We start from the raw sequence: 72089 nt of genomic DNA on the forward strand, positions 1-72089 counted from the left end.
AGGAGTGATGAACCCCTGGACTACTGGGTGGGCAGGCTTGACCTCTGGCCAGAGCTTGCCCAATTTGCAATCGAACTGTTGGCTTGCCCCTCGTCCAGTGTCCTGTCCGAAAGGACGTTCAGCGCAGCAGGGGGGATCGTGACCTATAAGCGTACTCGCCAAGCTCACGACAGTGTTAACTACCTTACATTTCTAAAAATGAATGAGGCATGGATCTCGGAGGAATTCAACACATGTGACCAGTAGACCATGTATATGTCTAGAAAGAATTTTTTTTAATCGAGCACACAGACCTTCTTTCTTCATTTGGCTCACTTCCTTGTCCAAAAAAAGCACACCGTACTATATGCCCATACCCTCTTGTTTGAAGCGGTTGAGCGGTGTCATATTTCTACTGGGGCTGCTTATTATGAGGGGCTCCCACCATCCCTGTGCTGTCTTCCTCCTGGGGCTGCTTATTATGAGGGGCTCCCATCATCCCTGTGCTGTGCTGACTTACTCCTGGGGCTGTTCCTCTGCTGTGCATATTATGAGGGGCTCACACCATCCCTGTGCTATGAGCATCATGAGGGGCTCCCACCATCCCTGTGCTGTGCTGACTTCCTCCTGGGGCTGCTTATTATGAGGGGCTCCCACCATCCCTGTGCTATGCTCATTATGAGGGGCTCCCACCATCCCTGTGCTATGCTGACTTCCTCCTGGGGCTGCTTACGGTGCAGGTGTTAGTGCTGTATATCACGGTGCTGGTGTCAGTGCTGTATATCACGCTGCTGATGTCAGTGCTCTCTATCACGGTGCTGGTGTCAGATCACTCTATCACGGTGCAGGTGTCATTGCTGTATGTCACGCTGCTGATGTCAGTGCTCTCTATCACGGTGCTGGTGTCAGTGCTGTATATCACGGTGCTGGTGTCAGTGCTTTATGTCACGCTGCTGTTGTCAGTGCTCTCTTTCACGGTGCTGGTGTCAGTGCTGTATATCACGGTGCTGGTGTGAGTGCTTTATGTCACGCTGCTGATGTCAGTGCTCTCTATCACGGTGCTGGTGTCAGATGACTCTATCACGGTGCAGGTGTCATTGCTGTATGTCACGATGCTGGTGATCATCTCCTGCACCCTCTTCTTTGCCTACCCTGACCTTCCCTCTCCTCCATGAACAGTAGCTTCTCAGTGCCGGCAGCATTTATGCAGCCCCAGACCAATCCATAACTAACTTCAGAGAGTCTCCACAATGAGAGCACATGCATTTTAATGGATAGGCAGACGGTGCCGGACTGGGATACCGGGATATTTTCCGGTAGGCTGCCTGCCTTGGGGCCACTTATGTGGCTGCAGCGGCCAGGGCCGATCCTGAGTAGGTGCACCACCCCAGGGGCCAAAGCTTAAGTGCAGTCCTCCCCTCCTCATGTGTGGGTGGAGGATTCAAATCCAAGCTCAGCGAGAGATTGTAATCCAGATAGTGATAGGCTGCATTTGGTGGGCACTGATGAGGCTGCATTTGATGGGCACTGATGAGGCTGCATTTGATGGGCACTAATAAGGCTGCATTTGATGGGCACTGATGAGGCTGCGTTTGATGGGCACTGATGAGGCTGCATTTGGTGGGCACTGATGAGGCTGCGTTTGGTGGGCACTGATGAGGCTGCGTTTGATGGGCACTGATGAGGCTGCATTTCAAGGGCACTGGTAGGTTGCATTAGATGGGCACTGGTAGGCTGCACTTGATGGACACTGATGAGGTTGCTTTTGAAGGGCACTGGTAGGTTGCATTTGATGGACACTGGTGAGGCTGCATTTGATGGGCACTGGTGAGGCTGTATTGATGCATTGATCTCTTGTACCTGAGAAGAGGTCAGTGACAGTGCCTGCAGGCCAGTCTGAGGGTGGGGGTCTGTGATGTAAGATGGAGTGAATACAATAATGTAAGTGGGCACTGATATAAAGGTTTCCCCCTTATATCTTATATTTTTCCAGGGCTGGATTTTATTCCTAGTCCGACCCTGTAGGTAGAGGGCAAGTGGACCTGGAAGAAGCCCACTCCTCCTTACAGGTACAGGGGTACACTGAACACCCAGCACACAGTGCAAAGCCTGACCAATATAATCAAAATACAAACAGGCAAGGAGAGCATTAATCAGAGAAGCAGCCAAGAGACCCATGGTAACTCTGGAGGAGCTGCAGAGATCCACAGCTCAGGTAGTATAATCTGTCAACAGGGCAACTATTAGTATTGTACTCCACAAATTTGGCCTTTATGGAAGAGAGGCAAGCAGATTGTTGAAAGAAAGCCATAAGAAGTCCTGTTTGCAGTTTGTGAGTAGCCATGTGGGGGACACAGCAAATATGTGGAAGAAGTGTCAGGTACTCACCAGGGGACGAAGTGCTGAGAGCGGCTTCCCTTGCAATTGGGTGCACAGTACCCCTGAGGGTGGAACAGCGGGTACAGGGCACGAAGGGGCACGGGTTGCCAGCAGGTGACTGGTAGGCAGGAAGTCTTCTGAGGGAAGTGATGCCCGTGCAGATGGCCTTGGGATGTACTTGAAGAGAACGCCCGGCAGGGGTTCTAACACCTGACTTGTGTGAAGGTCTGGAAGAGGACTTGTGCAGGAACAGGCTGAGGGTCAAACACAAGTAATCAGTCCGGGAGCCAGCAAGGCTGAATGTAGAGGATAATCCAGAGGCAGGCTGAGGGTCAAACACATGTAATCAGTCTGGGAGCTAGCAAGGCTAAATGGGGAAGACAGAGGGTATTCCAGAGGCAGGCCGAGGGTCAAACACATGTAATCAGTCCGGGAGCCAGCAAGGCTAAGAGCAGGAAGTCCGTTAAACAAGCCAGGGATCAGGTCAGGAGAGAATCAGAGTAGTCTTCAGGCAGTCCGGGTCACAACAGGAAGTGGCAAACAGGAACAGGAAGCAGAGGAACACAGGTGAGCTGAGGAGACAAACCAGCAAGGACACAGAGCAAATGGTTGCCTTTTATAGGCCTGCCAGAGTGATCAGGTGATGTGCAAACCCGCCGTATCGTGCACCCGTGTGCGCCTCTGCGCTGGTCTACCACGCAGGCGCACAGGGAAGCACCGACGTTGAAGTCTGTTGATCCTCTGACAAGAAGGTGCTCTGGTCAGATGAGACCAAAATTAACATTTTTGGCCTAAAAGCAAAACACTATGTGTGGCAGAGAACTAACACTGCGCATCACCCTGAACTCACCATCCCCACCGTGAAACATGGTGGTGGCATTATCATGATGTGGGGGTGTTTTTCTTCGGCAGGGACACAGAAGCTACTCAGAGTTGATGGGAAGATGGATGGAGCCAGATACAGGGCAAAATCTTTTTTTTTTATCAGGTAAGTTTTTATTTGTCTCCATTAGGAGAAACATGGTGCACAAGTTAACAGTGCATTATACATACTTTTTGCACAGAGATCAGTGTACAATCATTCTTTTAGGTCATAGTATTATAGGAACATGGTTTAAAGTAATGCAGGGCGGGGGGGGGGGGGGGGATCATAGGGGACAGGGGATCCGCAGTGGAGGGGATGGGGGAAGGAGGAACAACAAAGAGCATGTCACACTGAGGAAGGGCAAACTAATCTTCCCATGCTCATTCTTGTTCCCCTGCTCTCCCCCACTCCATGTATTCCGCAGCCCTGGTGCTCAGCTCTTAGTCCAGTTGCCCCATATCTTCCCAAATTTTTGGGGACATTTACGACTTATATATGTGAGTTTGTACAGTGGTAAGATAGAGTCCACCATGGCTTTCCATTGTGAAACTGTGGGAGGGTCTGATTGCTTCCAATGGATAGTCTTCCTAGTGTAAAATGTTTTGTAGAAGAATACAACTGTTTGTGTGTATTCAATGTAACACTGTCACAGATACCTAGTAGGAGGATAAGCAGATCTAAACCTATTGATAGGCTTCCAACTGAGTTGATCGTAGAGACCACTTCCCCCCAGAACTTTTGTATGACAGGGCAGGACCATACCACATGGAGGAAAGTGCCCAGTTCAGTGGTACACTTTGGGCATCTATCTGATTGTGTAGGGTAAATTCTCAAAATTCTCTGGGGGGTAAGTATGCTCTGTGTATGAATTTGAGCTGAATAAACCTGTCTCTAGCAGAGATCATTAAGGGGATATATTGTTGGATCCCTTCCTCCCCGCCATCATCCTTCAAGGCGGGCACATCCTCCTTCCATTTCCGAAGCAATTTGCTCCCTCCACTGGAATCCTCACAGGATATCTGCAGGTATGAGAAGAGGATGCATTCTGCATTGTTGGAAACTAGGAAGCTCTCCACCCCATGTGATTTAAGGGAAACTCTGAGGGGGAACTGTGCTTGCACTGCGTGACGTAGCTGCAGGTATCAGAATAGCATCCTGGATGGGAGCTGGAAGGCGTCTCGTAGGGAGTTAAATGAGAGCAGCGTACCTTCCGGCATAATTTGTTGTATAGTTTTGATGTCATATCTAGCCCAGAGAGCTGGATCAGGGACAGACTGCAAGTGACTCAGCTTTGGGTTAAATACAGGGCAATCTTAGAAGAAAACCTGTTAAGAGTCTGCAAAAGACTTGAGACTGGGGCGGAGGTTCACCTTCCTGCAGGATACCAACCCTAAACATACAGCCAGAGCTACTATGGGATGGTTTAGATCAAAGCATATTAGCAGACTAATAGTGAATATGTGGCAAGACTTGAAATTTGCTGTTCACATACGCTCTCTATCCAATCTGACAGAGCTTGAGCTATTTTGCAAAGAAGAATGGGCAAAATGTCACTCTCTAGATGTGCAAAGCTGGTAGAGACATCCCCAAAAAGACCTGCAGCTATAATTGCACAGAAAGGTGGTTCGACAAAGTATTGACTCAGGGGGGCTGAATACAAATGCATGCCACACTTTTCACATATTTATTTGTAAAAAAATAATTCAAAACCATTTATAATTTTCCTTCCACTTCACAATTATGTGCCACTTTGCGTTGGTCTGTCACATAAAATCCCAATAAAATACATTTAATTTTTTGGTTGTAACGTGACAAAATGTGGAAAATTTCAAGGGGTATGAATACTCTTTCAAGGCACTGTATGTCAAATAAATACAAAAGATTTCCAAGCTCAAATTTACCAACCAGCCAGCGACCAACCAAATTGACCTGTCTAACAATATACATTAACCTCCCTGGCAGTATGATTATTTCAGATTTTGGGTGCTTAAAGCGGTACCATTATTTTGCATGGAAATTTGGCGTTCTATATTGTAGGCCTGTAATTCTTAGAAATAATTCACTTAAATCCATCGAAACAAGAGTCTAATGACATCCCGGGCATGATAAAATTTGAAACATGAAATCATAAATTATAATATATATATATATATATATATATATATATATATATATATATATATATATATATATATATATATATATATATATATATATATATATATTATAAAAAAAACTATAAATAATTATAACAAATAATAATATAATAATAATAAAAATTATTCAATAATGTAAACAAATCAAAAACACTGAAATATGCTGAGTTGCAGAATTGTTGCTGTCATTACTTTTAGTGTTTGATGATGAATTTCCCCACAAATTACTATCGCTCAATTCTGAAAATGATTCAAATTTTATTATCGCTGTTTTCTAGCTGGTCTATAACCACTTTTGATGTAAACGGACATTTTTTGGTTGCTATGGACAACCTGCAGTTTCCTGGCATAAAGAACAGTATTTATAGTATAAAACTGCATGCAGGACACTGGACAAACCACTAGGGACAAAGAGGATGTGTAATTATTTGATACAGTACTGTAATCTGTAATTTGTTTTTTACTTTTTGAATTTGGCGCCGAACTCCGTCCCCGTGCGTCGCAACGCTCGCAGGGAACGGAGCTCGGCACTGTCACAGATCGAGCGAGACATGGCGACTCGCTGATCACATCGGGGAGACATCGCTGGATCCAGGGGACAAGGTAAGTAACCCCTACTTGGATCCTGTGATGGGATCCCGAGTCTGGCTTGGGAATACCGGCTATGGTAATGATATTTTACCCCAAGCCAGACTCGGGAATACCGCCAGGGAGGTTAAGAACAGAGGCTCTGGCTGTTTGGTAAGTTTGAGCTTGGAAATCTTTTTGTATTTGTTTGACAATAGAAGAAGGTAGCCTGGTCTGATGATTCGCATTTTCTTTTATATCATGTGAATGGCTGGTTGTGGGTACATCGCTTACCTGGGGAAGAGATGGCACAAGGAGGAGTATGGGAATAAGGCAAGCTGGCGGAGGCAGTGTGATGCTTTGGTAAATGTTCTGCCGGTAAACCTTTGGTCCTGCCATTCCTGTGGATGTTATTTTTGACACGTACCACCTCTAAACATTGATGCTAACAAAGCAACCCCTTCATGGAAACAGTATTCCCTGATGGCAGTAGCCAGATCTCAATCCAATTGAGCATCTGTGAGATGCGGTTTTACTGCCACCGACTGCACAACCGAACTTATGAGGCAACCTGTGTTCAGGTGGGCACAATATGCCATCGCTGCGATGCTGTGCTTAGCTGAAAAAATTAAACTGCATGTCACATTTGACAGTTGTGGCTGCTAAAATCCCAATCTCTAATCTCCAAATTGTAAAAATACAAAAAATAATGTATACTACATTTAGATGTTAATGAAATAGACAGTGAAGATTTACTAAAACTGGAGCATTCAAAATCTGCTGCAGCTCTGCATTGAAACCAAACAGCTTCCTTATTTTATTGTCAAAGCTTAATTGAAGAACCTGAAGTTAGAAGCTGATTGGCTACCATTCACAGCTGCACTCGATTTCGAGTGCTCCAGTTTTAGCAAATCTCCCCCAATATATACTTTATATTATACCATGTGCTAAAACAGAATGTGCTAGAAAATGCCCACTAGGATGTCAAGCTGACAATAAGAAACACTATACTAGTGCTAAAAAAAAAAATACATAGACATCTGGTAACGAATATTGCTTAGAAATGCTGTAATAGAGTACAAACCTGAAAACTAAGGACAGTGATGAATCCAGCTCCAACAGAATTGTACTTCAAGATTTTACATATATTAATGAATGCTTTTCAAGTTTTTTTTATTGAGTACCCATCAAGATTTTTTGGTACATTGCTGCATTGGCACTGAGTTTGTTCCACATTTAGTATATGGCTTTCAGCGTAAGCCAGAAAAAAATGTTTCAGTGTTCTGTCTGGGTAAAGAATCGATTTATGTGGTTGGCGCCAGGTCTTAGTTCTATAAAAATTACTGGTAATTCTCATTGCCAAGAGCTATCCCCATAACCATCACCATAGAGAGTGGAACATCTGCTGTGTTGTATAATAAGCAAGCGTCTCAATTGGCAGGCGCTAAGAGGACATTTAAGAGGACCTGTACTGAAGAAGCTTCACTCAAAAAAAAAAGAAAAAGGCAAGCAGAAAGCAAAGGACTGATAATCAGATTTCCCTGTAGGCTGCCAGCGACTGATCTTTTCCCTATTATTGACTTATTGTACCTTGTTCTGCACTGTGTCTCTGTGTGGAGGCAACTATCATAGTAGAAGAGCAGGGCTTTGCTACCTCATGTTAGAGCTGCCCCCTTATGACTGGTGATGTGATGAGTCGTGGGGGAGCATTACAACATCCAGTAATTAGATAAAATATACCATTGCAGTGATGCCTTTGGAGCTGGTTTGAGCATGACTATAGTATAACAGATGTCTGATACAGTTGCCCAGCCACCCACTCCATACCTTTCCCCTTTTTCCCAGTAAAGGAGACCACACCTTATTGGAGCAATTAGTGGCTGTAGCAGCCCCTTTATTAATAACCAATAAATTTAATATGCAACAATAAACATATGTTGACTGGAAACTGATAGCGTTGGTCTTCTGCGGGACATTCCCCCTCCCACCCAATTACCGTAAACGATCAACCATACACTGCGGTCCTATTAACTGTAAACTAGACCTCAAGCTGACATAATAGCTCAAAGACAACCAACTATTGACCACAATGCACCATTTCACCAGATTCCATATAAATCCTTATATGTAATATCACCAATGAGCCCATATCTCCAATGGGTCCCGCATCACCTTCACTGTGGGGAGGGGGTATCTTCCTTCACCTGCAGACCAACACCCGCCAACTGCTATGACGTCCATAAAGAACCTCTGAAAAGGAATATACGTTATCACAATCCATCGTAACTAAAATCTAGGGAGGGAGGTTGGGGATCCATCTCCTTCTTCCGACTGACGCTGGGGCGGGATCCACCTCTGCTTTACCCGATCCCAGCTCAGCCCCTTTTCACTCCTTAGCCACTCCCCCCCCCCTGTATTATTCCCCTGTTAACTGTCTCATGACAGCCCTGCGTCTATTCTTTCTTGTTTTACTCCGGGCTGTTCTGGAGTAAGGTAAGTTATGCGCTCTATTCAGCTCCTCCTGGACTTAATGAGCATTTAAGCCCTGTAGTGCAAGGATACATTTTGTGTAATTCCTGGAGGTGGGCTTTAAGGAAATAGTCAAAGGTAGCAATGCCTCTCACCCTGCAGATATACATCTATGAGGGTGTAGGCACAGGACTGCCTAGGCACAGTCAAATGAGAAGAAGTGCACGGCTACTTCTCAGGAGCTATTCATGAAAAAAGGGTAACCCCACTTTTGTGGGGGAAAACATTAGCAAATAAAAAAAAAATTATTTGCCCTGCGTTAAAGACGGCCCTGCATCCTCCCACCACTGTGACAGGAGGGCATTGTGACAGGAGATGGGTATCTGAGCAGTGTGACAGGAGTGGGGCAGTGGGACAAGAGGGGGGCAGTGTGGGGAGCAGTGTCACAGGAGGGGGGCAGTGTGACAAGTGGGGTCATTGTGACAGGTGGGGTCAGTGGGACAGGAGGGGGCATTTGGACAGGAAGAGGGCAGTAGGACATGTGGGTAACAGTGGGACAAGAATGGGGCACTGGGACCTGTGGGAGGGCAAAGAAACAGTTGGGGGGCAGTGGGACAGAAGGTGGGCAGTGTAAGAGGAGGGGGTAGCGGGACAAGTGGGGGGCATCGGACAGGAGGGGGGCATCGTGACAGGAGGGAGGCAGCATGACGAGGTGAGCAGGATCACAGGAGGGGGGCAGCATCACGGTAGAGGGGCAGTAGGACAGTAGGTGGGCAGCGTCACAGCAGGGGGGCAGCAGGAAAGCGAGGGTAGTGTCACAGAAGGGGTTGGTGCCACAGGGGGGCAGCTTCACAGGAGAGAGACAGCAGGACAGGAGGGGGTAGCAGGACAGGAGGGGAGAGTGTCACAGCGGGGGCCAGCATCACAGGAACTGTGGGGGGGCAATGAGACAGGTGGGGGGCAGTGGGATGGGGAGAGTGGAAGAGGCTGGGACAAGTGGGGGATAGTGTCACTCTGATCACACCTTGGAAATTACCAAGCCTTCCAGGTGGGGGGAAGGGGGAGGGTGACAAGAGGGGGCAGCATGACAGGAGAGAGACAGTGGGATAGGAGGCCACTGATGTGCATGGTCCTGTGTGCACTGGTGCGTGCATCGGTGTCTGGGCGCGTGTGTACGCTGGTGTGCACGGCTGTCTGATCATCAGCTCCCAGTGTCCTTGCTCCTGTTACCTGTACTTGGATTCCTGATCTCCTGATGACACGGCTTGCTACTCGGATACCCCTGACTTTTGCCTGCACCTGATCTTGGCTTGTCTTGACTCCGCTACTGCCTGCTCCTCTGTACCTCGCTGCCTGTCTGTTGCCGAAACCCTGCTTGTATCCAGACCTGTCTGTCCTGCTCCTGCTCAGCACCTGTTGCCTGTGTTCTAGCCTGTCTACCTGCTGCTTGAAGAGCATCTACACTCCTGCATCTGGATCCTTACTGCCAGGCTCTCATACCATTCTGCACTCTCGTGCCTCCTGTTTATTCTACCAGGGGCCAGGAGTCGGACACGTAAGGGAGACCACCCTCTGCCCAAGAGGACTCACCGGTCAGGTACGTAGAAGTCTGACAATTGTACATTATTCACATGTTCCTGGCCACTTTATACCTAAAGAATACTCTAGGTTTTCTTGCTCTTTTGAATGGTACTTTGGTTTTAATCATGAGGACTAAGATGCCTAGACCAAATTCAGCAGGGTTACTATGTATCACTTTACTTGACTATACCTTTATGACTCATTTGTCAGCTTAACCGTGGGGTCTGAAAACTAGGACTATGCACAGGCGTGCATTACTAGTACTCTGCTACCGCATCAATTAAACTCCTCATGGCACAAGGCATTGTACATGGAGATTTAAAAAGTCATATTGCGGACGCAAAGTAATAAATACAAGTGGATAAAAACAGTATGGATTATTGTGTGCAACAACTAACACTTTCTTTCAGTTGAGAACACACATTATTCACAAGGCCTAAATGAGTGGAGGCCAGTGGCGGCCCATCCATAGGGGGCGCACGGGCAGCTCAACCATCCCCCTCAGGCAGTCCAAAAAAAAAAAGACCCTTTAAAGTAAAATAATACAAAAAAGGGTCTTTTGAGTGCTGAACACAGTGCACTATGGGAAGCGGGACGCCTATGCAATCACAAGATTGCAGACAAGACTCTTCATTTGTAGGGTTTTGACCTGCCGTGTGACGCAATCCATTGTGCCGGAATACTTACGCCTGTAGTATCACTACTATATTCTATCTAGCAGTAATGACACATAATCACCTGATAAATTCCTATTTAGAGTCCTTCACCTTCATTACTAACAGTGCCATTTTTCAGTTTGTTTGCGCCGATCTGCGAGGCTGCGCTAATATACCATGATCTGGGAGGCTGTGCTATATACCATGATCTGTGAGGTTGTGCTATATACCATGATCTGTTAGGCTGTGCTATATACCATGATCTGTGAGGCTGAGCTATATACTGTGTCCTGTGTTTCTGCGCTACATACTCTGTCTTGTGATACTGGGGCTGTATACTCTGTACTGGGATGCTGGGGCTATATACTTTGTCCTGTGATGCTGGGGTTATATAGTCTGTCCTGTGATGCTGAGCTGTATACTCCTGACACTATGGGTGGAAGCAAGTGTAATACAGAGGACGGTGTGGGTGGATTATATAAGAGGTGGGGCTTATGGGAAGTGTGAGGGGTCAAAAAGGAAGGGCGGGATCTGGTGCTCCCCCATCCTAAAACTTCACCAGCTGCCACTGGTGGAGGCACTGATCCATATTAGAGATTCCTTCCTGTTCACAGATACAGTGAAGGCCCTGCTCACACAGGTGGTACCACATCACACCAATAGCCACAAAGAGTATATAGGATGGTTACACCTGTATTGTTTCTAATGCAGTGTATACACGATCAGACTATCCGGCAGACTTAGTCTGGCGGACAAACCGGCGTAAAGTCCGCCGGACTATCTGCCGTACTTTTGAAATTAATGGACTTGCCCACACACGGAGGAAAGTCCATTAATTTTGAACACGGCTCCAGGTAGCCGGGACTAGCGAAGGAAGTCAATGTCGGCGATAGAAGACCGGTCCACTGCTTGTAAAAGAGCTGGAAGAAGGCGCGGAGGCCCGGCAAGAAGAACAGAAGAGGGGGACAAGACCCCCGAAGTCGGAAGAAGACCCCCGGGCGGCAGCGGCAACGAAGAAGAATGCCGGGCTCCTCTGCTAGTAAAAGAGCTAGTAAAAGAGCAGAAGATAGCGGAGGAGTCCGGTGAGAAGACCCCCCAAGACGGAAGAAGACCCCCGGAGCTGTGCAATAAATTATTTTTAACCCTTGTGTGTTGTGTTTTATTTAAATTTTTTTCACAGGTGAATGGGTAGGAGTACATTTTACCCCATACTCATTCACATAGGGTGGGGAGCCGGGGTCCGGGGACCCCTTTATTAAAGGGCGCTCCCGGATTCCGATAAGCCCTCCGCCTGCATACCCCAACAACCAACGGCCAGGGTTGTCGGGAAGAGGCCCTTGTCCTCATCAACATGGGGACAAGGTGCTTTGGGGTGGGGGGGTGCGAGGCCCCCCTTCCCCAAAGCACGCCCCAATGTTGAGGGCACACGGCCTGGTACAGCTCAGGAGGGGGGGGCGCTCACTCGTTCCCACCTCCTTTCCTGACTGGCCGGGTAGCATGCTTGGAAAGGGGCTGATATGGACCTAGGGGGGACCCCCACGCCATTTTTTCGGCATAGGGCTTCCCCTTTAAGTCCATACCAGGGAACGGGGCCAGCGATGTGTCAATCTGTTTTCCTTCACTAGTCCCGACTACCTGGAGCCGTGCTCAAAATGAACAGACTTTTCTCCGTGCGGGAAAAGTCTGTTCATTTCAATTTCATTATGATGGACTAGCACACACACGGCCGTATTGTCCGCCAGACTGCGAGTTCGGCGGAGATTTTTGAGTCAAAACTCCTTTCTAAGTCCGCCGGACTTTTGGGTAAAAAAAGTCAGCCAGAGCCCACACACGGGCGGATTGTTTGATCGTGTGTACGCGGCATAAGCCTACATCAATCTCTTCCATTCTACCACACCTAGTGAGTTCTGTACTACTGTCTTCTTACTCCTGGAGCTGCCTGACTTCACTAATGTGAGGTAAATACTATGATTTTAGCATTTAAAATTGAGCTGTCAGACGTTTGCAGAAATGCTGGAATCTTACAGAGCATCAATATTTAAGTGTACATGGTTGCTAGCTTCCTTGGTATTCCCTTTACAATGCTAGGTTTTTATAGTCTGCCCCTATAATTTTATCTTTGACAGACCCTGATTTCAGTCACAATAAAATCCTTTTTTGAAGGCTTATGGTTTTTTGTCCAATTTGTATCCATGTTATCCAGGCCTTCGATTATATTAAAATATTTTTTAGATTTTTATAAACTGCAGCACAAAAGAACATGTTAATTCTGCAGGAGCCCAATCAGCTTTATGAATACAATTGGATTCACTCCCATGTACGACCCTGTACATTTACCATACACAAAACTCTGAGAATTCATTTCTGTACCAATACAAAGAGACAAATATCACATGTGATGTTTTGTTAACATATTTTTAAAACAAAAGTGTGTTTCTGCGCTGAAATGGAATGAGTTATCAAAGAGCTGTACTTATATACTTATGTTTTCACATCGCTTTTGGTATTCAAGTGATATATATCTATACATAAATAATAGTGTGCGTCTGGTTATTATGCAAGAAATGAAATACTGGTGGAATGAAGGTGTATCTAATCTTTACAAAGATAATGATAAATCCCACCGGGTGGCAAACCATGTGAATTGTTAAGGAATTCCACCATACACACGTGCCCTCCGCTGTAATCAAGCCTCTTACCAGATGGTTGTGATCCCCAATTACAGAGATCAAACACACATGAGAAATAATGGACCCTCTGGGTGTCTCTTATGCCGCGTACACACGATCGGACTATCCGCCGGACTTTGCAGCGGAGGTCCGCCGGACTTTCCGAACGAGCGGACCTGCCCACACACGATTGGACTTTTCCGGCGGACTAGGTGTGGCAGACAAACTGCCGGACTATGGCAGGAGTTCGCTGGACTTTTGAAATGAACGGACTTGCCCACACACGTAGGAAAGTCTGTTCATTTTGAACGCGGCTCCAGGTAGGCGACAGCGGCGACATTGACATCTGGGACCTGCTGGGACTGTGACATCATAAGGGAGTGGGGTCATCATGTGACATCACCTGGTGACCCCGCCCATTGTCCCTTTAAAAGTCACCGCACAAGGCCTCCCTGTCATTGTGGCCAGAGACAGCGTTGAGTCAACATCTCAAGGAAGAAGAAGAGAAGGCGGCAATATCGGCGACAGAAGACTGGGCCACCACTAGTAAAAGAGCTGGAAGAAGAAAGCGGAGGCCCGGAAAGAAGAACCGAAGAGGGGGACAAGACCCCCGAAGAGGGGGACAAGACCCCCAAAGTCGGAAGAAGAGGCGGTGGCGGCAACAGTAGACCGGGCCACCGCTAGTAAAAGAGCTGGAAGAAGAAAGCTGAGGACCCGGTAAGAAGACCCCAAGAGGGGGACAAGACCCCCAAAGTTGGAAGAAGACCCCCGGACAGCGGCGGCGATGAAGAAAGCCAGGCTCATCCACTAGTAAAAGAGCTAGCAGAAGATAGTGGAGAAGTCCGGCGAGAAGACTCCCCAAGACGGAAGAAGACCCCCAGAGCTGTGCAATAAATTATTTTAAGAAAACGTGTTGTGTTTTTTTCTTTACACTTTTTCCATGAGGTGAATGGGTAGGGGTACATCGTACCCCAATACTCATTCACATAGGGTGGGGGACCGGTATCTGGGGGCCCCCTTATTAAAGGGGGCTTTCGGATTCCGATAAGACCCCCACCTGCAGACCCCAACAACCAATGGCCAGAGTTGTCGGGAAGAGGCCCTTGTCCTCATCAACATGGGGACAAGGTGCTTTGGTGTTGGGGCGTTTTTCGGCATAGGACTTCCCCTTTAAGTCCATACCAGGTGACGAGGCCAGCGAGGTGTCATTGTCGCCGTCTACCTGGAGCCACGTTCAAAATGAATGGACTTTCCTCCGTGTGTGGGCAAGTCCCTTCATTTCAAAAGTCCGGCGAACTCCCGCCATAGTCCGGCTGTTTGTCCGCCACACATAGTCCACCGAAAAAGTCCGGTCGTGTGTGGGCAGGTCCGCTCGTTCGGAAATTCCGGCAGACCTCCACAGCAAAGTCCAATTGTGTGTACGCAGCATAAGTGGGATCAGTATGGTCCACTGAGTTTCAACATATGATATTCCCCAATATCAAGGCCACAACTTTGGATCCAACACAGAGAGCCCCCCATAGACGAAAAGGAACATAGGCCGCACATAGCGTGAATACTTCTAGTACAGGTTTATTGGTAACCACTTGCCGACCGCTGTCAGCAAATATACGTCAGCAGAATGGCACGGCTGGGCAAAGTAACGTACCTGTACGTTACTTTGAATTTCCTTCTGTGCACGCGCACACGCGCCGCGAGCTCCGTGACCGTGCCTGCGGGACCCGCGATCATGTCACGGAGCTAAAGAATGGGGAGATGCCGATGTAAACAGCATCACCCCGTTCTGCCTAGTGACAGGACACTGATTGTCTGCTTCCTGTCATTGGGAGCAACGATTAGTGTCATGTCACTGCTAGCCCATCCCCCAGACAGTTAGAAACTCCCTTAGGACTAGGGATGAGCTTCGTGTTCGAGTCGAACATACGTTCGACTCGAACATCGGCTGTTCGCCGAGTTCCGAACGTTATGGACCGTTCGCGCCAAATTCGTGTGGCGCTCATGGCCCACAATGCACTGCGTCATCTCAGTGCATTGCTGGCTCATGATTGGCCAAGCATGCACTGTGACCCCGCATGCTTGGCCAATCACAGCGCCAGCAGCGAGGAGAGCCATGATTGGCCACAGGCAGGATGCCTGTGGCCAATCATAGCTCAGGCTGTGTAGTGGCATGTACAACACTATGTGTAGTGGCATGTACAACACTATATAAGGCCGCCAGCGTGGCGGCCTAGTGTATTGTGTTGGCGTCTGAAGCAGTTAGTGGGTGTTCTGTGTACCTTCAACACAGTACACACCGATCGTTATCGGACGATTTTTGATCTTGCTCTTCTGTAGTGGTTGTTGTCTGTGTGCCCTGACCGCAGTATACACCGCTATATTCACCTCACCTATATAGCTAGTGATCTATCTTTTATAATAGAGCTTGCAGTCAGTAGTGTTAGGAGCTTGTGCGTGCTGTCTGCGTGCTCTGTACCCAGTACACACCGCTATATCCACCTACATAGCTCTTTATTTGAGCCCACTTGCCATCTGCAGGAGTTATTGGAAGTTGTGTGTGCCTCCAGCACAGCACAGTATACATCTGTATATACCCCTTTATCTCTGGTGTTCTATAATAAAGGCATCTGCAGGAGTTAGTGGGTTTTTTGTGCCTCCAGCACAATATACACCTGTATCTACCCTTTATTGCTGTTCTCTAATAGAGGCATCTGCAGGGCTTAGTGGGTGTTGTGTGACTCAATTACAGTATACCCCTTTATCTCTGGTGTTCTATAATAAAGGCATCTGCAGGAGTTAGTGGGTGTTGTGTGACTCCAGCACAATATACACCTGTATCTACCATTTATTGCTGTTCTCTAATAGAGCCATCTGCAGGGCTTAGTGGGTGTTGTGTGACTCCATTACACTGCTGTTTTACCCAACTCCCTTCAGGCCATTACCATGTCTGGAAGGCCAGCAAGGAGAGGCAGACAGGCGCGAGCCGATAAAAGAGGGCAAGCAGGCTCTGTGTCTAGAGACAACAGTGCTGGTCGTGGACGCGGTGCATTGTCATCAGCACGTGGCCATGGGACACGCTTGTCCTTCTTTTCGGCAGCTGGACATGTTGAACCGCAACATGCCAATGACTTGGTAGAGTGGATGACCAAGCCCTCTTCATCCTCCTCATCCTCTCTCACCCAGTCTCAGGGTACTAGCAAAGCAGCTGCCAACGCATCGTCTTCCCTCCTCAATGTCATCATCAGTGACTCCTTCCCTAGACCCACCACGTCCTCCTGAGGAGTCTCCTGAACTCTTTGAGCACAGTGTTGGGTACATGCTCCAGGAGGATGCCCAGTGTTTTGTGGGCTCTGATGATGACACTCAGCTAGAGGAAGGCAGTAGCGTGAGCGCAGAGAGAGGGGATGCTCAAGAAGGACAGCAATCTGGCAGTCATGTTCCACAAGCTGCAGCATACTGCCAGGTTTGCTACAGCGATGAAGAGGGAGGGGATGATGAGGGCACTGACTCCACGTGGGTGCCTGGTAGGAGGGAGGAGGAGGAGGAGGCACATGTCCAACGAGGCAGGATGCCCTCCGGGGGCCAGCTTAGGGGCAGCACACTGACTGAATCACGCCGCAGAGCTCCGCCTGTGCAGGGCGCTGCCTCTGCGCGTTATTCTAAAAGTTCTTTGGTGTGGGCCTTTTTTGAGACGAGTGCATCAGATCTCACCGCTGCTATTTGCAACATATGTCTCAAGCGTATCTCGTGTGGCCAAAACATCAGCCGCTTGGGCACCACATGCTTGACCAGACATATGTTGACCTGCCATGCAGCTCGTTGGCAAGCGTACCTCAAAGACCCACACCAAAGAACAAAGCGGACCTCTCCTTGCTCCTCATCAGCTGGCATCTCCAACCCCACTAGACCTTCAGTCCTCTCTGAAACCTGCTCTGAGAGGAATGAAGGTGTAGAATTAGGTGTGTCACAGCCAAGTGCTTCCGGGAACTCTGCTAGCGGTACACCCACGTCCGATTATAGCAGGCAAATGTCCCTGCCCCAGCTGCTGGACCGGCGAAAGAAGTTCACTCTCAGCCATCCACATGCCCAGCGGTTGAATGCTAGCTTGGCTAAATTGCTAGCACTTCAACTGCTGCCTTTTCAGTTGGTAGACTCGGCCCCCTTCCGTGAGTTTGTACAATGTGCGGTTCCTCAGTGGCAGGTCCCCAAACGCCACTTTTTCTCACGGAAGGCGATTCCGGCTCTCTACCGGCATGTGGAAGGCAATGTCCTTGCCTCGCTGGACAGGGCGGTCAGCGGTAAGGTGCATATTACCGCTGACTCATGGTCCAGCAGGCATGGACAGGGACGTTACCTGTCTTTCACGGCCCATTGGGTCACTCTTCTGGCAGCTGGGAAGGATGCAGGACAAGGTGCAGTAGTGTTGGAGGTTGTTCCGCCACCACGCCTCCAAAATGCTACTATTGGTTGTGACACACCTCTCTCCTCCACCCCCTCCTCTTCTTCTTCCTCCATGGCCTCTTCCAGTGCTCTGTCCTCAGAACCAGCGGTGCTCCGTAGGCGTTCCAGGGGCTATGCAAGTACGCAGGCAAAACGATGCCATGCCGTGCTTGCGCTGGTTTGTTTGGGGGACAGGAGCCACACTGGGGCGGATGTTTTGTCAGCTCTGCAGGGGCAGACCGAGAGGTGGTTGACGCCACGCCAGCTTAAGCCAGGAATGGTGGTTTGTGACAATGGCACCAACCTCCTCTCCGCCCTCCGACAGGGACAACTGACCCATGTGCCCTGTGTAGCTCACGTCCTTAACCTGGTGGTGCAGCGGTTCTTGGGCAGGTACCCCGGCTTACAGGATGTACTGAAGCAGGCCAGGAAAGTCTGTGTGCATTTCCGCCGATCATTTAATGCCTGTGCTCGGCTGGCTGAGCTCCAAAAGGAGTTGAACCTGCCCAAGAACTGCCTTATATGTGACATGCCCACCAGGTGGAACTCAATGTTGGCCATGCTGCAGCGGCTGCACACGCAGCAGAGGGCCATCAATGAGTACCTGTGCGACTACGGCACCAGGACAGGGTCAGGGGAGCTCGGTTTTTTCTCACCACGCCAGTGGGGCATGATCAGGGATGCATGCACTGTCCTGTCACCGTTTGAGGAGGCCACAAGGATGGTGAGCAGTGACAGTGCATGCATCAGTGACACTGTACCTCTTGTCCACCTCTTGGAGCATACGCTGCGTGGAATAATGGACAGGGCACTTGAGGCAGAACAGAGGCAGGAAGAGGAGGACTTCCTTGCCTCTCAAGGCCCCCTTTATCCAGACAGTGTTCCTGCTGTGCCACCCATCACACAGGAAGAGGATGAGGAGGAGGAAGAGGAGGAGGAGGATGATTGTGTCAGCATGGAGGTGGAGGCTGGCACTCAGCAGCATCAGCAGCATCAGCAGCAGCAGTCTTGTAGGGATGATTTACAGTCCCAAGAAACACGTGGACTTGTACGTGGCTGGGAGGAGGTAGCTGCGGATCATGTTGCCCTTAGTGTCCCAGAGGACTCCGGCCCGAATGCTTCAGCTAACCTACGCTGCATGGCCTCCCTGATCCTGCAAAGCCTGCGGAAGGATCCTCGTATTCTTCGGATCAAGGAGAGGGACCATTACTGGCTGGCCACTCTCCTTGATCCACGGTACAAGGGTAAGGTTGCCGACCTTATCTTGCCATCGCAGAGGGAGCAGAGGATGAGACATCTCCAGGAGGCCTTGCAGAAAGGTCTGTGCAACTCGTTCCCAGAGACTGGGAGGTTACAAACTCCTGGTCCTGGACAACATGTTGCTGAGGCATCGGTCAGAAGGAGCGGTGGAGAAGGTGGCCGTCTGACTGATGCTTTCAGACAATTTTTTAGTCCGCAGCCCCAAGGTATGATCGGTTCCAGCAACCATCGCCAGCGTCTGATTTACATGGTGCAGGAATACCTAGGGGCAAGGTCAGACTTGGACACCTTTCCCACTGAAAATCCTCTGGCTTACTGGGTCTTGAGGATGGATCACTGGACAGAGCTTGCACAGTATGCAATTGAGCTACTGGCCTGTCCTGCATCCAGCGTTCTTTCGGAACGCACCTTCAGTGCTGCTGGTGGCTTTGTTACCGATCACAGGGTGCACCTGTCCACCGAATCAGTTGATCGACTGACCTTCATCAAGATGAATCAGTCTTGGATCACCCACAGCTACCAAGCACCTGAAGCTGATGTAACCGAATAATTTTTTTTTGAAATATCACATCCCTTCAAGACTGCCTATGCTGATGCTGAGTGACTGTCCTGTTATGTTGATTGTCTATCCTCTTCCTCCTCCGCTGATATGTTGGAAGAACATTTCTGGTTCTGGGTGATGCCATCAGCCCAATTTTTCTGCCCCTGTTTAACAGGGGCGTTTAAGTACAATTTTTGATGCAATGCTTTGCAGCAGGGCTAATTCCTGCAATAAAACTAGAGTATATGGGAGAGGTTGCAGTGTCGTGGCACCAGCACCAGTGCCTAAGGCCCAATTTTTCTGCCCCTGTTTAACAGGGGCGTTTAAGTACAATTTTTGATGCAATGCTTTGCAGCAGGGCTAATTCCTGCAATAAAACTAGAGTATATGGGAGAGGTTGCAGTTTCGTGGCACCAGCGCCTAAGGCCCAATTTTTCTGCCCCTGTTTAACAGGGACATGTAATTACAATTCTTGATATAATATTTCACAGGAGGGCCCGTTCCTGTGCCCACCCAGAGTAACTGTGAGGACTTATAGTGTTGTGGCACCAGCACCACAACCACCAAAGGTCAATTTTTCTACCACTGTTCAACAATGGCATGTAATTACAATTCTTGATATAATCGTTCACAGCAGGGCGCTCCAGCGCCCAGCAAGAGTCACTTTGAGGGCTTACAATGTTGTGGCAAAACCAACACCTTGTTTCCGCCATTTCTGCAGAGCATATAGGGCAGGCCCCTACTTTCAAACATCCAACTTACAAACATCTCCTACTTGCAAACGGAAGGAGACAACAGCAAGTGAGATGAAAAAAGATGGACGACAAAACAAATTATACAGGGGTGATAACCCTTCCCTATGTTTTCCAAAAATCTTAAAAATAGTTTTTTTGACTGGAGCTACACTTTAAAAATGTACCAGTTGAAAATTACAAACAGATTCAACTTAACACAACAAACCTACACAGTCCCTGTCTTGTATGCACCGCCTGTATACTGCTGTTCTGAGTATATAGGGCCTGGGGGCCACATGCATTTCCTTTTTTTAATATGGGTACGGGGTTCCCCTTAATATGCGTACAAGACCCAAAGGGGCTGGTAATGGGCAGAGAGGGCTACACATGCCATTTTTCTCAATGATTTTCAACCATATTGCAGGAACCAGATATAACATTAAAACCGCAAGCAGTTTTCAATGATGTTATTTCTGTTTAATGTCATTTTGTGCAGGGACTGTTCTAAACACGGGAAACACGTGGCACTTCACAGGCATACTACAGACACCCCCCAGGCACCATATTTAAACGAATATTTCACTTTTTTTTTTTCACTTTAATCATCATTAAAATCAGTGCTCCCGCCAAAACTGCCATTTTTAAAAACATTTTAGGCATTGACCCATGTCCCCTGGGGCAGGAGCCAGGTCCCCAAACCCTTTTTAGGACAATATCTTGCATATTAGCCGTTAAAATTAGCACTTTTAATTTCGAACGTTCGAGTCCCATAGACGTCAATGGGGTTCTAAAGTTCGTTCGAATTTGGGGTCTGTTCGAAAGTTCTGGTGCGAACCGAACCGGGGGGTGTTCGGCTCATCTCTACTCAGGACACACTTAATCCTTCCCCGCCCCCTAGTGGTTAACCCCTTCACTGCCAGAGATATTTTTACTGTAATCAATGCAATTTTATAGCATCGATCTCTGTATTAATGCTAATGGTCCCAAAAATGTGTCAAAATTGTCCGATGTGTCCGCAATAATGTCGCAGTCATGATAAAAATCGCTGATCACCTCCATTACTAGTAAAAAATTATCAATAAAAATGCCATAAAACGATCCCTTATTTTGTAGATGCAATAACTTTTGTGCAAACCAATCAATAAACGATTATTGCGATTTTTTTTTTACCAAAAATATGTAGAAGAATACGCATTGGCCTAAACTGAGGAAAAAAATGTTTTTATATATATTTTTGGGGGATATTTATTATAGCAAATAGTAAATAATAATGCGTTTTTTTCAAAATTGTTGCTCTTTTTTTGTTTATAGCGCAAAAAATAAAAACCGCAGAGGTCATCAAATACCACCAAAATAAAGCTCTATTTGTGGGAAAGAAATGATGTCAATTTTGTTTGGGAGTCACGTCACACGGCCGCGCAATTGTCAGTTAAATCGACGCAGTGCCGAATCGCAAAAATTGCTCTGGTCAGGAAGGGGCTAAATCCTTCCGGGGCTGAAGTGGTTAAAAACACCACAAGGTACTCACATGATCCAGGACAATAAAAAGCATTCAAACCACATGGAGCCTCACTGACAGCCGGTATCAGCGGGCGTGAAAGACGTCACATGTGCGTGGCACCACCCTGTGTGGGAAATATCATTGTCTTGAGAAGAATTAGACACACCTTCATTCCACTATATGCTTTCATTGCTATTGGCACATGTACTTATTCCCATAGTGAACTCTATGGACTATTCAATTTCCTGTTACATTGTACATTTTCAATATTTAATTTCTTGCAGAAGCGCACAATTATTTATGTATATATATTTTGATATCGTAGTAATTGGTACTGCATATGTCCATGTGACAGTTCCATAGAATATCAAGTAGTAGGTCCAATGCTGTTATCAATTTTGTCTAGATCTGGAACTAGTTATAGTAGTAGTAAAGCCCACTTTGTGATTTTTATCTACAGGTAAGCTTATAATAAGGCTTACCTGTAGGTAAAATTAATTTCTTCTAAACATGCACCGTTTTAAGAGATTTTCACCCTGGATGCAGCCGCTGACGTCACCAGCGCATACGCTCTGAAGATCCAGTATACCGTGCAGGACCTTCAGACCTACTTGCCGTAACTGATGGCTCCCGCCTGCATGCACAGAAGTGACATGGTCGAGGCTCTGGCCACTTACAGTACTGGAGCCCGCGAACCCGAAAGAAAGACCGGGGGAAGATGTTAGCCCTCTCAGTGGTGACAGCGCGCTGCTGGAGGGCTTTGTTCTAAGGTATTTCATAATGTGCTAGCATGCGGTGCATACTAGCACATTATGCCATTGTCTTATAGATTTTTTTTTCTTCTGTTTACTACCACTATATATTTTGCTCAATTTTTTAAAATTTGTCTCTGGGTAGTTTACCTTATATAAAGCTTTTTCTAACCAGCCCATGAGAAAAAAAATAATATTTGTTTAACGACTTCATTATGGAAGCTGTGGGTTCCTGCCAAAGCGATTTTTCATGTGGCAGCTCCCAAAATAAACAAGGCAAGTCTGATATATCTGTGAATTGAAACACCATGATTAACTGAGATTAAAATTGAGATATGGTTTTGTAAAGCCCTTGAATGTTGGCTTAACTCCCTTTCAAAGATGTTTTATAATTTCGCAATTTTACAAACAATGAATGAGAGGGTTCAATGAGGTTGAAGCCTGGTGCAGGGTAGGAAGTACCACCGGTTTTGAACTGAGTTGACTTTGGCGTATTGTCTTTATAAATCCCTTTGAAATGCAATCTAACTCATGCAGTGAAGTAAAATCACCAGGAGATCTCCTGCCACCTCTGAAAAAATCATACTGGTTACATCTTTATTAATTCCCAAAATGTAATCAGTGCATAATTAAAGACATTAAAATAATCATGGAATTAATGAATTAAATGCATTGCAATTATTTATCGAATAAGACATTTTATTTCCAGGGGGTATATCCTATGCCACGTGCTATGAAAATATAATGACATGCTGTGTATGAGGAGAGACATCTCAAAGTAACGCTTTGGTGACAGGGGCTGTAGATAGGTTGTTGCAAAGCTATCAGAAACTGTTCTGGGGATTTCCCTCCCTCCAGAGACATTCACACATGGAAAGCAGATGTAGCGAGTTTGACACGCCTCAGCATTATAATTTTCTGTCTGAATATATAATGCAATATATGTATATTTAAATATATCATAATTTTTAACCGCTTGCAGACTAGCCGCCGCTGTTATTGTACGTGATCTTGTGAGGTCCTGTTAGTAGGCTCACACGCCCGCCGCGGGCGCGCCTGCCACAAGCTCCGTAAGTTCGACTGCGGGTCCCGCGGACTTGATGTCCGCAGGGATACCCGCGATCGTCTCATGGATAGGAAGAACAGGGAAATGCTGATTTAAACAAGCATTTCCCCATTCTGCCTAGTGACACTGACACTGATCACAGCTCCCTGTAATTGGGAGCGGTGATCAGTGTCGTGTCACACGTAGCCCCTCCCCCCCCGTTAGAACACATCAAAAAGACACACTTAACCCCTGCAGCACCACCTCCTGGCTAACCCCTTCATTGCCAGTCACATTTACACAGTAATCAGTCCATTTTAATCATACTGATCTCTGTATAAAGGTGAATGGTCCCAAAATAGCGCCAAAAGTGTCCGATGTGTCCGCCATAATGTCACAGTCACAATAAAAATCGCTGATCACCGCCATTACTAGTAAAATAAAAATGATTAATAAAAATGCCATAAAACTATCCCCTATTTTGTAGACGCTATAACTTTTATGCAAAACAATCAAACACTTATTGCGATTTGTAGAAGAATACGTATCAGCCTAAACTGAGGAAAAAAAAAAGTTTTTTATGTATTTTTTGGGGATATTTATTATAGCAAAAAGTAAAAAATATTGCTTTTTTTTCAAAATTGGCGCTCTTTTTATGTTTATGGGGATATTAGCCAGTTCCCGACCAGCGCACGCCGATGTACGTCGGCAGAATGGCACGGGCAGGCAAATGGGCGTACCTGTACGTCCCTTTAAATTTGCCGCCCTGCCATCGGGAGCGCGCCGCCGGCAGCGCGCTCCCGTGCTGGTCGGGACCCCCATGAGTCCGGTCGCAGGTCCCGCGGACTCCATCGCGGGCATACCCGTGATCGTCTCACGGGGTGGCTGAATGGAGAAATACCGTTGTAAACAGCATTTCCCCATTCTGCCTAGCAACTAGTGACGCTGATCTCTGCTCCATGTGATTGGAGCAGAGATCAGTGTTCACTAAATGAAAGCCCAGCCTCCAACAGTTAGTAACACACCCTTAGGAACACTTAACCCCTACACTGCCACCCACTGGTTAACCTCTTCACTGCCAGTGTCATTTACACAGGAATCACTGCATTTATATAGCAGTGATTGCTGTATAAATGAGAATGGTCCCAAAAATGTGTCAAAAATGTCCGATGTGTCCGCCATAATGTCGCAGTCACAATAAAAATCGCAGATCGCCGCCATTACTAGTAAAAAAAAAATTATTAATAAAAATGTCATAAAACTATCCCCTATTTTGTAAACGCTATAACTTTTGCGCAAACCAATCAATAATAGCTTATTGCAATTTTTTTTTACCAAAAATATGTAAAAGAATACGTATCGGCGTAAACTGAGGGAAAAAAATGTTTTTTTTATATATTTTTGGGGGGTATTTATTATAACAAAAAGTAAAAAAGAATGCGTTTTTTTTAAAATTGTCGCTCTATTTTTGTTTATAGCGCAAAAAATAAAAACCGCAGAGGTGATCAAATACCACCAAAATAATCCAGTTCTCAGTAATAATGACTATATTTATAATACTGGCAATGTTATGTTTACCAGCAGCAATTGCCTTGTAAGATTTGCAATTTAATAGTGGCAGATCATTAGATTGATCAATGATGCACCATTGACCTTTTTAAAATCTTGCTCAATCTTGCTTGTCATTTCTTGCACATTTAAACCACAGCTAATAAGGAGTTTTTTTTCTTTCTTGTGTGACCTTTTAAATTTTTTGGGGGATATAGTATGAAAGGGTTAGATGCCCTGTAAGATTTTTTATCACTGGCATTACCCCTCTGGGGTGATTCATTTTTTTCCATTGGTCCTGGCGGTCACTGCCACTGTCATACAAAGGAAAGGGAAAGTTAACGTGAAAGTGTAATGATATACTCTCTATTAGGGAAGACATCTTGATGTAATGTACACAGAGGCGTACCTAGGGCCCTTGATAAGAATCTGTATCGGCGCCCCCCCTCCCCCCTGGCATCCTCCCCCCTTCATTAAAGAGTTAGAATTTCAGTTTGTTTTTTTACATCAATTTCCTTTCATTTTTAATTGTCTGCATATCCATTAAAGATAATGTTTAGGCTATACAGTTCCTTTTCAATGATTTTAACTTTTGAAAAAAGATATTGCATATAAACATAGTAGTCAGATGAGATTTAGGATAAACACGTGGTATCACATTCAGAAGAAATATAAAACCTTTTAAACCTTAATAGGTTTTATATTTTTTCTAATACGGTATAACTCATTTTACATTTTTAAAGGTGCTAAATATAATAAAAGATAAGAATCTGTATTCATATTATACTTATGCTTCATATTGTGCTTAGCTTGGCTATCTAAAATTTCAATGTGACCTCATATCAGAAGAGGTCTGTGGTGTGCGCTGGGAAGGGAACAGAGTGATGTGCTTATTACAATGCATCACACTATTCAACTTTTTCTTTTTTTCATTTTGCAGTTTTTTGAAATGTCACAAACTGACATATCATTCCTGTTTATACACAGTGTTGTAGTGCACCAAAACCAGTATAGCAGGGGCGGACTGACCATTCTGTCACTCGGTCACGGACCGAGGGCCCGGCCACTAGGGGGCCCCATCAGGGTTGTCAGCCTTAATAAAAACCAGGGACAGTATGTAAAAAATCTGTGTTTTTTTACTTCTGTCCCTGAAATGTCCCTTACCGACATCCTTTTATTGTAAAAACTCATTACCTGCCCACCAGTACACAGGCACAGTCCCTTCAAATACATTACTACTTCCTGTGTCTGTGAGCTGCTGGGGTACTACAAGTCCCTGCATGCCAGGAGATGAAGGCAGCAGTGTGTTCCATCAGACTGATTTTTGGGTAAAAAGTGCTGGTGTGTGTACTGTGTATATGCATACTGTATGTGTACTGTGCATGCATGCGTCTGTGTGTGTGTGTTTGTATACTCTGTGCATGTGTATGTGTATACTGTGCATGCATGTGTCTGTGTGTATGTATTTACATATATATATATATATATACTGTGCATAGCGTGTGTGTGTGTGTGTGTGTATATATATATATATATACACATACATACACACACACACACTAATATATATTGTAATGTTCGGGGGACCAGGTAGATCGCAGGACACAGGCTTTGCACACAACAAAGGGTTTATTAAACTTAAAGAGGAGGGCCGGTTATACAAAAAAAAAAAAAAAAGTCGGCAGCTGCAAACACTGCAGCTGCTGACTTAAACACACTCACCTGTCCAGGGTGCCCGCGATGTCGGCCGCCCGAGGCCGACCCGTCCCTCGGCTCTCGGGTCCCGGTGCTGCCATTCCTTGTAAGGGAAACAGGCAGTGGAGTCTTACGGCTTCACTGCCCGTTTCCTACTGCGCATGCGCGAGTCCCGCAGCTACTGCGCATGCGCGAGTCCCGCAGCGCTTTCTGAATGGGACGCGCTGTGTTCTGGAACACACAGTTCCCAGAACACAGCGCGACTCATTACCCAGAAGACGCTGCGACGAAGACAGAAGACAGAAGATCTCCGCGGAGGAGGAAGAGGAAGATTAGGAGAAAGTGCCTAGCAACAGGCATTTCTGGTAAGTAAAAAAAAAATTTTTTTTCATTTTTTTTTAATATTTTTTTGTAATTTTTAATATTTTTTTTGTTTTCAGGGTGGCCCTCCACTTTAAATAGCTTTACAGCAGCCAAAAACAAAGGAAAAAGGTTTGTAGTCTCACCGACTTGCAAAGTCCAGAATAGCTGTCTTTATCAGAAACAGAGCTTGATCTTGATGGCAGGTAGCTTCCCCTGCCAGGAGCCTTCCAAACAGGACACTGCTGTCCACTTCAGTTGCTGCAACAACCCAAAACAAACAGCAAACACCATCCACCATGTGTTCTCCACTCCTCCACACCCACCTACCACTTCCTGTCTTGTTTTTTTAAAGGCACTCCCTTAACAGGTGGGTTAATCAATTTTATTCATTTAAAAAGACCACAACCCAAACAGAGGGGAAATATAGCGTCCTTCCAGGACCCAGCCACGGCGTCCTGTACATATCCCCCCCCGTGCCAAGGAGGTGGAGGCAACAGTGGAGCTCAAACAATGGACTCGGGAGAGGGCATCTGCATTTTGATGCAGTCTCCCGGGCCTATGCTCCACTACAAATTTAAATTCCTGGAGTGCCAGGAACCACCGGGTAACCCTGGCATTAGTCCCTTTTCCCTGTCTCAGCCATGTTAAGGGGGCATGGTCAGAAATCAACCTAAACTTCCTTCCCAAAAGGTAATATCTGAGGGATTCCAGAGCCCATTTAATGGCCAGACACTCTCATTCAATTATGGCATAATTTTTCTCCGCTGGTGTTAACTTCCTGCTGAGGAAGACTATCGGGTGTTCCTCGCCATGAATAACCTGTGACAACACCGCTCCCAATCCTACATCGGAAGCATCAGTCTGGACAACAAATTCTTTTGAAAAATTGGGTGCTACAAGGACAGGGTGTTGGCACAGCGCCGACTTGAGCTCCAAAAAAGCCTTCTCAGCGTCTGCATTCCACTCCACCATGACCGATTTCCGACCCTTAGTCAGATCGGTCAACGGAGCCACCAACGTGGCAAAGTTGGGTACAAACCTCCTGTAGTATCCCACCATGCCCAGGAATGCACGTACCTGCTTTTTTGTGAGGGGGCGGGGCCAGTTCTGTATAGCCTCTATCTTGTTGACCTGAGGTTTCACTACCCCTCTACCCACGATATAACCCAGGTATTTCACCTCCTCCATTCCCAAAGCACATTTTTCAGGGTTTAATGTAAACCCCTCCTTCCAAAGAGAGTCCAGCACTGCCTGCACTTTGGGTAAATGTGATTCCCAGTCTTTGCTAAAAATGACTATATCGTCCAAGTATACTGAGGCATACTTCCGGTGAGGTCGTAAAATCCTATCCATTGCTCTCTGGAACGTGGCTGGAGCAGTTTGCAATCCAAAAGGCATCCTTTTGTACTGAAAACTCCCCTCTGGGGTAGAAAAAGCTGTTTTCTCTCTAGCGGCCTTAGTCAACGGTATTTGCCAATACCCCTTGGTAAGGTCTAACGTAGTGATATACCTGGCTGGACCTAGTCTCTCGATAAGCTCATCTACCCGGGGCATGGGGTAGGCATCAAACCGGGAAACTTCATTAAGTTTCCGGAAATCATTGCAAAATCGCAGAGTCCCGTTGGGCTTCGGTACCAACACAATCGGGCTCGACCACTCACTCTGCGATTCCTCAATAATCCCTAGGTCTAACATCTTTTTTACTTCCCCTGAAACTGCCTTCCTTTGAGCCTCTGGGATGCGGTAGGGCCGGACAAAAACTTTGACTCCTGGTTCTGTGACAATATCATGCTCTATGACACTAGTGAGCCCTGGCAAGTCTGAAAATTTTTCTTTATTTCTCTGCTCCTTTGCCTGCTGACTTTGGGTTTTAGACAGGGTATTTGCTACTTGGACACTCTCCACCCCAACCCGAGGCTCAAGTTTTGTACTAGCCAGGGAGGTCACTGGTTCCCTGTCTGTCCAGGGCTTTAACAAGTTTACATGATATATCTGGAAGGGTTTCCTCTTGCCTGGCTGGTGGACTCTATAATTTACCTCTCTCACTTTTTCTACAACCTTGAAAGGGCCTTGCCATCTGGCCAAGAACTTACTTTCCACAGTGGCAATCAACACTGCTACTCGATCCCCCACTTGGAAGTTCCTAATTTTGGCTGCCCTATTATAGACCCGTCGTTGAGCCTCCTGGGCTTTTTGTAAGTGTTCCTTAACTAGCGGCATCACCGTTCGGATCCTCTCCTGCATTTGAGAGACATATTCAAGAACACTTTTATGCTGAATTGGTTCACTTTCCCATTCTTCTTTAACAAAGTCCAGTAATCCACGAGGTCTCCGCCCATATACCAATTCAAAGGGCGAAAACCCAGTGGAGGCCTGGGGCACTTCTCGGATAGCAAATAGGAGAGCTGGTAACAGGCAGTCCCAGTCTGTCCCATCCCTTTGTACCACTCTCTTGAGCATAGACTTAAGGGTCTTATTAAAACGTTCTACCAATCCATCTGTTTGGGGATGGTAGACCGATGTGCGCAGCTGTTTAATCCGGAACAGTTTGCATACATCAGCCATAACCTTCGACATAAACGGGGTGCCCTGGTCTGTGAGAATTTCCTTGGGAAAACCTGTCCGTGTAAACAACTGGAATAACTCCCGTGCAATAGCCTTAGAGGAGGTATTCCGTAGGGGTAGCGCCTCAGGATATCGAGTGGCATAGTCGAGGATCACCAGTATGTAAGAATGACCTCGAGCCGACTTTACCAAGGGACCCACTATATCCATGGCTATCCTCTCGAATGGGACCTCAATTATGGGCAGAGGGACCAACGGGCTCCGGAAATGGGTCGCTGGAGCCGTCAACTGACAGGTGGGACAAGAGGTACAGTATCTCCTTACCTCTGCTTTCAAGCCTGGCCAGTAAAACCGGTCGGCGATCCGTGAATCCGTCTTTTCAACTCCCAGGTGTCCCCCTAACACATCATCATGGGCCAGGTCCAGGACCTTGCGTCTATACTGTTGGGGTACCAATAATTGTTCTACCACATTTTCTCTCACTTTAGTAACCCGATAAAGCAATTCATTACATATTGAAAAATGTGGCCACCGCTCATTAGTACCTGGCTCTTGGGGCTCCCCATTTATTACTACAACCTGTTCCCGTGCCCTGGCCAAAGTGGGGTCCTGCATCTGGGCAGTACCAAATGCCCCCTGGGGAACACCCAAATCTGGCAAGTCAGGGGTAGAGGCCATTTCCTCATCCTCTTCCCCCAGCATTACTTGGAGCGGGGAAGGTTCCCCCCCTCAGTGTTCAGGTAGGTCTGAGACCCCCACATATTGACATCCTTAACAGTATCAGCACTATTTTCATCATTATTAACCAAAGTCTTGGCGTTTTTATCAACTGGGTCCATATTACGAACATGTGGCATCTCAGGGTTATTACCCTCAACAACAGGAACAGAGGGACTAGTTTCTTCCCAGTCTCTGGACCTTTCAGATAGTTCTCCTTGTCTCCAAAGTTTTGCAAATAACGGACAGTCACGTCCTATGATAACGTCATGTACCAAGTTTTTTACCACCCCCACCTCTTGAGTACTAGTGCCACATGCTGTGGAGATGGACACCGAGATGAGAGGGTACTCTCTAGTGTCCCCATGAATGCACACAACCCGCAAAATTTTGCTTACCGGACCGATCTTCCCAATTACTCTAGGGTGAACCAGGGTTACCATGCTTCCAGAGTCCAGCAAAGCCTGTGCAGGGTGGTGGTTCACTTGGACTTCACACTCAAACTTCCCCTCTCCAAGGTCAAGATGTGTTGTACACGCTTTATGGGCATAAAAAGACTCCCTCCGAAGAACCCCGCATTCCATGGGTTCTTCCTGCAATGGGCAGTGGGCCCGGGTATGGCCCCAGGCATGACATCGCCAACATTGTACATCCCCTCCTCTCCGATCAGGAACAGGTCGCTGAGGGGGTAACGGGTGTGACTCTTGGCCTTCCGGGGTGTTGGTTCCAGGGCTCCTGGGGACATCCTTTCGAAGGGTGGCAGTTGGTCGGAAGGGCCGTGGCAGACTGGGCCCTTGACGCTTGGTGGGGCCAAGCAGATCCTCCACCACCGTATATCGTTCCACCATCTCAACAAGGCAGTTTGCGGTTTTGGGGTCTCCATGGCTGACCCACCGTTGAAGGTCATCTGGCAGTGACCTTAAGTATCGGTCCAGCACGACCCGCTCCACAATTTGGGGGCCAGACAACACTTTTTTTTTACTAGTTGCACCAGGTCATGCATTTGAGATCGCGGTGGCCGGTTTGAACGATACTTCCATTGGTGCACTCGTTGGGCCCGAACGGCCGTAGTCACCCCCAACCGAGCCAGTATTTCTGCCTTTAGTTTTTGATAATTTTTAGCATCTTCTGGTGGTAGGTCAAAATAGGCTTTTTGAGAATCTCCGGTGAGGAAAGGAGCAATTAAGCCGGCCCACTGGTCCTGGGGCCACCCTTCTCTCTCTGCCGTCCTCTCAAATGTTGCCAGAAACGCCTCTACGTCATCACTCAGGGACAACTTCTGCAAAAAATGGCTTGCCCTTATGGTCACCTGGTTGCCAGGGGCAACGGCCACTTGTTCACGGCCCTGAGAAAGCTGCTGCAATGCTTCTTTTAAGGCCGCCATCTGAGCCTGCATAACCTCTTGTTGGGTCGCTAGCTGGGCTGCTAAGTGGGCCACCAACTCGTTGTGGTGCGTTTTTTGTACCTCCAGCTGGGTTGCCAAGCGCTGATTAGCTTCCTCATGGCGAGTCTGCGCTTGTATATTAGCTAAGGACAGCTGTTTAATTAGCTCCTCCATTGTTTCAGCTTTCAACAGTTGTGCAGCTTTAACCCAGGACATAAATTCACTGTACTGTCCCTTTAAATGTCAGTTCAGATCCAATGCAAAAAAAAATAAAAAATAGCAAGAAAACGCCTGTTACTTTGTCCTGCCCGCATTCGAGCACCACTTGTAATGTTCGGGGGACCAGGTAGATCGCAGGACACAGGCTTTGCACACAACAAAGGGTTTATTAAACTTAAATAGCTTTACAGCAGCCAAAAACAAAGGAAAAAGGTTTGTAGTCTCACCGACTTGCAAAGTCCAGAATAGCTGTCTTTATCAGAAACAGAGCTTGATCTTGATGGCAGGTAGCTTCCCCTGCCAGGAGCCTTCCAAACAGGACACTGCTGTCCACTTCAGTTGCTGCAACAACCCAAAACAAACAGCAAACACCATCCACCATGTGTTCTCCACTCCTCCACACCCACCTACCACTTCCTGTCTTGTTTTTTTAAAGGCACTCCCTTAACAGGTGGGTTAATCAATTTTATTCATTTAAAAAGACCACAACCCAAACAGAGGGGAAATATAGCGTCCTTCCAGGACCCAGCCACGGCGTCCTGTACAATATATATATATATATATATATATATATATATATATATATATATATATATATGTATATATATATATATATATATATATATATATATATGTATATATATATATATATATGTATATATATATATAAGTGTGTGTGTGTATACTCTATGCACGTTTATATACTGTGCATGCATGTGTGTGTATACTGTGGACTAGTGTGTGTTCGTGATATATATATATATATATATATACCTCTAGTGTATATACTGCGTGTGTGTGTGTATACTGTGCATGCATGTGTCTGTATACTGTGTGTGTGTGTGTGTGTGTGTGTATATATATTGTAATGGACGCCGTGGCTGGGTCCTGGAAGGACGCTATATTTCCCCTCTGTTTGGGTTGTGCTCTCTTTAAGGGAATAAAATTGATTAACCCACCTGTTAAGGCAGTGTCTTTAAAAAGCAAGACAGGAAGTTGTAGATGGGTGTGGAGGAGTGTGAGCAGCTTGCTGCTGGTTGAAGAGTGGTTTGCCCTGTGGGAGACTGTAGTCCGTGTAAGGGACTGGGAAAGGCTGACAACCTTGAGAGTCAGGAAGACTAAGGAAGTCGGTGAGTCCAGGGGGCTGGAAAGAGTTGACAAATCTGTTGGGAGCAAGCAGAGGAACTGTTGACAATTGAGAGCCAGGTGGCTTGGTATGTTCATTTGTGTGCTGAATGAATTTAAACCCCTGCGTGGGATTACTGGATGAACTAAATATTTTTGTTTTCTTATAATAAACGTGGGCTACCAGGCCCTTAACCATAAAACGCCTGCCTGATGTAGACTAAAACGTGCATCTACCAATTGTGCTTAATCACCCGAACATTACAAGTGGTGGAGAATGCGGGCATGTAGACGGTGGAATCCGGGTCCTTGCTCCATGGTGAGTCGCATCAGGAACTACTGCTAGCTGTGTGTGGCAGCCAGGCGAACAGCATTGTGTATACGTTTATTTGATGGACTGTGTTGCATGCAGGTTGTGTACCTGTGAAGGAAGAATCAAACATCAGATTTTTTTTTTTTTTGTTTTGTCCTTTGCTGAGAACTGTTACAAGCTGCTGTGTGCATGTGATTGCAAGGATGAGGCAGTCAAAAAGCAAGTTCATGTTTAATCAAGTTAAAGAGGATGTGAGCTCAGCATGGCCTGGGAAGATGTCTCCACCTTGTAGGGCCAGTCAAAAGGGGCCAGTGATTTGTGAGACAGTGAATGCATGGTTCAAGCGGAATCGCAAAGAGTGGGGCGCAGTGCAAGGAGCTGAAATCTTGGCCTCTGACTATATGCAACCCATGCTGCCTACAGAGGAGGTGGGAGACTTCCTTGTAAGATTTGAAAAAGTTGCTGTAAAGAAAAAATGGCCTAGGGACCGGTGGCCAAAACTGCTGCAAACCTTATTGCGGATAGAGTTCCGGTCGGTTTACCATTTGATGGATGGGGGCCAGGATGACTATCGCAAGTTTAAAGAGGAAATCCTTCTTAGAGGAGAGTTCCATCGTATCATGGGCCGCCAGCAATGCTCCAGGATGGGAGAAGTGTCGCCGGAAGTCCTAGGAATTGGAAATCCAGAGAAACGTAAGGTTTTCTGTCATGGCCACTTAGGCCAAGGGGTCAGTCCAGAAAGGAGAGTATATCAGCCTGAATCCTGCATGAGGTATAGCCAACCAGCTTTGGAGCGCAAGTCTGCAGTTACCCCTAGCAACAAGGATCTTGTGTTACCTACAGGGGGCGTCAGTGGGTCCAGAAAGGCTGCAGTTTTGCTCCCCGGCCACATGGGGGAGTCAGCCTGTGGAGACACCACACCAGTGAGACAACGCACTCAAGTGAAGGCTATGACACCAGCTGCAGGAACTGGTAAGACTGTTTCAGTTTATGATGCTGAATCCAGTGAAGTGGGAGTATGTCCAGTGGGGACATCCGCAGTACAAATGGACATAGACTTTCTGCATTGTGCTACCCAGAGCAGTGGGGAGGCACAGCGTAAAGCCCAACTAGACGCAGGGCTAAAGACTGAAAAGGACATGGGGACTCTGCATATGCCTGCTATGATCCAGCAGATGGCTGGAAAAATTGAGCTAGGGGTGACCAAAACAGTGCTGGTACCATGTTCCCTAGTGACAGCTGCTGCAGGGTTGCCCAGGGAAACTTCCAAGGAGCTTGCAGTGTTGGAGCAGAGAGTTTCCCAGGTCAGCTATGGAGCTGCCCAAATAGGCAAAAGTGCCCCTTTACAGAGAGCAGGTGCTGTGAAGAGTCGCTCAGAGGTTATGGTGGCTCATAAACAAACCACAAAAACAGCAGTTGTGTCTACATGTAATGAGAATGCTAATGATCGTACTAACAAAAGTGATACTATTGCTAAACGTGATGAGTGTAATGACATTGAAACATGTATTTCTTGTAATGTCATATCTGAGAGTGAGGTTGGTAATGTGTTCACTACCAGTGATGAGAGTAGGAGATCTCCCATGATAGGCAGAGGCACAGGATTGTCCATGGAAGTCTCATGGGGTCTCCATATGTTGGAGTCAGAGGCTGCCCAGGATGGCTCTGGTGCTATGCTGGTGGAACAAGGGGGGACTAATTCACACAGTGAGAGCGTGTGGGAGCAGCCCCACAACCCTACATGTAGCCCAGTGGGCAAGGGGTTAATTCAGCCTGCAAAAATTGAGTGTACAAAGCTGAATGTGTCTGTAATGCCACCAGGAAAAGGTGTTCAAAATGGTGTGCTGCACCAAGCTTTAGGTGATGAAGCATCACCCCAATGCAACGTTGATAAAAGTGTGGTGTTACAAAATGATGTATATAGAAGTGAGGAATGTGCAGTTAAAGCTAATGAATCCCAGGTTTCTGTGCGGCTTTCTACAGCAGGTGATGCAACGCTGTGGGACACCCATGGTGGAACCACAATGGACTGGGACAGCTGGGCCAAACAATTGCTAGCCATGCTGGCTAAGGCTAGCTTAAGTAACAAGGGTGTGGACACAACTGCTATGCCAGACAGAGGGATCGCAGACCCGCAGGTGGTTGAGGGCGTCTTGGTCCCTGCAAAGGTTGTTGCCCTCCACTCTGAGGAAACAGTTCAGGGCACTGGCATCGCAGATGTGTTGTCCACAGCCCCACAGCTAAATGATATTGAGTATCAAAGTGATAGTGTGACTTGTAATGACCTGCAGAGGCTCACCAACACTGGTGCAGAATGGATAAGTGTGAGACATGTGTCTGACAGCTCTCCAGGGGAACAACAGGCCGTGATGATGAGTACCTCCAAGGAGGATGAGGTCTCTTCAAATGTCTCACCCTCTCAACCTGCAGTCGCTGAGCCCCTCCATGTCTTGGACAGGGTAGAAGACCCTAGAAAGTTCTGGTGTTTAGACATGGGATGTTTAGAGATGACAGAAACTTTACTAGAAATGCTAGAGTTGGTAAAGATGAACTTACTGTATACTTGGGTATCTCCGCCGCAGTTGGACCAGGTGGTGCTGCGTAGCACCAATGGGTGGAGCCAAGTGGTACAGGCAGTGCTGGGAAACAGTGGAATTGGTGGGACCAATGGTTACCCATTTGGCACAGGATCTCCAGATTCTCTGTGAGCGTACTTCTAGTTATTGATTGGTATGGAAGGCACGCGAGAGAACTGCTTGAGATATCAGAGGTCTCTCCGTCTGATGCGGTGACTAGAAACATCTCTGCTGGTGTGGTCCGAGGTACGGCGGAGCAGTTGTCAGTAGAGGGTGCAGATACTGCCTTACCCGCTAGGCCTCATGAGAAGGAAGGGCCCAGAATGGACTCAGCAGTAGCAGAGATGCTTTCTGTCACTGGCCCAGAGGTACAAGTTAAGGTGCCCGGAGACACTATGGAAGAAAGTGTTAATATTGGTTGCCATAACAATGTAATGTGTTCACATGGAAAAAATGGTTTATGCTTGGGTCAGGGTAGGTTGTTAGAACAAGTACCCATGGAGTGTTAGACAACGGGTGAGGTGGAGCTGTGCTATGGTCCCGTCGGATGTAGTCCCTCCTCGGGTCTTCTTCTAACAAACACTGAATTGGAAAGCTGTGATCTGTTAAGAGTTCGTTCTGTAAACAATGATTTGGTTGCAGTGGGTACCAAGAAAAACTGTTTTGAACCAGAAATACCGATGGTGAAGGGTAAAATGGGTATTTGTAAGTTGAAAGGAGGGATCAAGGAAGGCAGAGTTCCCCCAAGAAATGTGAATAAGCCCAGGGACCCCAAAAGAAGAGGAAGGCTGAGTATAGGAAAATATAGGAACCTGTTAAGATCCAGGGGGGAATGTTCCTGGAAGCGCACCCGGAAAAAGGGTTGGGCCTACGTGGCTGACAGCCAGCACAGAGGTGTCCCAACCATCATGATGGGTGCTGGTGTTCCTCCCTCCGGATCGAAACACAGGGGGGGGATATGTAATGGACGCCGTGGCTGGGTCCTGGAAGGACGCTATATTTCCCCTCTGTTTGGGTTGTGCTCTCTTTAAGGGAATAAAATTGATTAACCCACCTGTTAAGGCAGTGTCTTTAAAAAGCAAGACAGGAAGTTGTAGATGGGTGTGGAGGAGTGTGAGCAGCTTGCTGCTGGTTGAAGAGTGGTTTGCCCTGTGGGAGACTGTAGTCCGTGTAAGGGACTGGGAAAGGCTGACAACCTTGAGAGTCAGGAAGACTAAGGAAGTCGGTGAGTCCAGGGGGCTGGAAAGAGTTGACAAATCTGTTGGGAGCAAGCAGAGGAACTGTTGACAATTGAGAGCCAGGTGGCTTGGTATGTTCATTTGTGTGCTGAATGAATTTAAACCCCTGTGTGGGATTACTGGATGAACTAATATTTTGTTTTCTTATAATAAACGTGGGCTACCAGGCCCTTAACCATAAAACGCCTGCCTGATGTAGACTAAAACGTGCATCTACCAATTGTGCTTAATCACCCGAACATTACAATATATATATCTATATATATATATATATATATATATATATATATATTAGTGTGTGTGTGTATACTCTATGCATGTGTATATACTGTGCATGCATGTGTGTGTGTATACTGTGGGCTAGTGTATATATATATATATATATATATATATATATATATATATATATATATATATCTAGTGTATATACTGTGTGTGTGTATATTCTGTGCACGTGTATATACTGTGTGAGTGTATACTCTGTGCACATGTATATACTGTGTGTGTGTATACTGTGCATGCATGTGTCTGTGTGTGTATACTGTGTGTGTGTATGTGTGTGTGTACTGTGCACTACTGTGTGTGTGTATATATATGTGTATATATGTGTGTGTGTGTGTGTGTATATACTCTATGCACGTGTATATACTGTGCATGCATGTGTGTGTGTATACTGTGGACTAGTGTGTGTGTGTGTTTGTGTGTGTGTGTGTCTGTGTATGTATATGTATGTGTGTATATGTGTATATATAGTGTATATACTGTGTGTGTATACTCTTGCACGTGTATATACTGTGTGTGTATACTCTTGCACATGTATATACTGTGTGTGTATACTCTGTGCACGTGTATATACTGTGTGTGTGTGTGTGTGTGTGTGTGTATCTACTGTGTGTGTGTGTGTATGTATACTGTGCACTGCTGTGTGTTTGTGTGTGTGTGTGTGTATATATACCGTGTGTGTATATATACCGTGTGTGTGTATCTACTGTGTGTGTGTGTGTGTGTGTGTGTGTGTGTATCTACTGTGTGTGTATATATATATATATATATATATATATATATATACTGTGTGTGTGTGTGTGTATACTGTGCAGGCATGTGTCTGTGTCTATACTGTGTGTGTGTATACTGTGCAGGCGTGTGTGTGTGTGTCTGTGTGTTACTGTGTATGTATACTGTGCATGCATGTGTCTGTGTATGTACTGTGCATGCGTGTGTGTATACTGTATGATCCATGTGTGCTCACTGCTGCTCAATAGAATTTGATCCAACAATCCTGTGCCTGTGAAAAATGCCCTTGTTACCATTCAGAGCCATCTGATTCGTGCACTGCTGAGCTCAACCTCGGATCAGGCAGCAAGGCAGGTCTGGGTGCACACCTGTGCAGTGATAGCATGGTGCACAGCTTTTAATCATATGCCCCACTGCCCGATCTGAGGCCAACCCCAGCAGTTCACTATTCCGCTGGCTCTACGACTGCACATGTGCAGTTCAGAGCCTGCAACATGTGACTTTATTTTTTTTTTAAAGGCCTTGCCTGCCAGCTGCCTACCTCACCAAGCACCAAGGTGCAAAGATGTGTGTGTGTGTAAGGGGATACTCATGGAAGGTTGCACTCTGGGGGTTCTGCCATAGGGCATGTCAAAAGTGTCCAATCTGTCTGCCATAATGTCGCAGTCCTGATGAAAAAAAAACGCAGATCACCGTCATTACTAGTAAAAAAAAATTATAATAAAAATGCCATAAAGCAATCCCCTATTTTGTAGACGCTATAACTTTTGCGCAAACCAATCAATATACGTTTATTGTGATTAAATTTTTTCTTTTTTAACAAAAATATGTAGAAGAATACATATTGGCCTAAACTGTGGAAAAAAAAATGTGTGTGTGTGTATATATATATATATATATATATATATATATATATATATATATATATATATACACACACACACACACACACATCTAACATACATACATACATAAAAACATTTTGTTTTTTGGGGGGGGGGATATTTATAGTATAAAGTAAAAAATATTGCTTTTTTAAAAAAATTGTCTGCCTTTTTTTCGTTTATAGCGCAAAAACTAAAAATCCCACAAAAGAAAGCTCTATTTGTGAGAACAAAAGGACAATTTTGTTTGGGTACAACGTCGCACGACCGTGCAGTTGTCAGCTAAAGCGACGCAGTGCCAAATCGCAAAAAGTGCTCTGGTCAGGAAGGGGGTAAATACTTCCTGGGCTGAAGTGGTTAAGACTCTCCCATTGGCCATGCCCATTGTTCGCCATGGTTCACTATGCATGCCACAGATCATCATCTCCCTGGTAGGGGTCCCAGTGCAGTATTTTGCCCAGGGGCCCATGATGTTGTTAAGGTGGCACTGCTCATGAGAGGCTCGTGGTGCCTTTACTGGGTCACCAGCTCTAGGTCTCCTGCCACCCTGCATGTCGCCGAGCTTGCCACGTGGCGGCCATCTGTAAGCCTGGGGGCCCCATAATCTCTTATTGCCCGGGGGCCCCATAAGTTGTCAGTCCGCCCCTGCAGTATAGTAATAAAGAACATCCTACTTGTTTTTAGTGGTATGAACTGAAAGCACGGCACACAAAGCAAATTACCCCATCTATCTGCTACACATCACACCTCAATGCAGGGTGGTGTGAATGGGCTTGGTTGGCACTATTGCTTGCGTGGGTGCCTCTCTGCATGCTCTTGCGCATAGGACAGCCCATTCATTTTAATGCACTCCCCTACATGTGAAAAACACGGAAAAGAAGTCCCTGACTCTTTTCTAAAAACATGCTGCATAGAACAGCATTCTGCTGCAGCAATATTCAGTTTAGGATGTGTGTTTGCAGATGCATGGGGGTTGCCATTGACAATTAGTGGCACCCCCACTCAAGTGCAGTGCATTTCCATGTGTGTTGGGAAAGCATTTGATTTTGTGGGCTTTCCCAGCACACGTAGATGTCGATCTAGAATGAATGTTCTATTTAAACCAATAGGTTCCTGGGAATGTCCTGTGTTCCCTGCCATCAGCAGCACCATAAAACCTGGCACTGTTATTGAACCATCACCTGTTCATATTCTCCTGACAGGGTATGAGTATTATAGTGTCACGGTTGCCAAACAATCTAGAATAGGCTGTTAGCAAAAAAGAGAAAAAAAAAACTGTAAGAAAAAGAAAAATCTTATTTACCCAAATGAAATAAAAAGTGGAATGCTTTTAGATTGTAAGCTTTTCTGGGCAGGGCCCTCCTAATCCTCTTGTATGTTATTGTATTATAACTATTGTCTCCCTTTTATTTTCTAAAGTGCTGCGTAAACTATTGGTGCTATATAAATTCTGTATTATAATAATAATAATAATAATAATAAATGTTTTAGTACAGGGGTAGGCAACCTTTTGAGCACAGTGTGCCAAAAAATGTTTTCAAAGAAATTGAGCGTGACGATTTTATAACAAAAAAAAGTCAACTTCACATTCTCAATCACTAAAATGATTTTTTTATCAATGTACCCCTTTTCTCATCTGTACGACGATACATGCATTCAATCATATACTCTGTTACTATTTTGCTAATTTAGCAATGTTTGCAGGGCTCAAGTCCTGCGGGAACGCATGGGAACGGAGGTCCTGTACTTTTTCCACAACAGGAACTCAGTTCCCTTTAGCAGCCGCGTTCTGTAAGACTTTGAAGTATGCGAGTTGTGTGGCAGGTGCTACACCAGCAGCCGCCAACAGAGCTCACAATAGTAAGTGCCGCACACCTGACCATTCAGGCATTGCCAATAGGGGGCCCCATGACAGCTTCCGCTTCGATCTACCTGTCAATCACATCTCCTAAGCAGGAACACATATCACACTACATTTTAGCTGACACCTGAACGGATTATTTAGGATCTCCAAGGTCACTAATGTCCGCCTTCCCATTGTTCCTTGGTCAGGGTTTTTTGGTTGGCATCGCTTCCTCAGCTCCCTTCCCAAGCATATATTACAGCCATCCTCAGTGAACATAGTCACAGGCACCTAGGCTTTGCCGAGGGGTGAGTATGGGGTCTTTCTTTTTTCTGTGAGGCCCCTCTTACCATTTGTCCATCATTTATTCATGTGTTACATTACTATTTGATTATTCATTTATAGATATATCCCACATGCATCCACCCCTGAAGAGTGAGCCACATCTCGTTGGATGTTATAGATGTCTTGTATACTCATGTACTTTAAATGCAATGCAATCTTTAACTATGTGCAATATTGTATCAGCTTTGCCTTCGTATGTAATAAATACTTAACTGTATTTACATTCATCAATTTTATCAGCCAATTGTGCACACCTCATTCAAAGTCCCAAGGGCAACATCCATGTTTCTATTAGGGATGGAAGTGTGTTACTGGTGACACCAGACTTTTATTTTATTTACTACATGTTACCCCAACACTCATTCATGCATGTGCAAATTTTGAATGCCACTCATACAAAGTCAAAGTTAACGAAACTGCACTAAAGCGCACCATGCTGTTCAATGTAATAGCAAAAATTATCAGGTTTTTGTATGTTAGGGGTCATTGAGATCCAATGGGCACGCCTCGACATTCATAAATGCTCACCAAGTGTTAATGGACCTTCAATCTGAAGCTAATCGTTATGACCAGGGCTTTTTTTCGAGGTAACTTGGTGGAGCTCAGTTCCGCCACCTCTGGCTCAGACCCTTTGGTGCCTGCTCACCACAATCACTTGTAAACACAGAAGTCTGGTTTCTGTGTTTACAAGTGATAGCTCTGCACTCTGTATGTAATGCAATCCTGGTGTATAATGCCCCTTTAAGACTCTCCTACTGTTTTCATGAAAATGTATGTGATTTGGAGGATGTGTGTAGGGGGAGTGGTTTTGTGGGGCCGTGATTAAGTTCTAGCACCTATTGGTTGAGAAAAAAAACCCTGGTTATGACTATAATACCTAGGATCAGTTGAACTATCATTTGATACTCTTCATAGGGTTGAAACAATGGGATGAAGCATTTGTTCTTTTTTTTTTTTTGCAGTTACAACATTATAGACAATCAAACGAGAAGGGCCTTTTGACTCCTTTCAACATCTTCTGTATCCTCTTCCCCGTACATTAACTGAATTTAACCACAAATAACCAGAAATGGAGAGAAATGGACAGGAAAATAAGCAGTTATCGCAATTTATTTTTACTTTGGTTCTGTCTTCTCTAGCTCTACTTCTCTTGGCCAACGAGTTCCATCATGAAAAATACAACCCTGGACAGAGAGGCAAATTATTTCCTTTAAACAGGTCATGTTTTTATGCTGTACAGGTATATTCTTCATCAGTAGGTAAGTCTAATGCCGCATACACCCGATCGGAATTCCGGCCAGAAAAAAAACAGATGAGAGATTTTCATCGGAAAATGCGACCGTGTGTATGCTCCATCGGAATTTACCTGTCCGAATTTCCGCCACCCAAAAATTGATAACATGTTCTTAATTTTCCCGATGGAAAAACTTTCCGATCGTGTGTATGCATTTCCGACATGCCAAAAATCACGCATGCTCAGATTCAACTACGAGACAGAAGCTATTGGCTACTGTCTATTGAACTTCCTTTTTGTAGTCCCGTCATACGTGTTGTACATCACCACGTTCTAAGCAATTGGAATTTGGTGTGACCGTGTGTAGGCAAGACTGCTTGAGCAGAATTCCGTCGGGAAAACCATCAGAGCTTCTTCCGACGAGAATTCTGTGTACGTGGCATTATTGTACCAGCTAAGCAATCATTTACCTTCTCAATATCAACAGTAACACAGCCTGTTATAAAGAAAATGACCTTCTGCAAAAGGGGCCCATCAACATTACCAGCAGAAGTCATGAATTTTATGAATGTTTGCTGTATTATAAGTAACACAGTACGTTCACACTGCTTATCTGAAACTAGCAACAGTGCCAACAGCAACACAGGCTTTTTTGCATGTAAAATCATAATAAAACCCAGCGGTATTGTCTATATTGAAACAGGAAGAATCTCATAGATGTTAGTACCACTATCTTGATATTTTACTAGGCTACGATATATCAAAGCCCGAATGAAATCACAGAAATAGATATTGAGTCAGCTAGACCAACGGAATTTTTCATTAAAGTGTATCTAAAGGCATTTTTTTTTTTTTTGGGATAAAGTAGGGGAAGGTTAAAACCACTGTCATTGGGAGCACATGTAACCACACTTAAAAATATAAGTGGAAGGCAACTGAAAATGGAAAGTGCAAATTTAAGTGAACCAGTTTAATCTTGTAGACCCACCAGCTACAAATGCTCGCCTTCCTCTAGAATCCACAGAACTATATTTTTTTATTTTTGCTATAATAAATATCCCAAAAATGTAAAAAAAAATAAAAACGTATTCATCAGTTTAAGCCAATATGTATTCTAATTGTATAATTGTATAACAGAGTGGAGAAAAGTCTGAACACATGAGGAGAGGCCCCTTTTTTCTTCTTTTTTTTCATATCCTGAAAAACTTGCATGACTACTGAGAGGATTATTGAAGTGTTTAAGGATTCCAACTGAGGTGGTGAATGTATAAGTGGAACGTTAGAGTTCAGTGCATCTTCTTCTGGAGGGTGTCGTTTCATGTCCTTCCTTTTGGTAGGAGTACTCCATTGATTTGGATTCGATCTTTGTTTACCTTTCGTTGGGTTAAGCTTGTTTGACTTGTTTGGTCTGGGAGTCCATCACTACTGGTAAGGTAACCCCACCTCTCTTTATTTAATGAAGATATTCTCCAAAATGTTGGATCAACCGTAGAACACACTCAGAAGCCATGCAGAGATTCGAATAGAATATTAATTTTTACTTATCTATATGAACTTTTTTATATATATAGATATGGACTTTATATGTTACTAATATTTCTGTTCAATACATTTTATATTTTACCTATTGTCTCTGCACTTTATAGACTTTTTTTGTTGTTGTTATTGTCTCCGTTGATATGAATATATGACGGTTCTGATTCACGTACCTTTCGGAGATCATGTTTTCTGTTTGGAATAATTTATATCTAAGCATTATATGAACGGTCTGTCCCTGTTTTTGTCTACATACTTCAGGGTGGATGTGAACTTGCGTGCCCTAGGACCATTCATATATTAAACATCTAAGTGTTGTATTAGTTTAATTGATTCACTTATTATGTTGATTTAGAGCCCCTGTGCTTGTTCTCCCCTGTCAGAACGGGGATTTGTGTGTTTACATACACAAATCTCTGTTCTGGCTCTCTTGCCCGTTATAGCAGGTGGCCGTTGCACCCGCCGGTCATGTGCTTTGGCTCCTCCACTGTGCAGCCGGTGTACGCGCCTGCTATGGCTCTTATAGGAGTCAATGTACAGGTACGGCAATTCGTGCAGGGGTTAACCTGCCGCCGTAAATGTATGTGAGCCAATCAGGAAGTGGTTAATATGCTAATATTGATTTGAGGAATGTATTCTTCAGAAATGCATTCCACTTCTGCAGAGAACTAGTGAATAAGTTCATCAACAAACTGATCTCTTTATTGATAAAACACAAGGGGATTGGTTTTTGATGCAGTTTTTGAGTCACATGAAAAACACACTATAGGCACAGTAAAATTGCGGCAAAATCACGTGTGGCACCTTTATTGTTATTATCGGCATCTTGTTTTTAACAGCAAAATTCTGATAACCCAATTTTCATTCAGTTCAATTCATTCATCTCAGCTTGCCCAGTCACAGAGTGCTATGTACTATGTTAAACCATTCAGAAAATACAAAGCCTTCTGTGAATGGACAGTGGAGGGGAGGGTTGAGCAGAGTGGCGGCTGTGTGAGAAAGCATCATCTCTGCTATCAGAGTGCCTGGAGTATAATGATAGCTGTATTCCTGTCAGTTGTAAATAAAAGCAATATGGCTACTTTCACACCGAATTTGAAAAGAACAGAATAGTATAGAGTAGAATAGAAAATAACACAATACTATAGAAAAAAACGACAGAATAGAAAATAATAGAATAGAACAGAATAGAAGGAATATAACCATCTTCCTATTCTAATCTATTATTTTCTATTCTATTCAAATTGATTCTATTTGAATTTTGGGAAATGGTTATATTCTTTCTATTCTATTCTATTGTAGTCATCAGGAAAAAGAAGCAGCTGGCAACTCCATACCATCAAAAGTATTAATTGTAAAACCTTCACAATTAGTACAGACAGCGGCAGACGCTTTTCGGCGATAATGTCAGGAAAGGTTCCCTCCGCTGGTAATATCAATCATTTGGCATGCAGTACTGCGATCCACCAGCAGGTGTCTCCTGCTGGAATCATGTCATCTTTGGTCCGCAGTACTGGTGTCCACCAGCGGAGGGATCCTGGCAGTATGGAGCAGGTATTGCCCTCTGCAGTCAGGCGTCACATGACTGACAGCAGCCATTATAAATACCCGGCAAGTTCACATAAACTTCGCCTTGGTATTGTCCTTGAGCCCTGACCTGTTACCTGTTACCTGTTACCTGTTACCTGTTACCTGTTACCTGTTACCTGTTACCTGTTACCTGTTACCTGTTACCTGTTACCTGTTACCTGTTACCTGATCCCCTGTTACCTGATCCCCTGTTACCTGATCCCCTGTTACCTGATCCCCTGTTACCTGATCCCCTGTTACCTGATCCCCTGTTACCTGATCCCCTGTTACCTGATCCCCTGTTACTTGATCCCTGCATCCCTGCATCCTGCCTCCTGTACCTGTTCCCTTCTCCTTGTCCCCCCATCTGCTGACCTCCTATTTATGACCCCGGCCTGGCTTGACTACGATTCCGGTACTCCCTTTTGTTACATATACTGGTTTATTTACTTATCTTCACTGTTTGGTTGTTTGGTTTGTTCACTTAGTTCGTATTGGAGGTGTGTTCACATTTATATGCGTTTGCTTAATCAATTTACCTTTACTTATTTGTGTCTGGTTCACTTGTTTCAGTCACACAGTTCTGGTCACATCTGGTTCATGACAGAATACCAAGGCCATTCCTGACCAGAAGTGGCTGCACAGGGGAACCATTTGCTTCAGTTTGGTTGCAAACATGAATGCTGATGAGATCATTTATCTTTCTCTGCTGGCATCTGAGAGTGGTGATTATTGCCGCCAGGCTTTGAAAGGATGGTCTAGTGACCAGTTGTTTGCAGCTATGCGTTTGGCTCACTCCCTGGTTGATCAGGGTTAAATATTGTTTGAGGAGGTGCAGCCTTTGATAAAGATCTGTACTGAGCTAGCCCTGCCCTGTATCCCAGATGGCCGTGATGATTTCACTCCTCCTTTTGATATGAATCAGGTTGTATCTTTAGTATGGCTTTTTGAAGATGATCCTTCTGATTTTTGTGAACACTACTCAGCCTGTTCCCCACAGGTGATTGCTGAGTGCATTGTATCTGCTCAGTCTTTTGTTAGACAGGGAGGCTTAAAACTTCAGTTTGTACAACCCTTACTTTCAGCATGGTCTGACATGGTGCAATCAGCCCCAGCCAAACAATCCACCTCTGCCATCAGGTATGAGCCTACCCAAAAGTATGTTTCCCCACCAGCCATGTCAGCCTCAGTTGCACCCCAGTACACGCTGCTCCCAACCAAATACTCCTATCCAGTCTCTGCTCCCTGTACTTATCCTGCATTCAACTCACCTGCCTCCTCTCCGCTGTCTACAAACCCACAAGTTCTTTCCCCAGCTACTGGTACCTCTTCTCTGCCATATCACAATCCTCCTTTCCAGTCTGCTGCACCCCTTATTTACAGTCCTGCAGTCACCTACAGAGCTTCAGTAGCTAAGCCAAAGAAAAGGCGAAAGTTTTTCCCAACCAAAATGATCTTACCATTAACCCAACCTGCCTCCACACCTACCAATCTGTCCCAGCCCGGAGTGCCAGAGCCGGAGTTCCAGCCAGACGCCTTCCAGCCTGATGTCCCAGCCTTCCAGCCAGACGCCTTCCAGCCTGATGTCCCGGCCTTCCAGCCAGACGCCTTCCAGCCTGATGTCCCGGCCTTCCAGCCAGACGCCTTCCAGCCTGATGTCCCGGCCTTCCAGCCAGACGCCTTCCAGCCTGATGTCCCGGCCTTCCAGCCAGACGCCTTCCAGCCTGATGTCCCGGCCTTCCAGCCAGACGCCTTCCAGCCTGATGTCCCGGCCTTCCAGCCAGACGCCTTCCAGCCTGATGTCCCGGCCTTCCAGCCAGACGCCTTCCAGCCTGATGTCCCGGCCTTCCAGCCAGACGCCTTCCAGCCTGATGTCCCGGCCTTCCAGCCAGACGCCTTCCAGCCTGATGTCCCGGCCTTCCAGCCAGACGCCTTCCAGCCTGATGTCCCGGCCTTCCAGCCAGACGCCTTCCAGCCTGATGTCCCGGCCTTCCAGCCAGACGCCTTCCAGCCTGATGTCCCGGCCTTCCAGCCAGACGCCTTCCAGCCTGATGTCCCGGCCTTCCAGTCTGATGTCTTGCAGTCTGATGTTCCGACCTTGCAGTCTGATGCCTTCCAGCCTGATGTCCTGGCCTTCCAGCCAGACGCCTTCCAGCCTGATGTCCCGGCCTTCCAGCCAGACGCCCTCCAGCCTGATGTCTCGGCCTTCCAGTCTGATGTCTTGCAGTCTGATGTCCCGGCCTTTCAGTCTGATGTCTTGCAGTCTGATGTCCCGGCCTTTCAGTCTGATGTCTTGCAGTCTGATGCCCCGGCCTTCCAGTCTGATGCCTTCCAGTCTGATGCCCCGGCCTTCCAGTCTGATGCCCCGGCCTTCCAGTCTGATGCCTTCCAGTCTGATGTCCCGGCCTCGCAGTCTGATTCCTTCCAGTCTGATGTCCCGGCCTCGCAGTCTGATTCCTTCCAGTCTGATGTCCCGGCCTCGCAGTCTGATTCCCTCCAGTCTGATGTCCCGGCCTTGCAGTCTGATTCCTTCCAGTCTGATGTCCCGGCCTCGCGGTCCGACGCCTTCCAGTCTGATGTCCCGGCCTTGCAGTCCGATGCCTTCCAGCCTGATGTGCCCGCCTTCCAGCCTGACGTGCCGCTGCCCGCTTTCCAGCCTGACGTGCCGTTGCCCGCCTTCCAGCCTGACGTGCCGCTGCCCGCCTTCCAGCCTGACGTGCCGCTGCCCGCCTTCCAGCCCGATGTGCCAGCTTCCCGGTCCGATGTGGTTCTGTCTGCTGCCCTGCTTGAAGTGTCCATTACCCAACCTAATGTGACTTTGCCCATAGCCCAGCTTGACGCAGTGGACTTTCCCCAGCAACTGCTAGTTGGAGCGTCCGGAGGTCGCTCCTTTGAGGGGGGGTACTGTCAGGAAAGGTTCCCTCCGCTGGTAATATCAATCATTTGGCATGCAGTACTGCGATCCACCAGCAGGTGTCTCCTGCTGGAATCATGTCATCTTTGGTCCGCAGTACTGGTGTCCACCAGCGGAGGGATCCTGGCAGTATGGAGCAGGTATTGCCCTCTGCAGTCAGGCGTCACATGACTGACAGCAGCCATTATAAATACCCGGCAAGTTCACATACACTTCGCCTTGGTATTGTCCTTGAGCCCTGACCTGCAGCCTGTTTGATACCTGTTACCTGTTACCTGATCCCGGTTACCTGATCCCCTGTTACCTGATCCCTGTTACCTGATCCCTGCATCCCTGATCCCTGCATCCTGCCTCCTGTACCTGTTCCCTTCTCCTTGTCCCCCCATCTGCTGACCTCCTATTTATGACCCCGGCCTGGCTTGACTACGATTCCGGTACTCCCTTTTGTTACATATACTGGTTTATTTACTTATCTTCACTGTTTGGTTGTTTGGTTTGTTCACTTAGTTCGTATTGGAGGTGTGTTCACATTTATATGCGTTTGCTTAATAAATTTACCTTCACTTATTTGTGTCTGGTTCACTTGTCGCAGTCACACAGTTCTGGTCACATCTGGTTCATGACAGATAAGCCTTGTTCACAGCACACTGCACAAATATCTATCACATGACTAATGTCCCTCCACCAATCAGCAACCTGTTCAGTTGAGCAACAGGTAATTAATTGCAAATTGTTAGCACGTGTAACGTTGGTAGGAGGAAACATAGATAATTGTCAGGGCTGGGCTCAGCTCTTCCTTCTCTGAGCTGGCCACTCAGCTGTCGGCTTATTGCCAGCTCTTATCTCTCCACAGTGACTCAGCTGTTGATGCAGGACTGTTCACCAGTCCTGCATACTTAAACTGTCCAGTCCAGATGATCTCTGCCTTCACCTTGAAGGTTCCTGCTTGCGGTTCTACTACGCTGTTCTCTGGCTCCTTGACGTTTTGGCTTGTCTGACTATCCGTTCCGCTTCCTGAACTCTGGTTATGTTTTGAATACGTTTACGCTGTTTACTTTTTTTATTATTATTATTAAACAAGTGTTATTTAAATGTACTTCTGTCTCGGTCTAATTAATGGTTTCTGACAATAATCAGACCTAAATACAACATGTATAATACAAAGATACAAAAACTATCCCAATATATATAGGAAAAGTGGTATTAAAAAATTAGATCAAAATTTTAATGCAAAAAATGTGAAAGGATCATGAAATATAGAATACAAAAACTATATATATAAAATAGTATACATAAAATTGTATATCGCAAACAATGGGCATAAATGTAAATGCCCATTGATATAGGACTTATTTCATAAACAGATCCACATCGTAGCGATGGTTCATCATTTCCAGAGGTACCCTCGTTTGTAGGTTCAAAAAACCTGGTTGAACACTGTGGGCTCCTACATTTGTGGCAATAACACATGCTGCTTTCACAGCAGACACTCAAATCAACATAAGACAGCGTTTTTTTATTGTGCCACAGGATGGGAATTTTCTATAAGTGAATATATTAATTGTGGCACCAGCAACGTTGTCTATGCTGTAATACATGTAACCCTAACAAACAATATGTGGGATGCATCTCGAGACCACTAAGAACAAGAATCCGCAAACATTTTCATGGGGCATCTTACAGTACTGACAAAGTGTCTAAACATTTCATGCATGAATAAGGTGGAAATATGGCATCTTTCCTTCTCCGGTTTAGAGAGAATTAAATTGTCCTCCTGTGGTGGGGATATTCACCGTGCATTTCTTTAGTGTGAAGTTTGGTGGATATTCAACTTACAAACGAGGGTACCCCTGGGAATGAACCATCGCTAAAATGTGTATCTGTTTATGAAATAAATCCTATATCAATGGGCATTTACATTTATGGCCATTGCTTGCGATATACAATTTCATGTATACTATTTTATATATATATATATATATATATATCTATAGCTTTTATATTCTATATTTCATGATTCTTTCCAATTTTTTCATTAAAATTCAAATTTGTTTAACACGCTTTTTCTTATATATACAGTGGTGTGAAAAAGTGTTTGCCCCCTTCCTCATTTCCTGTTCCTTTGCATGTTTGTCACACTTAAGTGTTTCGGAACATCAAACCAATTTAAACAATAGTCAAGGACAACACAAGTAAACACAAAATGCAATTTGTAAATGAAGGTGTTTATTATTAAAGGTGAAAAAAAATCCAAACCATCATGGCCATGTGTGAAAAAGTGATTGCCCCCTAAACCTAATAACTGGTTGGGCCACCCTTAGCAGCAACAACTGCAACCAAGCGTTTGCGATAACGTGCAATGAGGCTTTTACAGCGTCCTGGAGGAATTTTGGCCCACTCATCTTTGCAGAATTGTCCTAATTCAGTTACATTAGAGGGTTTTCGAGCATGAACGGCCTTTTTAAGGTCATACCACAACATCTCAATAGGATTCAGGTCAGGACTTTGGCTAGGCCACCCCAAAGCCTTCATTTTGTTTTTCTTCAGCCATTCGGTGGTGGACTTGCTGGTGTGTTTAGGATCATTGTCCTGCTGCAGAACCCAAGTTCATTTCAGCTTGAGTACACGAACAGATGGTCGGACATTCTCCTTCAGGATCTCTTGGTAGACAGCAGAATTCATAGTTCCTTTTATCACGGCAAGTCTTCCAGGTCCTGAAGCAGCAAAACAGCCCCAGACCATCACACTACCACCACCATATTTTACTGTTGGCATAATGTTCTTTTTATGAAATGCAGTGTTCCTTCTACGCCAGATATACTTGGACACACACCTTCCAAAGAGTTCCACTTTTGTCTCATCGGTCCACAGAATGTTGTCCCAAAAGTCTTGGGGATCATCAAGATGTGTTGTGGAGAAATTGAGACGAGCTTTGATGTTCTTTTTGCTCAGCAGTGGTTTTCTCCTTGGAACTCTGCCATGCAGGCCATTTTTGCCCAGTCTTTTCCTGATGGTGGAGGCATGAACGCTGACCTTAACTGAGGCAAGTGAGGCCTGCAGTTCCTTGGACGTTGTTGTGGGGTCTTTTGTGACCTCTTGGATGAGTCGTCGCTGCGCTCTTGGGGTAATTTTGGGCGGACGGCCACTCCTGGGAAGGTTCACCACTGTTCCATGTCTTCGCCATTTGTGGATAATGGCTCTCACTGTGGTTCGCTGGATTCCCAAAGCTTTGGAAATGGCTTTATAACCCTTTCCAGACTGATAGATCTCAATTACTTTCTTTCTCAATTGTTCCTGAATTTCTCTGGGTCTCAGCATGATGTGTAGCTTTTAAGGATCTTCTGGTGGACCTTACTGTGTCAAGCAGCTCCTATTTAAGTGATGCCTTGATTGTGAACAGGTGTGGCAATAATCAGGCCTGGGTGTGGCTAGAGAAATTGAACTCAGGTGTGGACAACCACAGTTATAGTATGTTTTAACAAGGGGGGCAATCACTTTTTCACACAGGGCCATGATGGTTTGGATTTTTTTTCACCTTTAATAATAAACACCTTAATTTACAAATTGCATTTTGTGTTTACTTGTGTTGTCCTTGACTATTGTTTAAATTGGTTTGATGTTCCGAAACACTTAAGTGTGACAAACATGCAAAGGAACAGGAAATGAGGAAGGGGGCAAACACTTTTTCACACCACTGTATATATATATTGGAATCGTTTTTGTATCTATGTATTATACATGTTGTATTTAGGTATGATTATCTATTTTTCCTCCTGCCAACATTACACCCATAGGTGTGCACATGGGGTGTGCCAGTTGTGCCTGGGCATACCCTAATCACACTACTGCTCTGGCTTCCTCCTGTGTTTCTCCCCCATGTCATTTACCAGCCCCTTCTTTTTCTAAATGAACAGAGTGCACACACTCACTCACTGTGACAATCCCTCCTACAGTTAGAGTCACTCCCCAGGTCACACTTAACCCCTTGATCGCCCCCTAGTGTTTAACCCCTTCCCTGCCAGTGTCATTTACACAGTAATCAGTGCATTTTTATAGCACTGATCACTGTATCAATGACAATGGTCCCAAAATAGTGTCAAAAGTGTCCGATGTGTCTGCCATAATGTCGCAGTCATGATAAAAATCACAGATCACCACCATTACTAATACATTTTTTTTTATAAAAATGCCATAAATCTATCCCCTATTTTGTACATGCTATAACTTTTGCCCAAACCAATCAATATACGCTTTAATGAAATTTTTTTTTTTTTTTTTTTTACAAATATGTAGAAGAATAAATATCAGCCTAAACTGAGAAAGAAATTATTTTTTTTATATATTTTTTGGGGATATATATTATAGCAAAAAGTAAAAAAATATTGCTTTTTTTTCAAAATTGCCGCTCTTCTTTTATTTATAGCGCAACAAAAAAAAAAACACAGAGGTGATCAAATACCACCAAAAAAAAGCTCCTTTTGTGGGAAAATCTATTTTGTTTGGGTGCAACGTCGCACGACCGTGCAATTGTCAGTATTGCAGTGCTGTATCACAAAAAGGGCTCTTGTCAGGAAGGGGGTAAATCCTTCCGGGGCTGAAGTGATTAAATTCGGTACTATTGCCATTCAGAAATTCGGATACATCTGAATTTCCAAAAAATTTAAATTCGTCCAAATTTCTATTTGGAACGAAACAAACCGCACATACAGTATCTACAAAAGAAAAGAAAGCTGTATGCGTTTACAAATAGATATAAAATTCAATCGAGTACACTATTGCATGATCATGTGAAGGTCAGTCAAACTGTAAAATGCAAGCAAGTGGCTAAAAGCGGTAGTAAACCCGCTAATGTTTTTTTTTTTTTACCACCTGCAAAGCAAAAGGCATAATGAGCTAGTATGCACCGCATACTAGCTCATTATGAAATACTTACCTTAGAATGAGGCCCCGACATCTGGCCCGATTTTTCCGGTTATTGCGGCTCCGGCGCTGTGAGTGGCCGGAGCCGCGATATCGTCACTCCCGCGCGTGCGCGCGGGAGATTTCATCCCGGCCCGGCGGCCACTGCCGGATTTTCAGCCGAGAATCCCCTTGTACGCATGCGCCGCTGCAGTCAGCGGCGCATACCGAGGGGAATATCTCCTAAACCGTACAGGTTTAGGAGATATTTTTTTTACCTACAGGTAAGCCTTATTATAGGCTTTCCTGTAGGTAAAAGTAAAAAAAAAAGAGTATACAACCACTTTAATATGCTGGCGTTGAGGTGGTTAAAATGGACCTTTGAGTAGCTCTCTGAATCAGTTACTAACTTTTCACAACTTACAGCAATGTTAACATTTTTCCAAAAATGGTTATCAATAAAAATCAGCCGTTGAACTTTGCCATGAGTCTTCCGAACACAGGAGGAAGCATTTCTTCATTCTCCTCTCTGTAGCACCCTCTAGGCAGAGGCTGCTAGATATACTAGGTAAAGGTAGTTCTTCAGTGATCAGTGGAGCAGTTTATGATTACTTTGGACTGTTCTAGGTTTCCCTGGATGCAGATTTGACAGCTCCCCCCACCTTTTGGAGCATTCTGGAATGTAGTGGGCTGGAAAAGGCAAATCAATAGCCTGAATATTTATGTGGGCTCAGCCAATCCCTTGGGAAAGTTGCCCAGTAGGTGGTTGAGTAATACATAAATAGTCAGACCTGGGGCAGTCCCAGAAGTTCCCAACGAAAAGGGCTGCTGCATTTCTGGGCTTTCCATCTGTATTTCTACATGTTGTCGTGGAGGTCCCAGCTATGCTGTGCTTTGCTGTTGCTGTTGGTAGTGCAGCAGGGTCTGCACCTCATCATGCATTCCATCCAATCAGCGACATCATGCCTGCTGTCTCTACAGACCTAATGGGCAACGTGCAGAGGCGACTGAGTGAGCTTAATTAATGCACAATGTGAACCACGAGGCAAGCAGCCTGACTTGAACCCTCGCATATGGGACACAGCCTTTCCGGATCACTGTACTTATGCCTTATCAGCATACAAATGGAGGAAAAAGAAGATGACACGATTAAGTGCTACAGAGTGGTGAAAACTTCCGGGCAGCTTTTTACTTCCATCTAAACCTCTGCAAATGCAATCCATGCTGCTAAAAAAAACAGATGAATTCAAATACAATGATATCCTCTGTTGCCAACAGTTGTACTTTGTTGCAAGTCATTGGTGTGTTTATAGCCTTGAGGTTGGTGAAGCCAGGTTTGAGAGAGCAGTGTTTTTTCCACTAGCCATTTACTGCCCACACTTATCGGACATGGTCCATACACACGGAGTGACATTAGATTGATTTGAGATTCAAGAGATAGTTAGAGAGTTTGTGGACATGGTACAGGAGATGGTCAGGGAGTGTGCACACATAATAAAAGAGATGATCAGGGAGTGTGTGGACATGATACAGGAGATGGTCAGTGAGTGTGAGGACACAATACAGGAGATGGTCAGAGACTGTAAAGACATAATACAAGAGGTGGTCCAAGACTGTAAGGAAATTCTATGGGAGATGGTCAGAGACTGTGCGGACATGATACAACAGATGGTCAGAGAGTGTGCGGACATGCTAAAAGAGACTGCAGACCTATTACAAGAAATAGAGTCAGAGACTAAGGACAGCTGACAGCGCAGAGAGATGAGGAAGACTTGTGTACAGAGAAGATGCCAAAGCCTGGCCATGTTGCCTCCTCTGTGGGTATGGAGAGGACACCATCTCTCACATAAATAACACCATTTCCTTACACATTAATGCAGAAAATAAAAAATAAAAACAGGACACTTGTGACTCCCATCCTCAGGAACCCCAGAGCCATAACCCCAATATCTCTGTCCATACACATAGACATAGATTGGGCAGTGGTGAAGGATCAGGCCTTGGGAATGCGTCTTGTATCAGGCCCCGGGGACCTCTTTCTCCTCATGTTTGTTGGGAAACACTAACACTCCCCCCCCCCCCCGGCAGGCATAAGAAGTATGTGACCCAGCTGTTTGCAGTAACTTCAGTTCTATCATATGTGTCCTGGTCAATCCCTGGACTCCTTAACTCCACAACCCGGCCGCTGATTCACAGGTGTCCCGGGGGGGGGGGCGTGCCAAAGGGTGGCATCATAATGTCGTTGTGTATACGTCCCCCATCCAAGCCTGACGGCTGAGCAGCTAGGCCAAGCTTGCCTGAGCCAAAGCAGCGCAAGCATGGGCAGTTGTAAAGTCAGCCCGTGGCCATATTTTAACAGGTGGAAGCTCAGCCTTGTTGTTATGGGGAATCAGAGCGGCCCAAGGAGCCTTCTGGGAGTGGGGACAAAGCCAATTTTTCAGAATTCTTCCCAGGACACTGTCAGACCAGGACATGGGCTTGAATCCTGTGAATGGGAAAATCAGGACTTTTGGCAACTAGGAGTTTGGGAAACAAACCTGGGCCAAAACAGTGGGCATTTATGGGGGTGAGCGCTACATCTCTGCCAATGATCAGACTGCAATATTGTAAGGCCATATTCAAACCTGCTATTAGGGCCAGACAGGGAATTCGTATGTCAAAAATCTGCAAATTGCTGTAGCTGAAACCAAATCAGTTGTGTACAACGCAATGACAGGCAGGCAGCGGCCATGGCTGTCCACCAATGTTCACATGTATCCACACAGGCAGTGGTAACCTATTTTATGGACAGATGATGGAAAGGCCCTGGTCTGTGCGCAAGGCCGATCATCCTAACTGCGGATAACCACTGGATGTGCAAATACATGCAAATGTGACTCCTGTCAGCCTGTAATTCATTTGTACAGGCTTCCTGGCTGCAGCTGTTCTTATACACCCTTTTATTCTAGCCACAATAATGTGCTGATTGTTGCAGCATGTATCCGCTGTCTGGCCCTAATCACAGGTGTGAATGTGGCCTTACTTTGTAGCAAGTCACCAGGTGAGAGCAGGGGTCTTTAGACATTTGCAAGCACAGACAAAATCTGAACAGGTACCAGGATTTACATGATGGTGTCATCTCTAAACCAATATCCCAGTCCAGGGAAATTCTGACCCTGTATGAAGCCTGAACAAAGATGGTGCCAACCTGGGAAAGCAGAGGAAGGCATTTCCAGGAGGAGAACAGTAAGGTAATAAATACCTGTATATGTTACACTTATAAATGACTTAGCATGCATGAATTTAGCAAAGAAAAATGCACTTGATGCTAGGGCCACTTTAAATAAGCCAACCGTGTAATAATAAATCTATTTGAGGTCTGGTATAGCTTCTGATATAACTTTCCCTCACCCTCCCTTTGTGTCTGCTGCTACCCTTCTATCGGCCTCTCCGATCTCTCCATCACCCCTTGTCCTCCTAGTCTTCCTCTGCTGCTAGCTGCCCTTTCTATACTTCCCCCTGGGTTCTCCAATTCTGCATCCTCTCTCCTTAATGTTCACGGCTCCCTATCTGCTATGAGGTAGATAAAAGATGCGTTTTTCTCCCCTGGATCAGACAGAAGCAGTGTAATCATCTGAACACGGCAAACCAATTTATAAGAAGAGGACAGTGGAGATAGAACTCTTGAAATATGGTTGCATTTTCTGTCCCTGGCGTTTTCTCCTTAAAGATCTCTCGTCTCGGCATGCTTGTCACTCACCGCCTCTCTGACGTGTGACAGGACAGCCCGGGAGTCACAAAGTAGAATCAGTTCAGGGTCCTCTGTAAAATGCTTAGCACAAAGTGGTTGTATCTGAAAGTCTATCGCCGAAGAAGAGCTGGATTATTTTTCAGGATCTGTTAACGCGTTGCTTTGCTGTCTGATAGGGACAGATATCTGAAATTGGGAGCAACAAATTAAATGGAAACTATCAGGATTTTGTGAGTAATGTTACTTACACTGTAACACCTTCTACAGTGAGATACCATACAGGCAATCTTCTGTTTAGTATTGGAGCTGCTGTACATTTATTTTTAGAGGTAGGATGCTGCAGTAAAGTTTTATAAGCTCTGAATATAACAAGCATTAATATATTTTGATGTTTGTTCAGGCATCTGCAGGTACAGGAGGAAAGTGTTCATTCATACGGGAAACAAAGGTGCTGAAGGTCACACCTTGGTGCCTCAAAATGTACAGGACAGTGTGTATAACATCCTCAGTTTAAAGCTGGGTTGCAGGTAAGGGAGGCCTGGAATGAAAGACAAAAAGGAAAGTAATGAAGGGCTGGGCATGACGAAAGTTGAAAGGAGAGGCAACAAGAGGGTTAAATTACAAGGGAAAGAGGTGAAGGGGAGGAGACATGAAGGAAAAGAACAGGGGGGAGGAGCAGTATATATAAAGTGGGCGGGGATTTCCAGGAGCAGAAAGGGGTGAGACAGCGAAGGAAGTTTCCCACCCACCCTTCCTATCTTGGGTTAATTTTATTGCTGTTTTTTTCTTTTTTTTTTTTTTTTTAGTGTGTGTTTGTTTGTGTTCTTTTCTTACAGGAGCCTGGGATTCGATCGTCATAGCAGTGGTGTAAAGGTGGTATCTTTGTTCTTTGATGGTGGCAAGAAAACAGATGTGATGGAAGTGGTGGGGGGCTCATAGGTGGTATGTGTCCCCTTTGTTGGTGTATTCCAGTGTAAGGGTAGGCTGGAATATGGGAATGGCTGCACTGCGGTAAAGGGGGTTGTCTCCGGGCTGATAAATGGCCAGAGGCCTGGTATGGTGAAATTTGGTCCCGCAGTGTACTGGCGAAAAGTGTTTAAGTGGAAAATGTGAAGTTCGGGGTACCATCAAAGACCAACAGACCGGGAGTTAAAATTGTCCTTACAAAGGTTGTATATATGTTAATTGAAGTTATTTAATATTGGTTTGAAATATTTGTTTAATAAAAGGCTGCTATGGCCAGTTATACTCCAAGCTCCTGTGTGGTCTATTTATTTGGTTAATGAAGGGGTAAGAAAAAAGGGGGAAAAGGGAAGAAGGGTTGTGGAAGGTTTTAAAGGGGTGTTATGGGAGAGTTGAGGATACATTGGTCATGGATTTTAGTGCATAGTTACATGGGCCCAGTTTGGACCAATGTAAATATGCATGTGCCACACCTGTGGGACTGCTGTGGAAGTAGAAAATCACTGTAGTAGTTGCAGCTACTACCGTGATCACTGCGGTCTTCCAGGTCTCATTCAGGCACCAGTCACAGAATGCCTTGTCATTTTCACAATAAATGCAAAGCGCTCTCAGATCTGTCACTTCATTCAGTCATAGAGCTCAAGGTGTTCATTCAAATGAAACTGTGCCAAGGAGCCACCATCTGTGGTTACTATGCAGCAGGGCAGCCACTTGGCATGGGACCCAAAAGACAGTGACAGTCACTCTTGTAGTGGCAACTACTACAGAGATTCTCCATAAGGCTCACAGGTTTGTCATATGCATACTTACTGTGCATGAACCTAAAATATATAAATTAAAAAAATCTCAATTCATAAAGTGAAACAATGTGAAATAAATGCAAATTTTATTTCATAAACACCAACATAATACAATTAGTGAAATGAAAAAAACAATAATCAAATCCTAAAAACAAATACAAAATCCCAATTCGTGAACTAAACAATATGAAAAGTTGGTAATTCAAGGGTGGGTCACAGGTGGGGCCTACATGTGACATCATTACACTAACTGATTGCCGGAACACCGATGTTTGGAAGTCGCCTGCTCAGGAAACTGCTCTGTGCATCATTTAATGCAATTTTATTGTGGAAAATATGTAAATGCACTTCTATTATTAAAGATACAGACTTTTTAACCACTTACAGACCGGACCATATTGCTGGTCAAAGACCAGACCACTTTTTGCGATTCGGCACTGCGTCGCTTTAACTGACAATTGCGCGGTCATGCGATGTGGCTCCCAAACAAAATTGGCATCCTTTTTTTCCCACAAATAGAGCTTTCTTTTGGTGGTATTTGATCACCTCTGCGGTTTTTATTTTTTGCGCTATAAACAAAAATCGAGCGACAATTTTGAAAAAAACACATTATTTTTTACTTTTTGTTATAATAAATATCCCCCAAAAATATATAAAAAAACATTTTTTTCCCTCAGTTTACGCCGATACGTATTCTTCTACATATTTTTGGTAAAAAAAATCGCAATAAGCGATTATTGATTGGTTTGCGCAAAAGTTATAGCGTTTACAAAATAGGGGATAATTTTATGGCATTTTTATAAATTTTTTTTTTTTTACTAGTAATGGCGGTGATCAGCAATTTTTATTGTGACTGTGACATTATGGCGGACACATCAGACATTTTTGACACATTTTTGGGACCATTGTCATTTATACCGCAATCACTGCTATATAAATGCAGTGATTCCTGTGTAAATGACACTGGCAGTGAAGGGGTTCACCAGTGGGTGGCAGTGTAGGGGTTAAGTGTTCCTAGGGGTGTGTTACTAACTGTGGGGGGCTGGGCTTTCATTTAGTGAACACTGATCTCTGCTCCAATCACATGGAGCAGAGATCAGCGTCACTAGTTGCTAGGCAGAATGGGGAAATGCTGTTTACAATGGCATTTCTCCATTCAGCCGCCCTGTGAGATGATCGCGGGTATGCCTGCAGCGATCGAGTCTGCCGGACCCGCGACCGGACTCACGGGGGTCCAACCCGGCACGCGAACGCCCCGCTGGCGGTGCGCTCGCGATGGCAGGGCGGCATTGAAGATTGGACGTACCTGTATGCCAATATGCCTGCCCGTGCCATTCTGCCAACATACATCGGCATACGCCGGTTGGGAACCGGTTAAACATACTGCACTATGAAATGGTGGTTTCTTGCTTTGCATTACATTGCTGAGAGAGCTTGCAGCAAAGGATGAGGAGTGACAGGAAGACATCCTGGTTATTTTAAATGCGCTGTTGACCATTTATCATGGTCCATCCTATCTGGTAAGTAGCCTAGCTTATCTTGTATCATGGGTGATATCACTGTGGTGATCAGCACTGGATGTATCAACAATTTATTTCTTGAATTGCTTATACTTATTGGATAGAAGCGGCATCTATTTACACTTGGATATGGGACTACACACCCTAATATTTTTGGATATACTTTTTAGATTATTTAGTTCATGAATTGGGATTTTTTATTTGTTTTTAGAATTAAATTATTGGTTTTTCCTCTTCTTTTTTTTTTTATTCTTTATTTCTTTACAGGGATACAAAAATAAGTCAATAATTACAGTTACATAATGCTACTTTTGCAGTCAAATTTGAAATCAAAACATAATCTTTAAATCTTAGAACGTACTCCTGTTGTTTTTATACATTCATAGCAATATCAATTCCCCTTTACAACCTCCTGTTCTAAAGCCCAGAACCTCACAAGGGGCTTATAGAACAGGCAAAAAACAAGGTGGCCCCCCATCCAGTGGGATTCAGGATCTTGTAGCATTTAACAATCTAACCTATTCCTCTATTTCCTCTCCGATCAACCTTTCCCCTCATCCGTTTGCAAAAATAACTCCCAGGGAGGCCATATTTGGGAAATACATTCCCTTCTCTCCAAAGGCATAGGTATCAATTTTTCCATAAACCCAGTTCTTCTTACATTATTATGCCACATAGAAATATGGGGTGCTCCTGTCTCCTTCCAAAACATGGTGATGCAGGTTTTAGCTGCATTCACCAGATGACATATCACCCAGTTCTTATATCTCTCCATTGGGATTTGTGAACATTGTAATAAAAAAAATGCTGGGTCCTCAGGGATCATCAATTCAGTAAATAATTGAGTGATTCTCTAAACTTCTTGCCAAAACTATCTAATTACTGGACATGTCCAGAAAATATGGGCTATAGTACCTCTCTCTTGACAGCCCCTCCAGCACCTATCCGACGCTTCTGGGGAAAATTTGTTCATTAGTGACGGGGTGTAATACCAACATTTTAATAATTTATAATTTAACTCTTAGTACATCTAGATGATTTAAAGGTTAAGTGTATTATTTTCTGACGTTGGTCTGTTGTAAAAATTGTCAAAATTTGCTCCAAGTCTCTATCCCACTTACCCAAACTTATCATACTAAAGTCCTCCGGGGATGCTGTCAAGACTAAAGTCCTCCGGGGGGTGATTATTGGTTTTTAATTTTACTAATTTTATTATGTTGGTGATTAGTGATGGACGAACTTCCGACGGGACGTTTCGCGAACGCAAACCGCGAACGCGGCCGATAGTTCGCAAACCGTAACGTTCGCGGCGGGCCCCATTGGCTTCAATGGGAGGCAAACTTTACAAACCTACAGGTCATATTTGTAGCCACCAAATAATGACTAGCTGTGCACACATAGTCCCACCACATGGCCAATGACATAACACATGTATGAGGTGAATCTGGGATCGACAACTACAAGCATTCTTTTTTTATATGTGAAATTCTGACAATTTAGGACTCTGGAGCGCATGAAGGCAATGGAGGAGAGGGAAGGTCAGGGTACGCAAAGAAGAGGGTGCAGGAGATGATCACCAGCACCGTGATATAGAGCACTGACACCTGCACCGTGATAGCGTGATCTGACACCAGCACCATGATAGAGAGCACTGACATCAGCACCGTGACATAAAACACTGACATCAGCACCGTGATATACAGCACTGACACCTGCACCGTGCTAGAGTGATCTGACACCAGCACCGTGATAGAGAGCACTGACATCAGCAGTGTGACATAAAGCACTGACACCAGCACCGTGATATACAGCACTGACACCTGCACCGCGATAGAGTGATCTGACACCAGCACCGTGATAGAGAGCACTGACATCAGCAGCGTGACATAAAGCACTGACACCAGCACCGTGATATACAGCACTGACACCTGCACGGTAAGCAGCCCCAGGAGGAAGTCAGCATAGCACAGGGATGGCGGGAGCCCCTCATAATGAGCATAGCACAGGGATGGTGGGAGCCCCTCATAATATGCACAGCAGAGGTACAGCCCCAGGAGTAAGTCAGCATAGCACAGGGATGGTGGGAGCCCATCATAATAAGCAGCCCCAGGAGGAAGTCAGCATAGCACAGGGATGGTGGGAGCCCCTCATAATATGCACAGCAGAGGTACAGCCCCAGGAGTAAGTCAGCATAGCACAGGGATGGTGGGAGCCCCTCATAATAAGCAGCCTCAGGAGGAAGTCAGCATAGCACAGGGATGGTGGGAGCCCCTCATAATGAGCATAGCACAGGGATGGTGGGAGCCCCTCATAATATGCACAGCAGAGGTGCAGCCCCAGGAGGAAGTCAGCACAGCACAGGGATGGTGGGAGCCCCTCATAATAAGCAGCCCCAGGAGGAAGTCAGCATAGCACAGGGATGGTGGGAGCCCCTCATAATAAGCAGCCCCAGGAGGAAGTCAGCACAGCACAGGGATGGTGGGAGCCCCTCATAATGAGCATAGCACAGGGATGGTGGGAGCCCCTCATAATATGCACAGCAGAGGTGCAGCCCCAGGAGGAAGTCAGCACAGCACAGGGACGGTGGGAGCCCCTCATAATAAGCAGCCCCAGGAGGATGTCAGCATTACACAGGGATGGTGGGAGCCCCTCATAATGAGCATAGCACAGGGATGGTGGGAGCGCCTCATAATATGCACAGCAGAGGTGCAGCCCCAGGAGGAAGTCAGCACAGCACAGGGATGGTGGGAGCCCCTCATAATAAGCAGCCCCAGGAGGATGTCAGCATAGCACAGGGATGGTGGGAGCCCCTCATAATAAGCAGCCCCAGGCGGAAGTCAGCACAACACAAGGATGGTGGGAGCCCCTCATAATGAGCATAGCACAGGGATGGTGGGAGCCCCTCATAATATGCACAGCAAAGGTACAGCCCCAGGAGGAAGTCAGCACAGCACAGGGATGGTGGGAGCCCCTCATAATAAGCAGCCCTAGGAGGAAGTCAGCATAGCACAGGGATGGTGGGAGCCCCTCATAATAAGCAGCCCCAGGAGGAAGTCAGCACAGCACAGGGATGGTGGGAGCCCCTCATAATAAGCAGCCCCAGTAGAAATATGACACCGTTCAACCTCTTAAAACAGGAGGGTACGGGCATATAGTACGGTGTGCTTTTTTTGTACAAGGAAGTGAGCCAAATGAAGATAGAAGGTCTGTGTGCTCGATTAAAAAATCGTTTATAGACATATACATGGTCTACTGGTCACATGTGTTGAATTCCTCCGAGATCCATGCCTCATTCATTTTTAGAAATGTGAGGTAGTTAACACTGTCGTGAGCTAGGCGAGTACGCTTATCGGTCAAGATCCCCACTGCTGCGCTGAACGTCCTTTCGGACAAGACACTGGACGAGGGGCAAGCCAACAGTTCGATTGCAAATTGGGCAAGCTCTGGCCAGAGGTCAAGCCTGCCCACCCAGTAGTCCAGGGGTTCATCACTCCTCAGAGCGTCCACATCGGCCGTTAACCCGATGTAGTCGGACACCTGGCGGTCTAGGCGTTCCCTGATGCTGGATCCGGATGACACCTGTCGATGGGTCGGCTGAAAGAATGACCTCATATCAGAAGTCACCAACACATCTTCAAACCGGCCTCTTCTTGCAGGCACTGTTGGATTGGTACCCGCAACTCCTTCTCTGGGAGTGGGAATTGCTCCTCTGCCAGCGCACGCAAAAGCAGAATGCAGCATTTCTCGAAGCAAGGCCTGGAAGTGCTCCATTCTGACAGCCCTCTGTGACGGTGGTAACATTTCCGCCATTTTGTGTTTGTACCAGGGGGTCTAAGTACGTTGCCACCCAGTACTGGTCCTTGACCCTGATGCTTTTTATACGGGGGTCCCTATTAAAACACTGGAGCATGAAGACCCCCATTTGCACTAAACTGGAAGCGGTGTGGTGGCCTGGCTCCTGCTCATCATCCAGGATAATGTCGTCCTCTTCATTCTCCTCTCTCCATCCACGTACAACAACAGGGATCCCAGAAAGGTTTAAAGCATGCTCTTCTTGCTCCTCCTCATCCGCCCCGGCACCATCCTCCTCTGACTCCTCTTCAGACTCCTGTTGTTCACTTGTCTCAGATAGAGTAGCCCCCCCTGGGAATTCATCCAGCATTGCGACTTCCTCATCTTCCAGCTTGATCAATGACACGACGCAATGCACGCTCCATAAAGAAGGCATAAGGTACCATGTCACTGATGGTGCCATGGCTGCAACTGACCAGTTTGGTGATCTCCTCAAATGGCCGCAGAAGTCTGCATGCGTCGCGCATGAGCAGCCACTGGCGCGGTGAAAAAAACCCAGCTCCCCAGAACCTGTTCTGCCGCAGAGTTCATACAGGTAGACGTTAACTGCACGTTTCTGCTGGAGCAGCCTATCAAGCATATAGAAGGTTGAGTTCCATCGCGTCGGGCAATCGCAAATAAGACGTCTGACCGGCAGATTGTGTCGCTGCTGAATGTCAGCAAGGCGAGCCATGGCCGTGTAAGATCTTCTGAAATGTGCCGAGATTTTCCTTGCCTGCCGCAAGATGTCCTGGACCCCAGGGTATTTGACAACGAATCGCTGCACGACCAAGTTTAAGACGTGTGCCATGCATGGCACGTGCGTAATTTTGCCCTGTTTCAATGCGCTAAACAGATTGGCACCGTTGTCACACACCACTTTACCAACTGTCCTATTGAGCGGTGTTAGCCACTGATCTGCCTCTGAACGCAAAGCTGAAAGGAGTGCCGGGCCAGTGTGGCTCTTGGCTCCAGGCACAACAATTGCAGCACGGCATGACAACGTCTCACCTGGCATGTCGAATAGGTTCTGGGGAGCTTGGGGCGGCGCAGCGGAAGAGACGCTAGCAGCGGAAAAGGAGGAGTCAGCCGAGGAGGAGTGGGAGGAAGATGGAGTAGGAGGAGGAGGAGAAGAAGAGCCAGGCCTGCATGCAATCCGTGGCGGTAAAACCAAATCTACACGGGTGCCACGGGTTACATGCTTGACGGCCGTCAGAAGGTTCACCCAATGGGCAGAAAAAGTGATATACCTTCCCTGCCCGTGTTTGCTAGACCACGTGTCTGTGGTCAGATGTATCTTGGCACCGACACTGTGTGCCAGAGATACATTCACTTGCCGCTGAACATGGCCATATAGCTCTGGGATGCCCTTCTGTGAGAAATACTTCCTTCCTGGGACCTTCCATTGTGGTGTTCCAATGGCCACAAATTTTCGAAAGGCCTCCGAGTCCACCAGTTTATATGGCAGTAGTTGGCGGGCTATCCGTTCTGACAAGCCAGCCGTCAACCATTGGGCAAGAGGGTTATCCGGTGTCATCATTTTTTTACGCTCGAACATTAGGCCCACGGAAGACTGCCTTTTTGCAGAAAAACTTGAGCTTGGCGTGATGGAAGGTGGAGTGGAGGACAATTGTGAGGAGAGAGGAGAAGAAGAAGTAGAAGACGAGGCTGGACGGTGAGAGCCTGGAGTGTGGCTTTGTGTGTTCCGTTGCTCCCACTGGGCTCGGTGATGGCAGCTCATGTGCCTTCTTAAGGCGGTCATCCCTAGGTGAGTGTTGGGCTTACCGCGACTAATGCTTTGACTGCAAAGATTGCAGATGGCGACACTATTGTCAGCAGCGGACACGTTAAAAAAAGCCCACACTGCGGAGCCATGTGCCGACGTCCTGGGAGCGCCAGATGTGACCATACATGGTCGATGACTTGCTCCTGATACATTAGCAGTCTGCTTTGTCCCTCCTGTGCAATGTAAGTTATTCCTGCTTCTCCTCCCTATCTGCTGGTCCATATCTCCCTCTGAACTCCCCTCCTCTTCCTGTCTTGTGGGCACCCATGTGACATCACTAGACACGTCACCATCGACGTCACCTTCCCCACCGCTATAATTAGAGATCTCGGAGTAGGCAGCAACACCGGTGACCAACCTCCTCCTTGGGCTGATCTGGGTACTGTCGTCAGACTGCTGAGTGGTGGTTGTTGCTACCTCCTCTTCATGATCCAATGCCAAGAGTGGCTGCGCATCAGAAATGTCTTGCTATGGATCGGAAAATAATTCCTGTGACTCAAGCGGAAGGTATGTGGTGGTGGTGGTGGTGGTGTTGTTGGTGGTAGTGTCTTTGGGGGTGCACATAGCAGAGAGTGAAGAAGAGGGTGCAGATCGAGAGGACGAGGAGGGTGCAGAAGAGTAAGGCTAAGTGAGCCAGTCAACCAATTCTGGTGCTTCTTTTGACGTAATCGCACGCACCTTCTACAATTTCCCACTTTGGCTCAAGCCTGTTGCTCCTGTCCTACCCCTACCACCCCTGTGGAAGGGCCTGCCTCTTCCCCTGCCTGTCATTTTTTAAATGACCCTGTGACAAAACTCTCAGTCCCTATACTGATAAAGGACTGCTGCAGAATAGGGCAGCAGTCAGCAGTAGTGCACCTCAACCCTATATATTGTGGACCTATACCAGTCCTTAAGGATTAGCAGACTGTACCTCACTCAACCCTATATACTCTAGTACGCTATACCTTACCAGACCTTAGAAGGACCTTTGTGGAACTAGTAGGTTGTGATTAGCAGACTGTACCTCAGTCCCTATACTGATAAAGGACTGCTGCCGAATAGGGCAGCAGTCAGCAGTAGTGCACCTCAACCCTATATATTGTGGACCTATACCAGTCCTTAAGGATTAGCAGACTGTACCTCACTCAACCCTATATACTCTAGTATGCTATACCTTACCAGTCCTTAGAAGGACCTTTGTGGAACTAGTAGGTTGTGATTAGCAGACTGTACCTCACTCAGCCCTATATACTGTAGTACACTATACCTTACCAGTCCTTAGAAGGACCTTTGTGGAACTAGTAGGTTGTGATTAGCAGACTGTACCTCAGTCCCTATACTGATAAAGGACTGCTGCAGAATAGGGCAGCATTCAGCAGTAGTGCACCTCAACCTTATATATTGTGGACCTATACCAGTCCTTAAGGATTAGCAGACTGTACCTCACTCAACCCTATATACTCTAGTACGCTATACCTTACCAGTCCTTAGAAGGACCTTTGTGGAACTAGTAGGTTGTGATTAGCAGACTGTACCTCAGTCCCTATACTCATAAAGGACTACTGCAGCAGAAGGGCAGAAGTCAAGCATAATATTCTTTCTATATTTGGAAGAAAGAATATAATACGTGTACAACCCTATTACCATACCAGTCCTGAAAAGGACCTTTGTGGACCTAATAGCAACAGCTAATGATTAAACTGACTGTCCCTCACTGCTACACACAGCTTGCTGTCTGTCCCTATTTAAACTGACAAAACACAGGCTGCTGCAACAATAACTTGAATAGCACTCAAAACTATATCCTGTACTACTACACCATACCAGTCCTGAAAAGGACCTTTGTGGACCTAATAGTAACAGCTAATGATTAAACTGACTGTCCCTCTCTGCAACACACAGCGTCCTGTCTGTCCCTATCTGCGCTGAGAAAAGACAATCTGCTGCAACACTGACTTGAATAGCAGTGCCTCAAACCTATATCCTGAACTACACCTATACCATACCAGTCCTGAAAAGAACTTTTGTGGACCTAATAGCTAGCGATTTGGGTCACTGCAGTCTCTCCCTGCTCCACACAGCAACCTCTCCCTATAGTGACAGTAGAAAGAATGTAAAATGGCCGCCGGATCGGGTCTATTTATAAGTTAGGGGGAATGTCCAAGTGTCCATGTGCTGTAATGTCTCAATTGGCTGTCCTGTACCACATGATGGATGTGTCATCATAGGTCAAAGTTCTTTTACACAGTAAACACGTAAGTCCGCCGGGCGAACAGCGTCAATAGTACGCCGATCGGGCGGACCCTGAACAGCCGAAATTCGCCGCGAACCGACCGCCGGGCGAACCGTTCGGCCATCCCTATTGGTGATTATTTATGAAATTAAATTTGAAATTATTTCATATTTTTTCATTTTATGAATTGAGATTTTTTTATTGATATATTTTAGTTTCATGCACATTAAGTATTGTATATTTTTTATTACAGTGCCTTGCAAAAGTATTCACCCCCCTTGGCTTTTTACTTATTTTGTTACATTACAGCCTTTAGTACAATGTTTTTTTTTTATCTGAATTATATGTGATGGATCAGAACACAATAAAATATGAAGTAAAATTAGAAAAACATATACATAAAACAATTTTTCAGAAATAAAAAAATGATAATTGACATTTGCGTATCTATTCACGAAAAAACGATCAAAAACAGCGCATCAAAGGGACTAGTAGATTGATGTGAAAAAGACTTTAAAATGTCATTTATTAAATGTAAACAATGAACACAGACATCTGATCCCTGCAGGATCTAAAACACATAAAAAACACCAATCATAAAACGGACAGATGTTTGATAATGAAAAGATCCTCAGATCTCTCAATTAAAACTTTGTAAAGGTGAAAACCAAAGACCAATGTGTACAGCTATCGAATGCCTAATGAATGCAATCAATCATCTGAAAGAACCCAGAGCGTTGTATGAAAAGTCAGTGTAAACGAATGGAACAACGTTCCTAGGGACACTCACTTCATAGGTGTTCAATGGGCTGCAGAGCTGATGAATCCAGTCTGATGACCGAGGGGGAGGTGTTTATTTCAGCTCCATCTGAAGCGTTCGGCTTAGAGGCAGAGGTGTAGTGCTGCACGCTGGGTGGTAAGGATCAAGCTTAGTCACCAGATGATATCAGCTGTACACATAGGCAGCTTAGAGAATGCTGCACTGCTTGCAGCGCCGCTTGTCCGAGCGGCTGTGGATCACATGAGAGGCTTGTCACGTGGAAGGCTGTGAAGGGGAAGGTTGCTATGCCGACTCTCCTGCTTACATGTTTCGCGCTCCTGCGCTTTGTCAAAGAGGAGCGCGAAACATGTAAGCAGGAGAGTCGGCATAGCAACCTTCCCCTTCACAGCCTTCCACGTGACAAGCCTCTCATGTGATCCACAGCCGCTCGGACAAGCGGCGCTGCAAGCAGTGCAGCATTCTCTAAGCTGCCTATGTGTACAGCTGATATCATCTGGTGACTAAGCTTGATCCTTACCACCCAGCGTGCAGCACTACACCTCTGCCTCTAAGCCGAACGCTTCAGATGGAGCTGAAATAAACACCTCCCCCTCGGTCATCAGACTGGATTCATCAGCTCTGCAGCCCATTGAACACCTATGAAGTGAGTGTCCCTAGGAACGTTGTTCCATTCGTTTACACTGACTTTTCATACAACGCTCTGGGTTCTTTCAGATGATTGATTGCATTCATTAGGCATTCGATAGCTGTACACATTGGTCTTTGGTTTTCACCTTTCCAAAGTTTTAATTGAGAGATCTGAGGAGCTTTTCATTATCAAACATCTGTCCGTTTTATGATTGGTGTTTTTTATGTGTTTTAGATCCTGCAGGGATCAGATGTCTGTGTTCATTGTTTACATTTAATAAATGACATTTTAAAGTCTTTTTCACATCAATCTACTAGTCCCTTTGATGCGCTGTTTTTGATCGTTTTTTCTGCTGCATCCATTTTTTGCCAAGTCCATAATGGGTTAACAGCCGCACATTGAGACCATCTACAGGACATTTATTTAAATAAACGAACATCCCACGAGATAGCCAAGCGCTCTTAAAGAGTCCAGTCATTTGTGCGCCAACTTTATATTGTTTTGTTTTACGGCGTATCTATTCACCCCTTTGTTATGAAGCCCATAAAAAGCTCTGGTGCAAACAATTACCTTCAGAAGTCACATAATTAGTGAAATGATGTTGTCAGGAAATGTTCCCTCCGCTGATAATATCTGTCTCTTGGCGTGCAGTACTGAGGTCCACCAGCAGGTGTCTCCTGTCAGTTTTGAGCTGTCAGGAGAGCTTTTCCCTGCTGATGCTATATCATCTTTGGGCCGCAGTACTGGCGTCCACCAGCGGATGGATCCTGGCAGTATGGAGCAGGCAGCACCTCCTGCAATCAGGTGTCACTTGAGGCCAATCACAGGCCTATAAATAGCTGGCAAGCAGTCATATGTTTGCCTCGGTATTGTTCCTTGTGCCCTGACCTGCTGCTTGCGATCCTGTTCCTGTTCCTGTTCCTGTTCCTGTTCCTGTTCCTGTTCCTGTTCCTGTTCCTGTACCCTGAACCTGTGACCCGTGCCTCTGATCCTGTTTCCCTGTCCTGGTCCCAACCCTGTCCCACCTGTTACCATTATTCCTGTCCTGAAGTCTGATCCATCCATCCTCTCCCTGTCCTGTGTTCCTTACCCCATTTGCTGATCTCCCCGTGTATGACCTTGGCCTGGCTTGTGACTCTGATTCTGGACTGCCCTTGTTTATTTGCTGATCCTCTGTGTATGACCCTGGCCTGCCTATCGTTTACGGTACTTGCATTTCCCATTTATTGTACATATCTGTCTGTTGTTGTTTGGGGGTCTTTGTTGGTTGGTTTATTGCACTGTGTGGTTGTATTCATATTATTCACTTTCTTTAATAAATCATATTTCACTTATACACGTTTGGGTTTCCTCTGTTGCAGTCCACACAGTTCTGGTCTTATCTGATACGTGACAGAATACCGAGGCCATCCCTGACCAGAAGTGGCTACACAGAGGAACCATCTTGGTTCAGGTTGCTTACTGAAATGAATTTAGAGGTAATCCGTTATTATGCTTTGTTGGCGTCTGAGAGTGGTGACTATCTTCGCCAGACACTGAAAGGGTGGACCAGTGATCAGCTGTTGGAAACCATTCGTTTAGCTCACTCCTGGCTTGATCAGGGCTGTATGCTGTTTGGGGATGTTCAGCCGTTAATTAAAATCTGCACAGAGCTGGCCCTGCCCTGCATCCCAGAGGGTCAGGATGATTTTTCTCCCCCCTTCAGTATTAATCAAGTCGCATCACTGGTATGGCTTCTGGAAGATGATTCCTCTTACTTTTTTGAGCATTACACAGCCTGTTCCCAACAGATGATAATAGAATGTGTTGATTCCGTACAATCCCTTGTTAGACAGGCAGTCTGTAACCCGCAGTTTGTACAACCACTACTTTTAGCATGGTCTGGTATTTTGCAATCAGCCACAGCCAGCCCACAACTAACCCTCTCTGCTACCAAACACCCGCCTGCCCAAGAGTCTCTTCCTCCATCACCTATGGCAACCTCAGTTTCAGCCCAATATACTCTACTTCCCACCAAATATCAATACCCTGTTTCTTCCTGCTGCACATATCCTGCCTTTAATCCAACGGCCTCTTTACTACGGCCCACTATCCCTCAAGAACTTCCCCCAGCCACTGTTACCTCTTCCCTGCCATATTCCAACCCTTCTCTCCAGTCTGCTTCATCCCCTACCTATAGATCTGCAGCTACCTACAGGCCTTCAGTAGCTAAATCTAAAAAGAGACGGAAGTTCTTTCCTACCCATTTGATCCTGCCAGTAAC

The sequence above is a fragment of the Lithobates pipiens genome, unplaced genomic scaffold, assembly GCF_037356315.1.
Source record: "Lithobates pipiens isolate NorthernLeopardFrog02 unplaced genomic scaffold, aLitPip1_a1.2 Scaffold_22, whole genome shotgun sequence".
Taxonomy (NCBI): Eukaryota; Metazoa; Chordata; class Amphibia; order Anura; family Ranidae; genus Lithobates; species Lithobates pipiens.